General features: G+C 30.8%; 3 protein-coding genes across 3 annotated transcripts; 1 reads left to right on the top strand and 2 right to left on the bottom strand.

Annotated features, from left to right (window-relative positions):
- Positions 1-46,209: 46,209 nt before the first annotated feature.
- On the bottom strand, positions 46,210-48,479 carry LOC121117818 (uncharacterized). The gene is made up of 3 exons (XM_040712319.2): positions 48,328-48,479; positions 48,054-48,262; positions 46,210-47,048 (listed from the first exon to the last, which is right to left on the bottom strand). Exons 1-3 carry the CDS (start codon positions 48,343-48,345, stop codon positions 46,541-46,543), a joined length of 735 nt encoding a protein of 244 aa, XP_040568253.1. The 5' UTR covers positions 48,346-48,479; the 3' UTR covers positions 46,210-46,540.
- Positions 48,480-49,845: 1,366 nt separating this feature from the next.
- Positions 49,846-51,569, top strand: LOC121117817 (uncharacterized). Its single transcript, XM_040712318.2, has 5 exons — positions 49,846-49,997; positions 50,075-50,198; positions 50,261-50,650; positions 50,712-51,009; positions 51,076-51,569. The coding sequence occupies exons 1-5, from the start codon at positions 49,959-49,961 to the stop codon at positions 51,257-51,259; spliced, it is 1,035 nt and encodes a 344-aa protein (XP_040568252.1). The 5' UTR covers positions 49,846-49,958; the 3' UTR covers positions 51,260-51,569.
- Positions 51,570-59,632: 8,063 nt separating this feature from the next.
- Positions 59,633-66,900, bottom strand: LOC121118491 (uncharacterized). Its single transcript, XM_040713072.2, has 4 exons — positions 66,353-66,900; positions 64,308-64,528; positions 61,263-61,372; positions 59,633-60,352 (listed from the first exon to the last, which is right to left on the bottom strand). Exons 1-4 carry the CDS (start codon positions 66,658-66,660, stop codon positions 59,693-59,695), a joined length of 1,299 nt encoding a protein of 432 aa, XP_040569006.1. The 5' UTR covers positions 66,661-66,900; the 3' UTR covers positions 59,633-59,692.
- Positions 66,901-71,556: the final 4,656 nt, after the last annotated feature.

Here is a 71,556-nt window from a genome sequence, read left to right as displayed (position 1 = left end):
TGTATATTTATAGTAGATATGGTTCAACTCAGGGGCAATAAATTATTATTTTTTTGTAAATATTGACCTTCCTATGAATATTTGTAGCCGAGAAAATGTCATCTGAACGTGACGAACGAATTTTGATCCGCGCACTATATATACTTAATCAGTACAATTCCATCTAACCAATTAAAGGAACATTAATATATATATATATGGTGTTCATGGCTCCCTCAGTCAAAAAAGGTTATCCACCCCTATTCTATTCAAATACATAATATCTTATCACAGTCATATGGGTGACAAAGAGGAAGTGACAAGGAAATTTCATTCTTTATTCTCCTTCATCCTCAATAAAAGTCTAAAGTATGCTTCATACGGGACAATGCCATGAAAACTGTTGTTTCGATCCGGTAGACTTTGGGTAGGGACAAAGTGATTAGACTCTAGTGCAAAATGTGCAACCACATTTTCCAAAAATAAGGTATGACTCTCTCCTAAAACTCAGTTGACTTAGAGATACCTTCGGACACGATTTTTCAAAACAGTTGAAAACCCAGTCAAGGGCGTTCGTAGGGAGAGGGCTGGAGTGGATGTATCCCTCACAAGCTGACAAAGTAGCTTTTCACTAGAAAATTTAATAATTGAAATTTTTTCTCAAAAATATTAATTTTTTGTAAACAACTGTGGGTTTTGAAATTTTTTCCAAACAACTTTAATAGTGGAAACTTAATTTTTAAATTTTTTTTCCAAAAAAATTAATTTTCTGTAAATACCAATGGATTTTTAAAAATTTTATCAAAATTTAATATTAAAACTAAATTTTTTGTTAACAGCAATAGATTTTGGAATTTTTTTTCTAAAAACTTTTATAGTTAATATTTAATTTGAGAATTTTTTTTCTAAAAGTTTAAATTTGTTAACCAGGTGTTCATTTTTAAATTTTTTCTTCAAAAAATTAATTTCTTAACTTTTTTTAATCGAAAAAAAAATTATTTTGCTGATTTTTTTTTTTAAATATTCCAAAAACCAAGATCCCCCCTATAAAAAAAATATAGATATATATTTATATAGTCTTGCGGACGGCTTTGCACGTGACAATGAAACCTGATAAACTCAGTTGTTTTAACAGATATTTTCACCTGTTTTTGGATGTTAGAGACAAAAATCCAAAAATTATCAAACACGGAAAAAGCTTTACTCACAATACCTCCAACAAGTGTCGTGATTGAAAGAGATTTTTCTTAAGAGTATTGAGTATTTCCTAAGAAGTTAATTTAATAGACCAGTAATTTTCCTCTTATGTACTACTATCAAATGGTTACCCAGCATTGCTTGGCCAAGTAAGGAGCGGGAAATCGCATTGACAATGTTCAATGTGATTTCTTTTTAATGCTAAGACTCTTTCGTTGTAGGTGAGCATTATAATAATGTGGCTTTTATATAAAGGGGTTTCAATATCTTCTTATTTTTCACGTGGCTCCAAAGGAAGAAGTCGAAAGGTATTAAATCACAAGATATTTGTAGCCATTTGCGATCACCTATTCGAGAGATAACTAACACGGTCTGGAAATTTTTGCCGTAAAAGAACAAGTAGCGCCGTTTTGTTGAAAGTAAACGTTGTCCCGATCAATGCCATCCAATCCGAATATCAAATATCATTAATCATCTTTAGAATGCACAATTAATTCACACTAACTGTTTCTCCAGCCTCATTTTCGAAAAAGGTCTAATAACACCGCTGGACCATAAAAGATAAGGTTTAGGCCAACAGCCCAGCGTAAATTCAATTAATTAATAATTTAGTTAATATATTTATCGAGTCCATGTACTGTAACAAATATAGTAATACTATGCGGGTTCTGCGCAAATTATTATTTTTGTCAAAAAGAAAAAGGAGTGGAAACGTTTTTATTTTTCCTGTACAAAGTAAATAGCAAAAATTGCAAGGCAGTATGAAGTAAAAAATCCTTTTTTTTTTGTAAAATGTTCAACTCGCGAATAAGAACTTCAAAGATTATATTAGTCTGTACCTTCCAACTAAGAAAATGATTAATGTATTTTCTATTAAGTGTAATGTACGCAAATATTCACTTTAATCAGTGCATATCAAGCCATATGCTGATCCTAAACAGCTTCTAAACTGTAAATGACGTATAGCCATAACATTTCTTACTTACTGCGTAATTAACAATATATCCTTTGATTGATAAAACTTGTAGATTCTTTCTAAAAAAAATATTAACACATCACTGAACGCAAACTAGTTACTGTTATCAGGGCCTCAGAAACAAGGACTACCCGAGAGCATTTTTTGTTCAGAAGTCCCTGTGATATACCCATGAATATTTTGCCAAGTAAGCTAGATTTAATAAGACACTATCTATATCTTAAAAAAGCAACATCCAAATGGAGCTTCAAATCATTGCAATAATTGCCTCTAATGTCAAGAGTATTTTGGAAAGGGAAACATTCCTTCTAACGACACTAAATACTTGAAGCAATAATTTGACAAATCTGTGGAAGAGACAAAAAACTGCGCGAAGAAGACTACTTACAAAAGCAATGGAATAATAAATATGTGAGTGAGTTTTTGGGGAAATTGTCGCAAAGGACGAATTTATTTGCATATTTTTTTTTTTACATGGATCAGAACTCATCAAAGAAGCTCAAGATTGCACTTCCTCCATTGACAAGAAAACAAGTCAATCTTATCAAGAAAAAAGACAAATTTGTTCAAAATCAAGAAATAATAATACTGAGGTCCAAGAATCAAACCAAATTCTAATCTGATATGGACTTTCAGTTCGTTCCGTTGCAGCGTATGACAATGCATTATTAGGAGATCTGAAGCTTGCAACTCCCCAAAACATGCTTTCAGGCACGAAGGTTAGCAAGCAAGTTTGAAAATATGGAATTAAAATTCACCTAAGAATTCGGATATACTAAGTTTGATGGCCGCAAAATCATACAAAGTGTCTAACGGGATCTGAAAAGCCGGAAGTTATGGAGGAGTATACAGTTATTGTAGACCCTGGAGTATTTGTCCTATCCCCCTAGCCGTAGACCCTCTTAGAATTCTGAAACGGAAATTAAATACTCCATGATTAACATTTGAATGAATTTCTTTTTAAAAAATATCTTGAATTTTATAGCCAATAATTTTTAAACTTCTCTTGTCTTAAGGATCCAATAAAATTGACAAAAATGAAGGGACGTATTTCTATCATTAATGAGTCTCAAAAGAACAAGGTTAAATAGGATCAAAAGTACTTCATAGAAATTTGCTTAATTGTGCAAAATGTATCAGATTCGGTTACCAGTTTATTTGTCAAAAAATATCCAAGGACGGTTCACAATGCTAGATGGATCACTAAATCATCATCTTTACATTCAAACAAGAAATCCATCAAAAGAAGTTACATGATCGGTTGTCATGATTCTTAATATTTATGCTACAACAATTTTTTTTAAATAAAGGAGTATTCTCATATTAAGTATGGTTCTTAACACTTTTTCCTTGCTTTAAGTCAAGCAAACAAACAATTAACGGATAAAAATATCAGAAGGAATTATCAATCAACATCATCATGGAGGATAGAAAAAGAAGAGATGCAGGATCAATAAGGCAATATTTACGACCCAAGGATCACTTGAACTTAAATGTAAATAGTTATTTTGAGCCTCCATTAACCCTTGACATAAAGAATAAAGAACGGTGTAGAAGGAGAAAATTTGGATCTACCCGATATCCCTTGTAATTCACAAAATGTAAGAATATGATTTACAACAATTACTCAAGAAACCAGTGTCACAGCAGATGAACTGAAAATACACCAAGGATTGCTAATGATTCATGATTCAAGGTCAAAATTATATAAGAATGATCAAATGTAAGACTTTACAACCTTAGCTTAAGACGAGTAAATCCTTACTCTAGTTATTTAGTTGCATTGTAACTATTAATATTTATTTAAATTAAAACTAACTCTTGTTAAAAAAAAATTTCATTAAATTTTCATCATTTTTGGAGGAGTTTTATTTTTGGCCAGAAACTTTGATTGGAAGAAGCCCTTCAAATTCCAGCCACATAAAAGAATATTTCAGTGTATTCTTACTAATACCTAAATTAATGTCGTGATCTGTTCGAATTTTTGTTTGGTTAAGTTCGTTTCAATGCAACCACTCTAAAGTCAATCTTTTATTTTTGTCAAAAAATTGACAAATCGAAATTTGCGAAGAAGATTGCACAAAAATGTTTTGCAGTAATTTTACAAGAAAGTGGTTAATAATAAATATTGCCATTGTAAACAGAAAGACAAAACTACCAAAAAAAATCGTATTATTAAAAAAAAAAAAAAAAAAAAAGAATAATGTCGTTGAAAAATAACCCTCAATAACTGGTTCATTTTTTTATTTATTGCAAAAATTATGTAATAAAATGTTCTGGAAATTAAAAATATTAATCTCTATAGTGAAAGACTAAATTTCAAGTCCAAAATGCATCGTTTTGTAGCATTTCTTCTTAAAAATTGATCATTGACGTTTGATGCATAAATGATAAAAATTGAAAAAGTATTCAGTAAATGACTAATTTTTTAGTTAAACATTAATTTTTATGTGTCAAATTAATATCCTAAAGAATCTTCAGACAAATTCCTACAAAATTAAATTTATCTTCGAATCCAATATTCCAATGAAAATCCACTTTTTTCATGTTGCATAAGTGTAGAAAACACAGGGTACAGATTAGAAACAAACCTTATACACAGAGTTGTATAGTGACCCAAGTTTATGCAGAGGCCCCAAAAACTAAGGTTGCTTAAGAAAATGGTTTTCAAATTGGGCTATGAGAGGAGGCTAGGGAGTGAGGGACGCAGGAAGATGGAAAATTTAGGATTACTTTCAGTCTACACATACATAGGAGATTTGTTTCGTATAAATGGGGTCTGAGCTAAAAATGTATTAGTGTAGGGGGTGGGCCCTTGGCATAGTAAAGTTTTGGAAATCCTGGCTTCAGAATTATTATAGTTATGATATTATGGGGCCCTGACAAGCTTAGTTGCGGATCTGGATCCATAATCTACCCCCATCCCTTCCCTCTTTTATTCCCAGATCCGTTGAAGCCCTTAGCAATTTGAAACTCAGATACAACTGTGACGTCAAAAATTATTGGAACACACTGCAATTGCACAAAAAAAAAAAAAAAAAAAAAAAAAAAAAAACTCATATAATTGACTTGTTGATTCGGCTAATTTTTTTCTCAAATATATGTTGTATTTTCTTTATATATTGTATATATAAAAAAAGCACATGAAAATAGACAAATAAACAATATATTGCGGGGTTCGATTTTGTTGGTTCCGGTTCTAGCAGTTCAAGAATCCGAACCACTAGAACCGATACGTACACAACCTTCGTGAAGTGTATCAATCTTATACATGGTCACAGATTTATAATCCTTCATCCAGGGACAAGAGTGTTATCGTCGTGTTTTTGGAAAGTTCAAAATTCAGAATATTGATTAAATGTATGTATGTAGAATATACACACATAATGGCATTTTTGGCAAATTTTTTCCCTCTTTATACTTGCAGTTACAAATATGTAATATTATATGAAGTGTTATTTGCTATACATCAAGCAATGCTATTTGTCTATATTCGTCTTTCAAGGTTTTTCTTATGTAATAATAACTCTCGAGGGCTCGCAAAAATGAAGAAATAAAAAGTTATGCAATTCATAATGCAAAAAATAATAAAAAATAACGTCTTTTTAGTAGTGATGGGACGACTAATCCGATGGAGAATCGGGTCTTTCTTTTGGGATTTGGAATCAGCATACGGAAAACGACGTTTAATTTGCAATTCTTATTTATTATTGGTATTTAAATTAGTATTACTTTTCTAAGTAATGAAAAAAAAAGACCCCTTAAATGTAGGGATTTTTTGCTTTTTACTTCAAAGTGTAATATTTTTTTTATTTTTTTATATTAAACTTTTTTTGAAAAATTACGTTTTTTTTAATTTTTCTTCAAAAAATTAAATATTGGAATTGCATTTTCCAAAAATTAAAATTTTTGGATATGGCTATGAAATTTTGAAATTTTTTGTGAAAAGTTGTCGCTTTTGAACTTTTTTTTTTATAAATAGTTGTCGCTTTTGAACTTTTTTTTTCTATAAATAGTTGTTGATTTTTGAAAAAATTTTAAAAATTAAATTTTTAATTTCTGTGAATAAATATTTATCTCAAGAAATTTTTCTCCCAACAATTTAGTATTTGAAATTTTTAATTGCAGCTGGGAACAATTGAATTTTTTTTTGAATAGCTGTGGATTTTTGAATTTTTTCTCAATTGCTGTAGATTTTTGAAAAAAATCCCAAAAAATTTAATTTTGAAAAAAATTAAAAATAGAAATCTTTATTGGAAAATTATTTACAAAAAAATTTAATATTCAAAATTTTTTCCAAAAAAATTAATTTTTGGATATTTTTCAAAAAATACCAGAAACCAAAAATATATATATATAATCTTGTGGACGCCCTGATAACATAACGGTATTTTTTTAAATATTAAAGAATCGGAATTGGCATCGGACTTTGTTTTTGGAATCGTCCCATCACTAATTTTAAGATACACATATAATTTTCCCTCAAAAAGAAGTATGTTCAATTATATGCGTTCTTATGTAATCACTTAACAACATAGTATTGTTATTGTTTTAGTCAGTCTCTAACGCACCCATTTGCAATCATGTTATTTCGTTTATCACTCTCGATGATTCTACTTGCCCTTCTCATCTGTCTGCCTTTTTCAATTATACATATTTCGTATCATTACTCATTTAATGCAAATGATTAAAACGAGCTTGATTCTTTTAACAGGGAGTTTGTCGTCTACGAAAACTCCCTTTTTATCTATAAATAGATATAACTTATATATTATATACAGGGGCGTCCGCAAAATTATATTTTGGGGTGGGGGCTAGGTTCTTGTACTTTTTCTTTTTTATACAAAAAAATTGAAAATTTTTTTGAAGAAAAATTTCCAAAAATCCAAAAAAATTAAATTTGTCCTAATTTTTGGAAATTATATATCAAATATTACATTTTTTGGAAAAACAATTACAAAAATCCATAGCTATTCAAAGAGAGTTAAAAATTTTTGTGAAAAAGTTTCAAAGATGAAATTTCAAATATTCAACAGTTTTTTAAATTTCAAAAATCTATATAAATTCCAAAAAATTAAATTTTTTCGAAAATGATTTTAAAAATCTATGGGGTTATTTAATATAAATTTTCAAAACTGTCATATTTATGGAAGAAAAAGGAAGTGAAGATAATTTGTATTTTTTTTAATTCATGGAAGATTTATTCTATTTAAAGTTTTATGGTATACATAAGGATAATAAAAATTCTTCTTCACATCTGTCTTCATTATTTGACCTACCTTCAGAAGCGTTAAAGGCTTCTTAACACATGTGGTTATAGCCAATACAACATTATAAATTGTACTCAACATAAATACTTGTAGCATAACTTTAGTGTACAGAGTGCAACAGAAAATTTTTCCCGGATCAAGAAGCAAATCGGGACGTCATTTTTTTTTTTTTTTTTTTTTTTTGCAAAGTTATTTCAATAATATTCTAGGAAAAAATTAGAATTCATTATGAGTTTTTATTAATATATATACTAATATGAAAAATAGTTTAGATGTCAGGGGCTTAAAACAAGTTTATGGATGCTTCATATTCAAAATAATTGATTAATTGATGGGAATAAACTATTTCATTTTCCCCCGGAATATTAATTTAATATATATTCACGCAACCTAACTAGCTTATTTTATTAAATTTCTTAATAAATATTAAAAACTAAATTTAAATTGAAATTTTAAATACTTGAAGAAAAAATAAAAAATATATTTGCATCTAAATAAAGTCCTTCATTTTATTCGCGTTTTTAGTGCTTGTATACTTTTTTTATTAATTGTAATTTATTTTTCAAATGCTGAATGTTTGAATCAATTTGGTGTTTACTTTGATTTCTTTGCATGGAGTTATCCCAAGATTGTGCCTGGTTCAGGTTCTATTGGTCACATTCTCGGTTTTTTGATTTCAACTGTTTCGGTCTCAGTTCCGGTCTTGGTTCTTTTTTATAAAGGCTCAGTTTGTGTAACAGACACTTAACAAGGGGCGTCGCTAGAAAATTCGGGACCAGGAAATTTTATTAGATACAAACATGGGCGCAGCTCTCTTACACGCTGTGTACGTAGTGGCCCAAATGCATATCATAGTAAAGTTTGGGAAACCCTGGCTTAAAAAATATTATAGTTATCATGTTATAAGGCACCAACAGGCTTAGTAGCGGACCTGGATCCATATTCTAACCTACCACTTCCCTCTTTCATTTACACCGTCTGGTCCCTAAAGTAACTTTTCCCGATCTATAAGAAGCCCTTAGCTATTTAAAACTCGAATACAACTATATCACCATGGCGACGTACAAAAATCATTGGAAAACACTGCAATTGTACAAAAAATAACTTAGAAGATTGACATATTGATTAAAGCTAATTTATTTTGTATAATATATATTGTATTTTTGTTATATATTCTATATAGGAATAAAAGCAGAGGAATCGAGACCGATAAGCAATAAATTGTGTCTATGATTGACTTTTTTGGTTCCGGTTCTAGTGGTTCAAGAACCAAACCAAAAACTGCTTAAACCCACTAATCGATAAAGGTACAACCTTGCCATGTCCAAATATATTATATCAGATGAAATAAATGTTTACAATAAATAAATATTTATTCATATAATAAATTGCAAATTTAATAAAACAATTCATTATGGATGTTTTGGGAATCATTATGTACATAAATATCCGTCTAAATCTTTCTTTCGGATATTCTTATGTACAAATATACCGATTGTCTCAATTAATGATGAAGATTTCCCCCATTCATTGGCTCAGTAAATTTCCCACAACAAACAACTTGCCGCCAACTAATCTTTGATTTTGAACACTAATATATCAATGAATACGGTTAACAAAATCTAACTCTTAAACTAACCATACATAAATAGTTTTACATTATAAAATAAAAAAGATTTAAGAGGCCAATAAAATTAGGCTTTTTAGGCTAATACTTGAGTTTCAGAAAGAAATTAAAGAACATGATGTTTCATAGCTCAGAATTGATTGTTCTCAAGATATTTAAAGAAGTATAGCTAATTCAAAATAAAATGGAAAATGCTGAAGCACAACTCGTAGAAACTTCATAGAAAAATGAAGTAGGTCAATTTACCTGCGTGTCAACTAGCCCCTCTTTATTTATTTTATGATAATTATTATAAGCATTCAAGTAAACATTATTTCATATACCATAAAATTAGCTAGAATGTTTTGAAATTAAAATATATGTATATGTTCACAAAAAGGTGAATGCCAATGGACTCAAACAGTAAATGTAATCCCTATAAAAGAGGCCTATGGCTCTTATGGTAAAATATTAAAATAATTTTTCCTTAACAATCTATATCTATAACGCAAGGTCTATCTGTTTGAGTATATCTTAGGACTGCGTAGATACTTGATATAAGAAATAACAATAGAATCGAGTGTCTAAGTAATTTTAGAGCAGAAAAAAGACAGATTATATATTAGTGATGAGATGATCCTAAAAATTCCTGTTTCCGACTCTACGGGGTCTTTCAGATAAATCAGGGACTCCCATCAACGTTCATACCAAAAAGCGCAAAGGTAAGGCGTGCAAAAGTCTCCAGAGCCATAAGGACTGACCTCAGGATGAAGTCATAACGCTTCTACAAAATACAAATCATTACAGACAAAATCAAGGCAACCCAGCCTGCTCACTGAAGAAAATTGCTTAACGATTTGAAGTCCCATTTTAACTTAATCATTTTATATTCGGATGAGAAACAATGGATTATTGACAAATCCCACAGTATCCAGAATGACATTATGTTGGCTGGAGAGAGCATCTTTCGAATCAAGTTTTCGGCCAGCATCATGATCCTTGGATCATTGATAGTAACAGAAGTGTTATGGTCCCATCTTCTTTTGGCTTAAAGAGAGGGGGGTGCTAACAGGTACTATGAATACTTGTCTGACTAAGGGATACATTGGATGAAAGCTAAGGCTATTGGTGTCTATTTCCTGCTTCAAAAATACTCACCCCCTCTCACAAGGCGTACAAGAATCAAAACTTGTTGAAAGAAGAGAAGGTACCATTTTGAGTCCCCCAGATCGATCTGGCCCTCCAACTCTCCCGATATGATTCACATAGATTACTTCTATGAGGGGGAGTTAGAGAGGATTGTTTCTCCCAAGTCTTGAAGACACTGTACATCCGATTTTCACATTCTTTATAAAAATACTAACGGTGTTTGGTCTTGGACTATCATCATATTTTTACTAACCTAAAATAATCACTGGTTAGAAGATAATAAGTACAATTGCCCACTTGTAGGTAGGTGAACCGTTGTACAGCATTAACAGCGAGTTAACGGGTAAGCCGGTACAATACACTGATAATTGAGGCATAGAAATGTTTGGTACGGTCCAGATATGGTAAAACATGCATTGATTTTACTATAATTATTGCACTAAAAGCAACAAAACCTTTTTAAATAATGAATGGGACTTTAGATGAAATTAAGTAATGAGCGGTTGTAGCTAAAGCTCATCTGCAGAGAGTTTTGGAGACTAAATTACTCCCTGGATCATCAGGTTATATGATAAAAAATATTAACTGTTAATAATATTTTATTATTCTAGCGGAGAGAACATCTAAGTATTGAGTAACCACGTGTAAGTGTGCCCATGAAAATGGAGAGCAACACTGAGTTTTTTTTTTTGGGTGTTATCTAATCAATGCTATTATTTAAGCTAAGTTTGTGTGTTTGTCAACACGTAATAACTTCGAACAATGAGGGGTATTGCTGAGTCTAAATTATTAAGTAAAAGAAGTATACAAAATAATTCCTTTTTTAATGAAATAGAAAGAAAAAAATAATCTAATAAAAAGACAAAGCCTAATCTTTTATTTGATCTGAGCTCTTTTTTGAGATTTTTCAATGATTATTTTATTTTAATTCAAAAAACTATCATTCAGAGTTATTCATCTGTTATATCTAAATATTTCATCTCGAGGATTTTAAGTTAATTCGTACATGAGTAACTTTCATTCTGTTTCAATACATTTCAAAGAAATCAAATAAATTTAACTTTTGAAGATGCATTCAAATAATTTATGTTGTATTGACTTGAAAAGTGTCGTTGATGGTTGAGTTTAATCTATAAATTAGAAAAGGACAGTTTTCCTTTGTTGGAAAAAAATTATCAAATTTTTTTTTTTTTTTTTGAAAAACATTCAAAAATAAATAACTTTTTTTTGCAAAAACAAAAGAACATCCAAAGCAACTCAAAAAAAATATTTAAAAAAAAAAAAAATCACCAATATTCAGCTTTTTATAAAATAATTATTTTTTTTTAAAAAAATGTCAAAAACTCAAAGTTTTTCTTACAAAAATAAATTTTTGGGAAAAAATTATAATATTTTCTTAATATTTCTTTTCGGGGGAGAGGTTGCGGTTTACAATAAAGGTAACGATGTATTTATTAAGAAACATATTTTAAATATTTTTGTTTCTTGTGTTAAGTGCCCCCCCTGAACAAAAATATAATGTAAATATATATAAAATGTGTATATGCTATGCTATTCTTCATCTCTAGTGATGTTCAAATATTGCATAAAAATGAAGCTAAATATGCAAATAAAAATGAAGAACAAGGCCAAAAAGGCAAGTAAATCTAATAAAATAGGATGTATTCTGGTAAAAAAACAAATATATATATTAAAATTTCTCAATAAACAGGTCCTTGTTCCATTGACTCATCATCTGGTGCAGCCAGGCATTGTCTTCATAAAGTAATTCTCCGAGAAGTCTTTGAACTCCCTGTTGTTGATCTTGGCAAGGGGGATATTAGCAGAGACCAAGGCCTTCAGTACGTCAGTATTGAAAACACCCTCACTTCTATCGTTGGAGAGGATGACGTAGAGCACCTGATGTGTAGCCTTGTCGACCATGTTGCTTAAATTTACATTACTTATGTGCCTGGTGCACTTTCCATGCTGTTCTAGGGACATATTTCCTGTTGATTTAGTGCTAAAGTTGCTGAGCTTGTATAGGAAATACTTTGTTTTATGCACAAAAGTCCAAATCTTGGTGTCACCAAGCTCCTTAATGATCACTGAGGGGTTGACTATCTTAGGCATGATAAATTTAAAAAGATTGTTTTTGACTTTGAATGAATTCAAATATATTGAAAATGAATTCTACTGGATGTTCGTGTATATTTAATGTGAAAAAACGGATTGTAAAAAATCTAAATAGCTTTGGTGGCAAGATGCATATTATTATATATTTTTGAATATCCGAGTACTTTCCCCATTATAATTCATGGTCCCAATCGATTCATCCTTTCTTCTTCTCTTCCTCCTCGAATACTCACACTCAATCCTCATTTTACTCTAATAGCTTAATATTTTTTACATAAAATGGTGGAAAAATGCAAAAAAAAAAAAGTCAAAAATGCAAATAAGAGCTCAAAATTCAAATAAATCTTATTTTCATAATGAGAACATCACTACTCATCACTATGTATTATGAATAAGTTATAAGGATCTGAAGAAAAGTGTCGTTTTTCATCCTAAAAATGGACATATATTAAGTTTTGAACAAGATAGAAAATCAATAAAAACACTTTTATATACGTTTGTATTGTCCTACATTTAATTTGGGGATTGTTTTAAAGCTAAAAAATGACTCTGAACGATAATAGTATGGAAATACTGTAATACCAGATATTTCAGAAGTCAGATGACTGATAGAAAAACTGAGATTAGTTTTGGGTTTTGCGCTCAGAGAGAAATTCGATTATTGTCTTCAAATTATTTGTACAAAATTTCCACCTCCTAATTGTTCCCCTGTGTCATTAGAGGAAAATTGAAATACTTATTGCGAATGTTCTATTTGTACTGAGAGTTACAATATCTCAAATTTCTTCTCACTGAGTGAGCATTGAATTTTAATAAAATCAATTCAACTGATTACAAAATAATCAGGAATAATTCAAATGATAAAACTTAGAGCAAAAACAATGAAAAATGATACACACAATAATTACTTTTACTCTTTTAAAATCAGCTTTATCGAATATCTGGAAGAGGATTTCATTTTCATTACATAAATTCATTTCCATTAAAGTTGAGATATACTTTTAATGGCTGTACTTTTTTGATGTTCCAGAAAAAAGTGTAATATTGCAACTACCCCGTTTCTCCTATCTTGAAAGATATCCGGAAGTTATTATGTTGTTAAACAATCACTTTGATTAAAAATTCATTGGAAAATCCAGAAACATCTGACTACTTTAATTTTAAAGCATCTATTATGTCAACCAACCTGTATAAAATTCAGATAACAGGGTTAAACAAAACTTCATAAAAATCCATTTAAAATAAAAATAATATTAACATACTTCATTTTTGTAGCGGATGGTCCATTGAAATCTAAACAATTACTAATTCAATAATTAATGAAAGTTGAGTGATTGAAATTAATTCATATTTCGATATATTAAGGTATAAACAATTAGTTACGAAAAAAAAGCTGAGCTCTCTAGCTTACGTACAAGTCGAGAAAATGACACTTGAACGTGATCGACGAATTTCCATTCGCACACACAAACAGTAAGGCTATCTCCAGGACCACTGTCTATGTTGTCTGCAAGACCAGAACGTTGGAGAGGAAGTAATAAGTGGGGATCTGTCAAAAAGGCCAAACTGGAACCGGAGGAATTAAGAAAATAGTCCAGGCCAAACCCCTCAAGTCCATGAGATCTTAAGCAAGAGGTCATGGGACTTCACATCAGTTTGTTCACAGAGCTATCAAAAAAGTGAGTGGAAAGATCCTTGTGAGGGTGAAGGAGCACTTTTGACACCAACAATGGAAGAAAAAAAAACCCATCTCCTTCATTGCCCGACTATTTCGAGTTCTTTTGAGTTCCCTCTGCCCTTCAGCCCTGATTCCAACCACCTCAACTTCACCTTTTAGGTGGTTGTCAAGTGGAAGACATGCAGTGTCCTTCATGCAAATACGGATGCCTCAAAGCCACTGTCAGCCAGCACTGGGACGCTATGTTTGATGACTTCATTCACAGCGAGTACTAGGCCGTCTGCCACCGCCTGGAAGCCATCATTGTCGCTAAGGGCGGTTACATTAATGATTAATAGAGGGCAGGCACAAATTTATAGTATTATTTTTTTTGAAATTATACTGTTCATTAATAAATAATATCTTATTGAACTTTAAAATTCAAAGTGTTCAGATTTTAATGGACCACTCGGTGTAACAAGAGGTTGAGCCTTACTGTTTGTAAAAGTTACATAAAATGTGTTGATAAATAATTTTTTTTTTTGAGGGTTTCATTTCCTGCATTGAGCTTTAGATAAAATAAATTAGATCTATATAATATTATGTAGATTGTTTGCATTTACTTGAAAAAAAAAACAATAAAATATTTTACTCAATACAACAACATATTTTGAGAAAAAAATTACTTTGCTTTGTCAAATTATGCCACATCAGAGGAAGTGAGAACGTATATTCAATAGATACAAGTATAAAAAAGCTTCATTTTGACTATTCTATGATTTTAATAATGAGCTTGATCGTACTGATAAAAATATCAAGATGTGAATAGCTATTTTTTAGAAATTTTGTTCAACCTCACAAGATAATAGTTTAATCGAATGGTTAATTGGGTTAGATAGCCTAGAAAAAAAATCAAATTTATACTTATAGAGTTATGCTCTTTATAGTATTGAGTATAGAGAAAATCGTGGCATTTATATTTTTAATCAGAAGTCCTTACTTTTTATTGAATTAAAAAATATAGAAAGTTTGTTTTAAAAAAGGAATCCGTCAGAAAGAATCTATATAAAAGGAAATTAAAAGCTAGAAAAACTTTAGAGATAGAATATAATGGTTATTGTGCACAATATATATTCAATTTTACTAAATATGAGACCCTTCTTTGACATAACATCCTCCAGACAATCTATGAAGGCCTGGCCAATATTAATTAGGTACTCCGTGGATATTGGCATATTCTTTATTGATGGTATTCTTCAGAGTAAAGATGGGACGATTAAAAAAAAAATCCCGATGCGATTTTAGTAAACCTTCCCATTGCCGATTCTTTAATTTTTTAAATAATTGTTACAAAATACCGATTTATACAGAAATTATCAAAAAACTAGATCTGTTTACTATTTTTTTGTAAAACTTATCTCGAGTTGGAACCCTATTTCTATAAAATTTATGACCACAACAGCTGAATTGTGAGCTGGTGCATTGTTGTTATAGAAAATGACTTTTTAGTGGGTCAATCTTGGTCAAAATCAAATTTCAAACGGTCAATAACGATGATTAATATGCACTTGTAATAATTTTACCCTTTTCCAGATAGTCAATGAGGATTATTCCTTGCAAATCCAAAAGACAGTCGCCATAATCTTTCTGCATGCCCGATTCCTCAATTCAAACGAACGCCGAACAGAAAGAAATAGACCGATCTAGTTGAAGTTGGTATGAGTTCTTCCAAGAGATGCTACTTACTAAATATAGCATAGATACTTGCCAGTAGCGTCATCCTCGTATTTAGCATGGAATTTTCAAAAGACCCTCATATAATAAACCTAGGCATTGGAGATATGTATTTTTGATAGGTGGTAAGTTTTAATTATTTTTATTTGTGGCTGATATTTTGACACCAAAAAAGCTACAGTTTACTAATTTCCATAATGTAAATGAAAAAATGGTTTTTATTTTCATGAAAACTTGGTTGATTAGGATCCCAACATATCCGGCTGATGTCACACGAAAAAAACTCAATTGTCCAAGTGTTACCAAAAATTTTTGTGAATACTATACAGAATTTTACAAAATGCAATAATATGTATAGTTAACCAGAAAAAAAAAGAAAAAGAAGAGTTCTATAATTAATTAATGACCAATCAAATTTAATTGTATTATTAACTTTCAAACCAAATTTGAGTATTTACGTAATCTAATTCTGTAAACATGTTGTTGAGACCGTATCATATATCCATTAATTATAGAAGATAAAAGACTTGCACATAAATAAATTGTTATCATTGCTTCAATAGTTAAAATGATATATTATTAATTTTTTTAATAATAATAAATTGCGTCGAGAGTCATAGTATTATAAATATAAAGAGTAACCTGAGTTACCCTAACATTACTGTATACACTTTTTTCCATGCTGTATTGTTATCACAGGAATTATAATCAAAATTCAAGTAAAAGCCCTATCGTAATTTTTGATTTGATAACAATTGAAAAACAACAACACAATTTTTGAACGCACATAAACTTAAGGAACTGGAGCATATAAAAATTCTAGAGAAATATTAAATTATGAAAAAAAAGTAGCATAAATATTGGTTAATAAATATTATAAAATATATTACGAGGTTACTACAATCCACATAAAATGTTTGTACATTTAAGTAAAAAATTCCCGGAATATTATGATTAAGCACACCATGTTCACGAAACATCTTCAATATCAATAAGCGTTATTGTTGGACATTTCATTTTTTTCCAAATAAGAATAATGTAACCTTACTATATACTCGATATGTTAACTTCAGGGGCGTCCGGAGGATAATATTATGGGGATTAGTTTTTGGAATTTTTTCAAAAAACAAGATTGTGAAAAAAAAACTTCAAATATTACATTTGTTTTCAAATATTAATTTGTTTAAAAAAAAAAATAGTCAAAAATCTAATTGTCTAAAAATTAAACTTTTTGAAAAAAATTTTCAAAAGTTTCAAAAGTATGTTTACAAAAAACATAATTTTTTGGAAAAAATATCACAAATTTAATTTAGACTATTAAATTTTTTGAAAAACAAATCAAAAAATTCACAGCTGTTTACAAAAAACTTAATTTTTTGGAAAAAAATATCAAAAATTTAATTTGAACTATTAAATTTTTTGAAAAAAAATTTCAAAAAATTCCCAGCTATTAAAAAAAAAAAAATCTTTGAGAATTTTTTTTGCAAAAATATTGCAATATTAAATTTTGAAGAAAAATTTAAAAATTCATAGGTTTTCATTGAAATTAAATTTTTGTCAAAAAACTTGAAAAATAAAATAAAATTACAAATATAAATTTTCCATAAAAAAGCCAAAATTCCAAAATTTGGGGGATGGCCTACAGCCCTCCAGCTCCCTCCTGCGGACGTTTTGAACTTGATAAACTCTATATCAACTTGGAATATCATATCATTTTTTTAATATCTTTATTCCAAAAAATCATAAAATACATATTTATAATATAGTTTCAAAATATGTTTTAAAGAGAAAATCTTAGGAATTGAAATGTTTAGGAAGCTGCAAATTTGTTCATTTTTAAAAAAAAAGTTAATTCAATATATTTTTATAAAAATGAAAAAAAAAATACTAGACTATATTTAAGATATTAGTAAATATTTTACCAAACAATTACTTCCAAAAAATTTATTAATTAATATGTTAGTAAAGGTGTGTCCGTAAAAGTTGGGTTTGAGGGGCTGCAGCCCACCCCAAAAATAAACAGTTTTGCTTTTTACTAGAAAATTTATTATTTCAAAATTTTTTTCAAAAAATTTAGTATTTTAAATTTTTTCCAAAAAATTTAATAGATGATTTTTTTAAATTTCAAATTTAATTAAATCTTTCAAATTTTGTTCCAAATTATTTTTTCAGTGATTTTTTTTTTTTTGATATTTTAAAATTTTTCCCCAAAAAAAATTAATTTGTTCTGTACAACCAGTTTTTTTCAAAAAATTAATTTGTGGAGAATACTTATGGATTTTTTAAAATAAAAAAAAAAAAACATTTTTAATATTTAAAATCATTTCCTAAAAGTTTACTTTTTGTGTATAGCTGTAGATTTTTGGAAAAAAACTTCAAAAAATTGAATTGTTTGTGAACAGCTGGAAAAGTTTTTCCAACTAATTTAATTTCTCATGAATGGCTAAGGATTTCTTATTTTTTTTCTCTTTAAATCTAATTTTTTCAAATAATTTTTGAAAAAATTTTATTATTGCATTTAAAAAAAAATCATTTCATTCCCAGTAAGTTCATCCCCCGTAAAATTCATTCGGAGACATTTCATTCCCACTTTAAATATGGATATAAAATTGTTTCAATCCAGTGATGAGCTTAAAGTAGGTGAGTGTAAGCGATCCTGGAGAAGGGTGCGAAGGGCCCGAGTAAACTTGCTTAATATTTACGAAGATCTGAACTGTGAGAAGAGAAATAGGGATGATAAAATTGATGTGACGGAGCATTAGTAATTATAGACGAATGCAGGGAAGAGTGATGACGTCATTTATTTCTACCAACAGGTTGTATATAATAAATAAAAATGGTTTTAACAGTATGACGTCATTAAGTATTAAAGTGGGAATAGAATGTTCGGGGATGAATTTTACAGGGAATGAAATTTCTAGGAATTAAAATACAGAGTATGAATTTACTGGGAATGAAATTACCTGTTACGCTTTTAATTGAATGAATGACCACATATTCTTCCGTTGCTGATCTAAAGATTGACTAACAGCGGATTGGTCAAATAAACAAGGACGGGTATATTAAATATATTAAAAGCATGACTCAGATTTATATTTTGACAACCCACATCTCAAATCTCGTTCAAATTTACCTGAAATGTTTGTTCATATAAAATATCCAGATGTCCAAGATTTTAGAGAGAAATTTCAAATACAGAATGTCTCAGTAACGCTTATACACTTTTTGAAGCAGCAAATAGCTTCTTCATTCTTTCATATATGCAGAATAAAACATTTGTAAAATCTATTATTGACTCAAGATCTTTAATATTTAAAAAAAAATTGTTATTCTATGTCGTAAATGGCAAAGTTATATGTCTGAGTCACGATAGAAACTAGAGACTATTTACTATTAAATAATTCCTAAAATATTTACTGTCGACTATAAAGGCAACTCCAGGAGCACCAAGTACATTGTACAGTGCTTTATTTCCCTAAGAAAAGCGGAGAAAACTGTAAAGATTGATATTACATATTGATTTTTACCATTCCAGTCGTAATTTAAGTTTTAGATAACTTATTTATCAAAAATAAAAATATATTAACTTCAACACATTTCATATAATTTTTAAAGCATTTATCTTTATATTAATAAAATTCTTGAATTATAATTTATTTGTTGATACAAAGCTAATAAACGAAAATGTAAGTTTAATCTATCTCATCAGATTCATCATTTACTAAATCAATTTAAAAATAAATCTGACAATTATTTTTATTTATTTCCTTTATAACTACATTTTAGAAGGTGAAATGATAAAGGGTTCACTGCTAATCAGAAAATGATGAATCTGATCTGTAAGGGAGTTAGTTTTTGATCATTTTCTTGTGTGATTAAGTCTGGCATATCTAATTTCTTTATTTAATGCTTCTCCAGTTTCTTCAGAATATAGTCCCATTGGAAAAACAGATGACTCAATTACTTGTTTTTCTACATAAATACTTTATTGATATATGGAGGCATACTGCACCTATTATATAGAAATATTGGTTTACTGACAAAGAGGAGAGGAACATGTTGATTATAGAGGGTATCGCCCCAAAATAAAAATAAAATGGTATAGCAAAGATTTAAGCATGACGAATGTTGGGTCAAGTTGAGTCTTGGCAAAAGAAATGAGCATAAATGTTTTTGGAGAGACTTACTTTCTATATCAAACATTGCGCACGCAAGCCTTTTTTGCTTCTTGGATCCTTGGAAAATCCCTTCATAATTTTTTTAATAGAGTAAGATATTCATTATATTATAATACACATATTTTTTATAAGTATAATTTTTTTAAATGACGCATAACATTTTTTTTTACTTCATATGGAAACCTTTGAGCGCCAAATTGGGGGGGGTACCCCCCCAATATTTTTATCTACGTTCGTTTTTATTGTCAAGACGCAACTTTACCACAGTTAAATCATTGCTATCTCAAGTGTTGTTTTGGATGATACCTTCTAGATTGTTAAATCTTGCAGTACATTATCAAGCAAAATCCTTATTTTGGAAAAGTGCGCAAATATACCCAGGTTTTATATCATTTCATACTGTTCATTGATGGTGTATCTAACTAAATGTTTTTTCTGTGCAAACTTGTTCTTCTATAGTAAAACATTAGGTATTTAAATAATTTTATGTACTCAAATCATAAAAAAGGTAAAAAATTCAAAAAAAAAAAAATCTTTTGAATAAAACATAAATATAAAACTTACGAATAATTACTGTCAAATAGTGATCTTTAAGTATTGCATTAACATATCTATATTTAAAATTGTAAATGAAGTTCTGAATAGCTTTCAAACTTGAACTCGATTATATTATATTATAGATATATTCTCATATGTATAATATAACTGCAAATTAAGTTATAAAAAACAATTTTACTGGCCATTAAATTGTTTTTTAATGTATGAACAACAAAATAAAGACACATTTTTATTAGATGTATGCAAAAAAAAACACATAAATAAGCAATATTGATATTAAGGGGTTTGACTGTTTTTTTTTCTTATAAACGAAGCACTGTGCATTGCCAAGAATCCAGAAGATGTTGTACCTCATGTGGTAGACGTATGGGAATGTCAAGGTATCCTCAATCAGCCACACTGTTGGGAGTCACTCCCAATTATAATTGATAGACAGTCCAAGGTCAATGTATCCAATACAAAAGTATTTGTGCGAATAATGTTTTCCTTATTATCAACAGCTTCTATGAGATTGATATTTTGGTATGAACTCAAGATACGCTCCATGCCACACATCAAAGACAACTAAATCCTATTTGGAAAGAAAATTAGTGGTATGTGGATTTTGGTTAAAGGGACTTGTTAACTTTTTATTTAAATAACACAAGTGTTCGAGCGATATTAGAGACATACTGTACTTTTTTGTTATAAAATTGGACTAATTTACAATGCTCCTGTTAGATAGCTTCGAACAAATAATCTTTAAAGAACATATATATATATATATAGCTATATCTTTTGAACCAATGAACCAATCTAGTTAAAAATTGGAACTGATGCACATTTTGAAATGATTCATTTAAAATTGCTTTGAACAAATAAAATTTTAATGTTTTGTCATAAAATTTATCAGAATGGGGGCAAGAAGTCAATGGAAACTTAGTCGTCAGTCTTTCTCAATCATTAAAGAGCCTCAAACTTTATGTGGGTCATTTGTACGTAATATAATACTTATATGAGAAAAATATCAATGGTACTCTTTTGGAATCAATAATCACATTTTTCTAAATAATGTACAATTTTTTTGTATTTTTAAACATCCACCTGAATAAAATTTTTTGTCAATAAATGAAATTGTGTTTTCAAAATTTTTGATATTTAATAAAATTAAGTTTTTTTTTTCAAACTTAGAAATAAAAATAATCTTGTAAAATGTTTACAGAAATTACTCTCTTTAAGAAAAATCATAATCTTTTTCCTAGAACGGCCACACAAATAACAGTAAATGCAAACCAAAAATAATTCCATATTTATTTGAACGTCTCTTTTTTTAAAACGAAAAGAGACATGATTGTATAAATATGTGACCATTGTAGATGAGACAATATTGACGATGACTAAAGGTCAAAGAGTACCGACTTATTCGATACTCTTAAAGAGTGGTCCATCAAAATCTGAACACTTTAAATTTTAAAATTCAACAAGATATAATTGATTAATTAATAGTAGAATTTCACCAGAATAAATCCTATAAATAGATGCGTGTCTTAGCTCTCGTAATCATTAATGTAGACGCCCTTAGCGACAATTGTGGCTTTCAGGTGGAGCTGGAGGGCTTGGCACCCGCTGCGGATGTAGTCCTATATCATTGCGTCCCAGTGCTGGATGACAGTTGTTTTGAGGGACTCGGTGTTTGGATGACAGACACTGTAGGCCTTCCCATCGACACGAACCCACACAAGTGTCAAGAAAGAGTTTAAAAGAACTTAAAACACTCCTTCAAAAGAGTTTTGCAACTGATGAGATGGGGTTCTTCTTGGAATGCTGGAGTCAAAAGTGGCCTCTTCAACCTCATGAGGCTCATTTTACCTGTGAAATCCCAATATCTCTTATATTGATCCCCATGGGTTTGAGGGGATTGGCCTGGGCTGTTTTCTTTAACTCTTCCGGTTGCTGATTGGCATTTTAGACGTATCCCTTCTTCCTCTCCAACGTTTCCAGCATGCTGACGCCGTAGACGGTTGTACTGGAGACGCCCAACTGCTTGGAGGGTGCGAATGGAAATTCGTCGATGATGTTCATGTGTTATTTTCTTGACTCCTATATAAGCTAGAGATATCATGGTTTTTTTTATAACCAAATGCTTATGCTTTAATATATCGAAATATGAATTAATTTGAATCACTCAACCTTCATTAATTATTGAATTAGTAATTGTTCAGATTTCAATGGACCACCAGGTATACAGGGTCCACGGAAAGTTCTGTTAAATGTTTATTAAAGTACTAATTATATAGCTAATAACATTATTTGCATATAATTATAGACATAGGTCGACACAAGTTCTAAAAACATGTGACAAAACATTCATTCGAAATGGTTACCCTTAGCCTTGACCACAGCCAAAAGTGTCTCTGGAAAGAACTTGCATGTTGCACCAACCATGTCAACGGCAGTGTCCCAAGCAGCCACCAGATTGGCCTTTAGGTCGTCCAAACTCTTACTGTGGGTCACAAAGGCTATGTTTTCAAGAATGGACCACATGGAGTAATCCATGATGTTTAGGTCGGGGCTGGAGGTGGGCCAGACTGTCTTGTCCTAAAAATAGGCCTCACACTACCGCTGCGTCTCTCTGGATGTGTGGGAGGGGCCACCATCCTTTTGGAAGTGCTATGGCTCATTCTGGAAGTACTGTTAGGTCCAAGGAACAAGACCTTCCTCCAGGATGGTGCTGATGTACTCCTTGGTGTTGATCTTCTCCCAAACCGGCACAAACACCAAGGGGGACTTCCCTGTCACAATCATGGCTTCCCAAACTATCATAGACTGTAGCTTCTGCACTCTGTTGACTCCATGGCTACCCAGCTCACCATTTTTCGACATAATTTGATCATTTTGATGGTTAAAAGCCTGTTCTACAGTGAAAATCTTCTTATCAACTGAATACAATGTTGGGATCTGTGCCAGTCCTCAGCTTCCGAAGAAGGACATTGCGTATTTCAAGTCATTTAGCCTTGACCTTACTTAAAAGGTGTGGTTGCATCTTCAGTTTGTAGACATACATCCCAAGGTCGTCGCTGATAAGGTATCTCATGGTTGTTGCTCCCATGTTAAAATCGTAGGCTATCTTGGTGAGGTTCCTGGTGGTGGTAATGCAATCCTTGCCTTGTAGACTGCGGGCGTCCTTTTTTTCCTTGGTCCGCCTGATCTGGGTCTGTGCTTGATAAATTCAGTCTCCTCGTACCTCTCCATGGTCTTCTTGATGACCATGGAGCTGACCTATAGGTTCTTCGAGATTCCTGGTCAATATTTGCCCTTAAATTACTCCTTGATTAGAGCCTCTCTTTTGGCTTTCATTGTGGTTAACAAAACTGCTATTTTATTTAAAACTATTTGTTTTGATCTAGTTTTGACATAGCAAGTGTTTAAACATAATATCTTTCAACCTCACATATAATTAACTATATTATAAAAAGTTAATTTAATAGGACTTTCCGGGGACCCTGTAATATATACATAAGTTACTTTTGCCCCATCTTCAAATCATAATGTGCATTTTTGAAATATAGACATATAGATACCGACTTTCATTATGTCCCCTTTTACAACATCGAGTGGAAACTAAAAACTTACAGACTCAAAGCATTCAAAATTCTGAGGTTCGATGTGACTCATAATAATCCTTTGGTGCTACATACGCATTTATGAAAATATTAGTTGTGAACAAACTTTTATCATTTTGTAATTTATCGAAGAATGGCCTTAGAGTGGGACACAAAACCCTAGGTAACAGATTTAATTTGTGCAGGCCAATCTTCAATTGAGATTTCAAAATTAATTAAAGTGGTTTTTTAATGGAAAATTTCAGATTTGAAATTTTTCTTCAAAAAATTTCAGATTTGGAATTAAATTTAATTTTTTTTCCAAATCAATAAATTTCTAAAATTATTCTCCTAAAAATTTAATTTTTGAAATTTGTTGCTAATAGCTGTGCATTTTTGATATTTGTTCTGCAAAAACTGGAATATATTTTAAATCTTTTTCCTAAAAATGTAATATATGAAGTTTTTCTCCAAATCATTTAATTTTTTCTAAACAGATGTGAAATTTTTTTTCTAAAAATTTAATTATTTGTCAATAGGTGTGAATTTTTGAAATTTTTTAATAAAATATAATTTTTTGTCCAGAGACTATTGATTTATCATTTTTATTTCAATAATTTTAATTTTTTCTGAAAAACTATGAATTTTTGACATTTTTTCTAAAAAAATTATATAATAAATTTTTTTAGAAAACATTTTCTTTAAGATTCTTTTCTTTTTAATTTAATTCTTCAATTATTTATCCACAAAAAATTACACATTTCAATAAAAAAACAGATAAGATAGAAAGTTGAAAAAATTATCTAGTTTTTCATCAATATTCACTCATAGAGTGAAATTTAAATACATCATAAAATTTATTTAAAAAAAAAGTAATAACATCTTGATTTTTTTGGGGTGTGGAACATATTATTTCCTTCTTTTTCCTTTTTTCCTCCCTTTTTTTTGGAAAAATTTCAAAAATTAAATTTATAAAAATTAAATTCAAAGTATAAAATTTAAACAAAAAATCAAAATATTATATTTTTGGAAAAAAATTCAAAAATTCATAACTCTTCCCAAAAAATTATTTTTTTGAAAAAAATAATTGAAAAATTAAATTAAATTTCAAATTTTCTAGTAAAAAGGAAAAAATCCTTAATTTTTTTTTTTTTTGGGGGGGGTGGAGAGGACTGTTGCCCCTGTGGGCTCGCTTGTGAACAAACCACCATTTAATTTTGATATTTTTTCATTACCTTTGAAAAGAAAACCAGCTTGCTATGCCATTTAGAAAAGGAGGAAATGTTGATCAATAAATCTTTCAGTAATTGAGTTGTAAAATGAAATACATAGTAAATCATTTCAAAAACAGACTCCTATTAAATGTATATATTCAAATCATTATATAAAATCCAATGATTATTATACATAATATATTTAATCAAAGGTTAATAAAATACACACGTCAAGGGGTTTTCATTAATATTTCAACTTTTAATAAATGAATGTTCATACTATTAAATATACAATTATTTGAAAACTTGTAGATTGTAAAACATAGTGCCCATAAATGTTAGTACTAGTGATAGGACGATTCCAATTAAAATCCCAATGCCCAAACCCATACAATTCTAGAAAAAAAATCCCAATGCCGATTACTTAGTATATTAAATAATAGTTAAAAAATACTATTATGCTATCAGGGGCATCCACAGGATTATATATACGCTGAGCCGTCAGAAAGTCTTGGAACATAATGAACGTTGAGCAATTAATTACACTTTGTGGCTTTAAATGAAATTCTGGAGTCTTTTTTTTAAATAACATTATTTATGCATTTGAGCACCTTCGGTCTCAATCACACCATTCACGTGACCCTGGAACGCTTTGCACGCATTGACAACGAAGTAATTGGACATTGATCGCCACTCTTGCACAACCCAATTGCTTAGGGACTCAATGATGCTCTGACGTTGTCTACAGGCCTTGCTTTCAATTCGCACCAGATGTTGTAATCAAGGGGATTCATGTCGGGGTTCTGCCTTGGGCAGAGCTTCATTATTTTGGCAATCCAATCCCGCACAATTTTTGCTGTATATGCAGGAGCAAAAACTTGTTGAAGGCAATAATCGGATTTCTTAGATTGTTTTGTGATCATGTAAACTTAGGGAAGTACTTTTGTTTGCAAAATCATCAAGTTATCCTTGCTAGTCAATCTGACAATCTGACGGGTAACCAAATTGGCTTCATTTTGTGACCTTCAGATGAAACAATGCAAAGCATCATTAATGAGGCCGGATGTTTAGTGGTAGATACTTCGCGGATGTTGCAGTTGACTTCTCCAAAACATACGACCCGATCATTTTGCCATTTAAACACGGGATCTAAATGAAATGTCTTCTTTTGCGAGAAGAACAAAATTCGGTTTCCGTGATACCTCAGGTCGTTTTGCACCGATGAAATCGTTATTGTTGTTGAGAGAGCAAGGGTAAATCAATATGTCGGAGAACTTGCCACCAGCTTTTTTTATGGCATTGGACACCCTGGAACGGCTCATTAACCACTTCTTCGCCAAGTCCGTCATCTTCGGATTTTTCAAAAAAGTTTCTTTGCTGTTCAGGTTTTAATTTAATCGGCCTATGACGATCACTAATGTCTTCACCATTGTTGACCTTAACCTTGACCCTCTAGATGGGGGTTCAGCAGACATTAAATCTGTAAATATCAGAATTGCTGAAATAAACGAGTCACTTCCTGCCTTTTTTTATCCATTTTCGTAAGTATTTATTGTAGAGATTTGGTAAATAAGCGTTCAAAAGGTAAACAATCAGTTGCTCTTTTTGTAAATATATTTATGTTTGGGGGGGGGGGAAGTTTGCTTTTTGGAATTTTTTTGAAAAACATTTGAAAAATTAAATTTCAAATATTGCTTTTTTTTTCCAATATACAGTTTGATATTTAAAAAATTTCCAAAAATCCACGACTATTCACAAAAAAATTTCAAAAACCCATGACTATTCCTAAAAACTTCAAAAATCCACAGCTGTTTAAAAAAAAAAGGGGTCAAATATTTCTAATATAAAATTTAAAAATTCCTTAATTTGGGGGAGGGGCCTATTTTTTTTCATAGCTTAGAAAAGTAATAAATAAGAATCAGAATCACAAATTAAACATTATTTTCACGATCCTAACTCCAGACAAACCCGGAGTACGATTAATCGTCCCATCACTAATTAGTACATAATAATTATTATTTATAAAATATTTCTTAGAAACGTTTAATTTTAGCACAATAAATATATCAAATTTCTAATGATCATTTGGACTTTATGTTATACAGACTTTTGACCTATATAGGCATACATATAATATGTATGTTTGCAATTCTCAAAAGTAAGACAAATTGTTCATATTCGGTTTTTAAATACATCTTATTTGTATTTATTAGACAAATGGACTAACCCAATATTTTTCTTAACAAGGGGTGATGTTTATTTTTGAATATTCAAAGTGTATTTATCAATCTTATAAAACTCTATTATTAGCATTAATTGGTAGGAATAAAAAAATGGAAAATATATACTTATTTAGAAGTAAACCTAACAATGTAATAACGTAAAAAAAAGATGATCCTTAAAAAAAGCAAAAAATGTACACAATATTCAAGCAAATTTCTTCTTAAAAAAAAAAAAATAGCACAAAAATCATTTGTTAGTAAGCCAATTCTAATTCTTCCCTACTATGGAACTATTATTCAACTAGAAGTCGTTTACGACATTAACCAGAGTTATTAAGCGTCAACGAACAGACACAAGTTCATTCCATAATATAGAAAATAACTTCCCAAAAATCATCAGTCTTATGGTGGGTTTACAATACGACGTAAGAAGAAGTGCCGCGGCGCAAGGCGTCCTGAGGCGTCATCAAACTCAGGACGCACGTAAAAACCCTAGAACCATTAATCACTTATCCACAGATGTTTGTTCCTTCTAGAAGAGAGTTGATAATATCGTAAAAGTTTCTTGATATCAAGTATGATGGTAATTATTCAAATTTAAAAATAAGTTATCACCAATTTGTGACATATTTGAAGTAGTGATGTGTCATTTGCAAACTCAACAGCTCTTTGAAGGGTATGGCGGGTTCTGGCTCAACACAAATGATGGATTTTGTACCTTTTTGTAATAATTTTCTTCATCAGTATGAAATTTGAATCGAAAATTGGAGGATTTCTTCTTCTTTTTTTTTTTGGGGGGGGGCGTGTAATGTATTTGTGTTTTCTTCCCCCTTGTTCTCTTCTCTTAATTTCTTGTATATATATATATGTGTGTAAGGTACAGTCTTTTACCTCGTTTTAAGTATAAATAGTTGTGTATTTTATGTATTTAGTAGAGTAGGTTTTTGTTTAACTAAGAATACAGATGTTCTTATAAACAAGCCTTTTCCTTATTCCTCCACACCATTCATTCTCCTCATTTCTCTCGGTCATCCTGGATTCCTTGGTTCAAACAGTTTGGATCTCTCCACCTTCGTCAAGACGCAACAGGGGGTGTTCTTTTGTAAAAGAAATGTCTTTGACATTTCTTCTAACTAACAAAAAAATCTGAAAAGCCGTTAAGGAGACGAAAGAGCTGGTTCTTTTTAGTGAGCCGAGCCAAAAGAGCCGGTTCTCTAAAAAGAAAAGGAATTCCCATCACTAATTTGGACATAACATAGACTACAGTATTGTTGCACTTGAAAATATTGGCAAAGTATATCATACTATGTACAAAATGTAGGTATATGTATAAAAAAAAAAGAATAGAGTGCTTGAAAACAGTTCACTTAGCTTCAAGATCCAAAATGACGTGCGTCCTGAGTTTTGATGATGCCTCAGGACGCTTCTCCTCAAATAAAGGATAATAACAGCTTGATAATGAGCTTTAGACGCACACACTCGTTGCTAAATCTCATTTAAAGACACATTCATTATTATTTATAATGTACTTCCTTTTTTTTTTTTTTAATATGAGTTCGACACGCTCGTTGTTAAAAATCAGTCCTTAGCTCATATTTTATAGTATAGTATGAGTTGACCTTAATAATTTCATTCATTTTTTCATATGGGCTTTATTACAACTCTATACATATACACACTTTCTTTCTTTTTTTAATATAATGCGCAAACTCGATTGTTTTGTTACTTCTTAAATAAGTGAAAATGACTCTACACATATAATATATGAACATAAATTCATACAAGCAGATAAATTTTGGTTTATAAAAATATATAATTGTTTTGAATTGTATACAACATAATTTGTTTTTTTTGCAACTATTATCTAACTCGGAGTGGGGATCAAATTCTGACGTCTGAACTCCAAAGCAAGTGATCTGAACTGCAAAATGTTAAAGTAAGAAATAAAAAATAGGACAGGGCGTATTTTAGCGTTTGTAGACTTGTCTTAAGAAGAAATTGAATGAATATTTACAATGTTTCATATTTCTATGTTAATATTACATGTTTTAGCTACGGATTTCATCAATGCCGCATTATTTGTAATTGAAATATAATCAAGAAAATTTTAATTAGAGGAAAAAATCAGCTACCTTACCCATTGAGTCAAATGGGTATACCTAACTTTTTTCTTTCATAACTAAAAAAAAATAAATACCCTTTGAAAAAAAGAAGAAGTTTACCTTCATCTACAGACTCTTAACTCCGTTTTGATACCAAATTTAATGAGTTCTAAGCATATCATTTCGTTTAGAAGGCCAGTAAATAAAAGGAATTATTGTTACTTTCAAAATATGAAGGATTTCCCCTGTTTTATTTTATATCGAGGGAAAAAAGTAAGATTTTAATCCAGAAAATTAAGTAAAACCAGGGAGGGAGAGAGGGTGTGTATATAGTAGGCGGAGGACGGAGATTAGAAAATAAAAGGTATATCAGCGTGAAAGTCTTACAACAACTTTTGAAGCACACCACATATGTATATTACTCTACATATTTTACTATTTGCTGACCTGAAGCCTGGTGATCCTCTACCACATATCAAACCCTCAAATATTGAACTTTTGTGTTACTGACGACATAATTCTGCAAGATTCTGCATACCACAGTTCACCTCTCAACTACAACTATGGCACAAAGAAGCGCACCAGGGATATTAAAAATTTAAAGAAAAACACGGGTTTAATTCTAAGAATAAAAGTTAGTATACATCTTCTAGCAATTCTGGTTCAAAACCATGTCATAAAGACCCCTTTTTACCTTGTGGCAATTTGTACTGGAATGACAACTCGAACTGAGAGTCTGCAAAAAAAAAAACATCATTTCAACACAGCACACTCACTAAGAATTTGATTATTTCAGAATCAAACCATCTCCAAAAGTCGGCCTTTTCAAGTATTTTTTTAAATACCAATTTGTGAAAAATATATCTGATGACTCTCTCCAGTAGGGGCATTGTTATTCAGCCCCAAGTTTCCGTTTCTAAGATAATTAATGTCCACGGGCTCTACATAGCTCGTTATCTCTTAGTTTTACTTCTGTCTCTATATATCAAACTGGTTTTGCAAAGTTCGCCCATGTTTATTCCTCATAGGATTCTGTGTTCTATCAGCTCTGATCCACTTTGTCTCCTTCTCCCTACTTTTCACCTGTTTGGATCCTAAGACAAATTTTTTTTGTCCAAAATTGTTGTTTCTGACCCTGGTTTGTGCCTTTGTTCCAATTTTGTTGCATTTTAAAGAGCACTGCTTGATTCTGCTAGGAAAAATACATAAGTTCTTTCAATCTCTACATTTATTTATGAATTTATTTCCATAAGCCTGAATCATTGGTTAAGGAATCATCTTTCTACTTTTTCCCATATATGTTTTTTCTAGACAAAGGACCAAAAAGAAGCTATATTATAATAATATAATTATTTGCGTTTAATTGTTTTTTATACTTATAATCCACCATTTTTTGATCAAATTTCTTTATTTAGGATTTCCAATATTCTCTCAAAATAGAAGAGTGGTTTAAAATACCACGTGGTGTTCATATAAATTACAACTACAACAAAATACATTGCTTTATAGGTAATTGTACAAAGTTTATATGATGTAATTCATCATCAAAATGATGTTTTTCACAGTAATAGGCTGCGTGATTGGAGCCTTTGCTCCTCCTGATAATATTACAAAAAATTAATACACTACATTCATCAAAAGTTTTCTAAGAGATCCATTTTCATATACTTGGAAGCATAAATCAGATATCAGAAAACTTTTTCTAAAATAAGGATTTAACATTGATTTTTGAGTAAAATGATTTCCTCCGATATTTGTTTAATTCCGGGAATTAAGTCTTAATCGCTGTAATTATGATTTTTTTTTATGAATGATTGACAGAAATATTAAATCGTCTGAGTAAACATTGAGAAACTTTTGGAACAATATGGCGTTAATTGAGCAATTACTTCAAATATTATGTATGTATGTAGACAGGGGCGTCCACGGAATTATAAATATATATATATATATTATTTTTTTTTTTTTTTTTGGGGGGGGTTTTGAAATGTTTTTGGAAAAAAATTCATTTTTTTAATTAGAAATATAAAATTTTTGGAAAAAAATTTCAAAATCAACAGCTTTTCACAAAAATTAAATATTTCTGGAATTTTTTTCAGAAATTCAAAGTTTTTCAAAAAACTAATTTTTCTGGAAAAAAAATGGCAAAACTCCAAAGCTATTCATATAGTTAATCCATAGCTATTCTCAAAAACTATACTTTTATGAAAATACTTTCAAAAATTAAATGTCAATTATTAATTTTTTGGATAAAAATTCCAAAAATCAGGACATCCCCTTTGAACTTCCTTGGTAGAACTCAATGACCGTAATTATAAGTGAATTTATTGATTGTTTTAAGACAGTATCCACATTTCTAAAGAAATTAAATTTACCGCATTTTTAATAATTACTATAATTATTTAGAAAGTGAACAAAAGTAGATGCATTGAGAACCAAGTAATCTCATCCTTGGATAGTGTGCCTTAGGGGAATATAGGGGGCGCTTAGGAGCCGTACTTGCCCAAAATGATGTTTATTCTCTCCAGCTGAAAGATAAAAAAAATTTACATTATATTTTTTTTAAACTGCATAATTTTTAAATACTTCTCTCGAGCGCGTTGTCTATGAACTGCGGCAATTCAGTTTATTTGGTCATCAATTAATTATAATTATAACTCACTAATCAGAATTGGAAACTCGAACATGGGTTGTAGTTAACTCTTATTAAATCGGGACTTCCAACTCCAGGAGGACTCGATTTGGTCTAGAAAAAGAAATTTCAGATTTGACTAGGACTCAATAAGAAAGAATTGTAACTCGTATAGAATTTGTCGTAAAGGGTCTTATTTTGATAAGACTCAAGGCTTGAAACTCATTAACTCACGTACCCAAAAACTCGTGACTTAACTTGGAGTCGTATTATATTGGACTTTACTTTTGAGACTTCACTCGAGCTGGTCTCTCAATTCCATTCAACGCTAGTTGTACTTAGCTCTTATTTAATTGGGACTTCAAACTCCACGAGGACTCAATTTGGAGTAGAAAAAAGAAATTTAAGATTTGACTAGGGCTGGATATGAAAGACTCTTAACTCGACTAGAGCTCCTAGACAAGGTTAAAATTTTAATAATACTCGAGGCTTGAAACTCATTAACTCACGTCTCCAAAGACTCTCGACTTCACTCGAATATAACTAAAGAAAACAGCACGCACTCTTAATAGGTTGCGTGATCCATTCAAGCCCTGTAGTAAAAGATGTCTTTGGATGATGTAGCCCTTGAAGCTTTGGACAGCCACATATAGGACTTGTGACTAAAAAAAAAGATAAATTGCCCTGATGGTCTTCTCTGTGTTCCTTACCATGCAGGCACCCTTCATGATATCACACTCCTACAAACTGGTGCGAATCATCATAACTGCAGTTATTCTTTTCCACTAGTTGGACGAGTTAAAGTCAATGGATTCCATCTTTGTTGTCAGCAACACGCGTTCTCAAGTACTGACCCAATATTTTTTACATCCTAGACAATTCAAGCCTTACTCTCAAGTTCCTTAATACTTGTGAATCATTGTGCCATTGGCTAATATGAATTTTATTCTAACTTCAAAACTTATTTAGTCTGGATTACTAAATTATTTATAACCATATTAAAATGTTACCATTCTCAAGAACTAGGATCTCCACACAAATAAATTAATTACAGATTTTAACTAAATGTATAATAGCTTTTTTAAATTCTTTTATTTTTCTAATATTTCTTGACAAAACAATTAACTATTAAAACATAAGAAATATTCTGCCCCTTGAACAGGAATTGTTTATTTCCTACTTATTCCACATTTAATTTTTTATTCCTTCGATTAAATTTTCCTATTGCATCTCTTCTTATTTTTATGAATATTATCATTAGCCTTTGTAACAAAAATTTTGACGATGCAATTAAACAGTTTACGTGCAATAAGAGGCATGTATATTGGTAAAAGTGATGATTATCATCACATTCTGATTCCAGAATATCAAAAGCATGGGGGTCATCTGCTTACATTTTCATTAAAAATGCTATAAATATTTTTTTGCATGTTCTGAGGAAGTGATGTCTTGTCAAATTGATTCATTTTTCTTCATTTCAAAGAATATTTTAATATGCAAGAGTGCAAATCAAAAATATCAAATATGATGGACGAGTTATTCCACCACGAGCAATTTGATTCATAAAAGTCTGCCGTTCTTAATAACTTTCGTATGTAAACAAATTTATATTAAATATTTTCTCTTGTTATGTAAAGATATTTTTTAAATGTCTTATAACACACTATTTTACATAGGGAATGATTTATATACCCAGAGCACAAATAAATAATTGCTGTATTTTCAGACGCTTAAGATGTTAAATGTTCATCTAAAGTTCTTCTAAGGAAGATACTGTGTCAGTCTTATCAAAGTTTGTAATTTTATTAAAAAAAATCATTTTCCTTAAGTAACAAACTAGCTGCCTCACTTTTGGGTGTTATTTTATTGATTTTGCAGCAAGGTACGAAGCTTTTTCCTCCAGGATTCCCCATTACGAGGATAGAGAGTGGAACATTGCAGCAGCCATTGTTAAATTTATCTCATATGGTAATGTAATTTCTACTCAACCCTTAAATGTTTAGCAAGTCGATATCTGATGATAAGGACAAGAGTATAGAAGATATAGTTATTCTTTTTTTAAAATTTAATATATCTTTAATTGGTCAGATGTTGTTGCACTGATTCAACATAAGTAAACATTATAGTATTACATTTACTACATCTGACCAAGGAATCTTTTTTGAAGGTCATATACATAATGTGTATTTCCTTCTCTAGGATCGACTGGGACGCGAACCTACCCACATTGAGTTATAGAGAATAATTCCTCCCAAACGTGTTGTCCATTGCGCTACATTTTTCGATTTTATTTTTTGTTTGTTTGTGTGTCTGTTTAAATGTCATTATTTTGTGTTTTATGTACCATATTTTATAATTTAACATATTTTTACAAAATCTGTAAACTATAAATGTTAATATTGATAATTGAATATTGAGCTTTTTCTTTGCAAAAAATTTAATTTTCAGTGAAAAGCTATAGATTTTTATTTTTTTTTCCTAAAAATTTAAATTTTGAAATTTCATTTTTGATATTTATTTCCGCAAAATTTAATTTTCTGTGAATATATATAAATTTTGGATTATTTTTCCTAAAAATTTAATATTTGTATTATAGTTTTTGAAATTTTCTACAAAAAAATTAATTTTCTGTAAATAGCTATGGATTTTTGATTTTTTTTTCCAAAAAATTATTATTATTTTTTTTTTTCGGAATAATTTCAAAACTAAGCCCTCTCCCAATATATATATATTCCTACAAACGTTTCCATCTAATATGTTAGTGTTCAGACTCTGTTCAGGACATATTTTCCCAGTTTGGTCTTCGGGCTCAATATGGGTGCAAACCGATTTTTTTTGGTCTCAATCTATTTCTTTCCTGCCCTTATTTATAAGTTAAACAAATATGGTTTATACAACTCATTTAACTTCATATGGCGTTATTGACACAAGTTTGAAACGCACATGACGTCATTAACAATTCATCTGTAAAATAGGTCTAAACCGAATTTTAAATTATACCAAAGTAGACCTAATTTTTCTTTTGGACCAGTCCAGACCAAATTTCTTTAAATTATTACTTTGAATTAGTAGTGTAGTCCTCTAGAAAAAATAATGTTCTTAGACCGGTCTTATTTCTTTGGACCGAAGCCTAACACTAATATATGTGTAGGCCTCTTGTTAGAATCATACACAACTTCCTTTGTGTTTTTAACTAGTGGTAAATCATAATTATCTTTTGCTAATTATCATGATAATATAAATTATTAAAGACTGCATGCTTCTCATGAAGTAAATATACGGATATTGAATTGAATATGTAGAATGTACATACCCGTATACGGTATATGAAAAGCTTACTGCGTTCTTTTCACCCGCAGAAAGTTCACCGTGCGGAGAACTTATATATTAATTGCGACTCTTTAATTTCTAATTTTTTTTTAATGTAAGGAATTGATAATACTTTATACTGATCTAATTATATTTAATATTAACATTGATTCCCTTTTTGGTGCGTTGACAATTTGAAATTAAAATCAATGAATGAGGAATATCATAGCTCACATTATAGAAAAATATTCAATGTATAAATTAAAAAACGATCTATTGAAATAATATGCATTTTAAAGGGTTTTTGTTCCATTTTGTAGTGATCCCATTTTGTATGGGGGTTTACGGGCAAATAATCAACATATCGTCGTCCTATTTGTCTGATTTCAATACTAATTTCATCGTAAAAGGATGATCGAGGTATTGAAACGAACATACTTCTAACTTGATCAATCCATCTCAAGAGATGTTCGAATTGGATTCTGAGCTCCACGAGGGACGAAGGGAGGATAATTCATCTGAGGAAACTACCAGACTTCATAAGGGACTAGAGTGGACTCCTTCCTTCAGAATGAGATACCAGGGTCAAAACAACAGAGCGATCCATTGATTTTGGGTAGATAATTTTACTATTTCAAAATGGGATCATTAAAAAAACAAAAAATGGAACAAAACTCCTACATTGAATATTTTTGTATAATATAAGTTATTATTATATTATATTTAAGTCATAAAGGTCTAACGAAAAGTGTCGTTTTTCATCATTTTTCAGCCTAAAAATGGAAATATATCGAGTTGAATACAGGATCAATAAAGACATATTACAATCATGCAAAACACTTTTACAATAGTTTTGTTAATCTTACTTTTAATTTGGGGATTGTTTTAGGATAAAAAAGGACTCTGAACAATATTAGTCCCAAATTACTATAATCCCAGATATTTCAGAATTCAGATGACTGAGAGAAAAACTGAGGGAAGTTTTGAATTCTGCGCTCAAAGATAAATTCAATTTATTTGTACAAAATGAGTGTTCCCTAAATCCTGTCGACAATATAATCGGCTGACTGAGTTCTCTATTCTAATATAATATTATTCATTTTCAGACGCCCTGAAATGAGTGCTTAAAAAATATTTTATACGGTGTAGAATTATATGATTTATGACTTTACCTAAACACCCCAGAGATATCATTTATTTTTACGTACCGTTTTTATACAATTCCCTTAAATATATACTGTTTTTTTTTAAATATGGTACACGCTTAATGATTGTGTTTTTCTTAGATGAAGTATCTACGCAGTGCTAAAATAACTCTACGTTGTACATTGCACATACAGACAAACTTTGCTTTATTAATAGAGATTATTTGTCATACCTATGTTGGTCGAAACGATCCCTTTAAGTGCTTGGTGTAATTGATAAATGTAGTTATTTTAAAATTTGGATGATTTGGTGGAGATTCAGAATATAACACGCAACTTATAAATAAAGAAGAAAAAATGTCGTGTTAAAGAAGAAAATGAATAAATTGTTTATGTGGTTTCAATGAAATAAATGATAATAGCATCGAATCACAAAAATAATATAAAAAAGTAATATTTTTATTGAGAAATTTTGGAATTTGAGAATACTTTGTTTGTTTTACATAATTATTACATAGGCAACGTCAAGATGACACCATATATGTATTAGATTGCTCCGAAATGATTGAGACAGGTTCGTTTGAAGTGGAAGGAGAAGCATTAGCTACAAAAATTCCACCAACATTGACAGGTGTCTCATCTGGACATCCCCAGGAGACAAAAACATTTGACAACATCGTCCAATTCAAGTACCTGGTAAGGAACAAACCCCGATTGAGCATTCGAGAGGTCTAAACGGAGATTTTCCTACCACCCACAGTGGTTTTTAGAATCTTAACTGATGATGTCCGATCCCCACATCAAAAACCTCCTCAACGTGTTCTCTCTCAGCCCAACAAGGATGAGCAAGTGATGAGGCAGTTCTTGACGCGGAGAAAGGTAGAAACGATCAAACAGACTCCCTATAGCTGAGATCTCAATCTCTGTGATCGATTTCTCTTCTGTAAGCTGAAGTACTTTCTCCGGGATTACAATTTTGATATCCATGAAGATCTCACACGTGGTGTTCAGTGGGTGATGAAGTTAGTCTGTTTGGAGCTCTTCAGGCAGTTGTAGGAGTTGGATAACTATTGCCATGACGTTATCCAAGTCAGAGGAGACTATGTGACAGGATTAGGTATTTTTTATTTCATTTTTAATGTAATTTCTTGTCTTAATGGGGTAGTCTCAATCAATTCGTAACATCCTAGTATTAAAAAAATTCCCTGGCTACAATTAATATAAATCTTTCAAATGTAAATATATATCATATTTTAAATTACAACAATAATATCTTGTGGAGTGGATTTAAATTTTTATAATTTATTTTTTGGTTGTATATTTTCAATCATTTATAAACAAGGTATGCCTCACTTGTTGTACGCAACTTCAAGATCTTAATGTAGTAATTATTCCTCGCAAAAATTGGAAGTTTATGAGGTAACATGTTCAGAACATGAACCACTGGAATCGGAAGAGGATAGGGAATTCTCGGAGTATAAAAAGCTCACCCCCAAAGATGAATCAGTATGCCCTGAATATAAGCTACCAGATTCTGAAGAAGAGTCGGAACGCCCTGAACATTATTGACTGGGCTCAGTCTTATAAAACACATAGGGTATTTATTTCAAAAACAGAGACAGATACAGACATTGTACATAAAATAAAAGTTGTTCAGAATTTTGATTCATTCTTGTCAGAACAGATTCCTGGCTCTGAGGGGGAAGTTTGTTTTGAGTAAATAAGTTGATTTGTTTCATAAAACAAGATGGATTCCCCGTGTCTCATAGTTTTTTTAATGTATGGGTCGTCGATTCGAAAATACACACACAAAAAAAGGATCCAAAAACGAATTATTTTACTAACAGGAAAAGGGAGAACGTATTTTAAATACGAATTAAAAAGGGAATGAGATAAATGAAGGAAGAAGAGGATTATCGAGTAAGTATTAATATGTATGATTATGGTTGAAGAAAGAACATGGCAAGTTAGCAATGAGAATGACAATTTATAAATCACAAGGTCAAACATTTAGAAAAATTGCTTTATATTTACGAAAATAATTATTTTCACCATATTAAATAATAGTAGTATTTTCAAGAGTGTCAAAAAGGGGGAACAGTTTTGATTATATTTACATCAAATGTACAACACACAACAAAAAATGTTTTATACAAAGATGTTTTTCAATCGAAATTTAAGAATTATATAATTATAGTTTATAGTAGATCGTTTTAGTTTTGAATTTTAACATAAACAAACTAAATAAAAATGATATTAAAATAAATAGTTTTAAATTAAAAGGAATATCTATTTATAACTCCAAAAGTTCTCCCTTGGTGGTGTAATTTACTCAGGGTGAGTAAATTCACATTGAATTTCTTCTTCTCTCTCTTTCTTTTGTCGTTGTTATATTCACAAATTATTTTTGACGTCCGGCGAAAGAAAGAATAATAAAATAAAAAAGGAGAAATCCCATCTGGGATCTCCTTTAGACAACCTTATCCATTGTAAATGGATCAACATTTGGGCTCAGTTGCTTCTGAGAACACGGTTATTCTTGGAGCAAATAGTACCAATCCTAATGATAAGAATAAGGATCCTGTTTTCCTTGAATCTTCATCAATAATTCCTGCCGTCAATATGGGAACGTCCAATACACTAAATCAATGTCATATAGTGGAGTTGTGAACTCAAATTTAATGTAAAATTATATCCCTTCATTGAATTATGTGTCTGAGGGACTGTTAATGACTCGAAGGGTTGGAAAAATTTATGTTCATTTGCACAAAGAATTGACAAACGTTGTCCTTTGAGTAAAAGTCAAATGCATCCTGGTAATCTTGCTTTGATTGCTACAGATGTTTTAAAATTAAATCCCAACGAGGTTCACAGTATTAATTGGGATAGATCTCATCGCCCTCTCATAATAACTCGTAATAAAATTCCTATGGAGAGAATCACGAATGACATTGTTCTTCCAGTTGAAGTTGACTTGAAGGATGAAGATAATAATTATTTCAAAGCTTTGATAGATTGTTGTAAACTCATGCTAGCTAGAGATGGAAATCCTGTGTTTGATTTGACTTTAAAATATGGCTTTAGAAAAATTTGTGAGAAATCATTAAGGTCTATGCTCGAACCTTCATGCAATGTATAGGGAACGCTTCTTCATCTCAAAAATCTCTTTAGAAAAAGTCGCTATTTTCAATGATCCAAGACATCAACATTGGAACACAAAGGGTTCAGACATATTAATAAATGTTAGAGGAAATCCTAGAAATATCCCTTAACTATACAGCCATCTAGTGATACTAACGAAAGTATCTCACTCTATGTAATGATAAGCCAAATAAACCTTTTCTGAGGGGGCAAAGTTGTCGGACTCAGTCGTACTAAGTCCCAATCACTTACCAAACTCAACAGAAATGAATAGCACTCTAATTGCCAAACGTCGAACGAGATGAAGAACCCCAAAAATGTCTCTGACTAATAAACTCCAGCACAAAATGCCTGACTTTCTTTCTCCGAAAATCTCTAATGTTCTAAAGGACTCTCTACAATTTTTTGGTTGAATATAAGGGGAGGTGGAGATAGAAGAGTTAGACATGGTCTTATGAAACATTTATTGAATTTCAAACCCGATATCATGATGTTGGGACTCGGGTGTCCTTATCCTGCTTGATAAATTGTCCCCTTTGTCTGCCATCTTTATTTCATAATTTATTTTCTGGTTCAGATAAGAGAGGAGTGGTAACTTTAGTTTGCAAAAGAGTTCCAAAGCCAATATTTGCAAAAGAATATACAATCGACAGTCATAGACATAAAATTATTGTTACTGTGTCTGGCTGTACTTTTTCAGTCATCAATGAGTATGGGCCAAATTCCAAGTCGTTGACTTTTTTTTCAGTCTATCATTGATTTTCAAACTACTGACAATTCTCCAATACTTTTAATTGGCGATTTCAATGTAGATCAGAATAAGCCAGCGAGCTATTATTCAAATGCTGCAATATTGTGGTAACTTACGAAAAAGTTTTATTTAGTGGATTTGACGAAAAAGTTCAGTCCAGAGGAGGATAATATTTCCTGGAGTAGTCGGGATAGATTTTCAAGAATCGATTTAGCCTTAATATCGTCTATTTTTGATAAGCAGGTTAAAAATGCTCCATATAGACCAGATCCGTCGACCGATCACAAAATTATTGAAATAACTCCTCGTTTTATTCCCTGCAGTCATCAGTTTAAAGTGCCAAAATGGATATTAGGGGAATGTAATTTCAAAAAAAAATTAAAATTCAATCTTTTATAAGGTCTTAGTTTTCTGCCTTCTTGATGTGTTTATAAATTATTGTCTCATATTGCTGTTAAAACAGTGCAAAAATGTATTAGATCTAACAAAAAGAGAGCAAATAGGTTCCAAAAGAGTCTTGAAAAAGTTTTAAATAGCTCCTCCATTTTTTTTTAATACAACATAGATTTGGTATACAGAATCTTTGACATTACTGAAACTGAAATGAGAAGAAAAGTAGATCACGAAACCGATCCCATTCTTAGAACCAAATAATTACCTCACAAACATAATCATACAGCCATTACAATACAAAAAATGGTTGTTAACGATAGAACAATCGATGAGCCTTCTGAAGTATTGCAATATTTCCATAAAAGGTTCTCGGAGATTTTAGGGGAGAGATACTCAATTTCCTGAAGAAAAGGAGACCCTCAAAGGTTGAATTATTTAAAAAGGCAAACATCGTAAATTATATAAGGAATGATTTCAAGGATCCAAAGCATCGGGTCCGGATGCCCTTTGTAGGCAAATTTTCTCTCTCGCGCCTGAAGAAATTGCGCCATACCTTTTAAAAGTAGGAAAATCCATGGAGATGTCTGGAAAAATGCACCTTTCTCTTACAAAGGGAAGGACAGCTCTTATACCTAAAAAAGGCGATGGCACTGATTTCAATCACTGGAGGCCCATCACAGTTTTAAATTAAGCTTACAGAATATTGTCTGGTGTTTTAGCTTAGCAAATTGAACCCATTTTAAACCAAAACATTAAAGATGAAGAAAAAGGTTTTCTGAGAAATAGAAAAATTACGGATATTTCACGAAATAGAGCTACAGCTCTTGAATCTCTTAATTGGAGTGGCAAGTTTGGTGCATTGATTGCAATTGATTTTTGCAAAGCATTTGACTCATTACGTCACTGCCACATTGTGAGATCTGTTAAAAGGTATCTCCCCAAACGTTTTTTAATCCTATCAGAGCTTTACTCGCTAACGGCTCTTCTATAATTTCGTTGGATGGTAAAATGAGTGAACCCATTTTATTAAGAAAGAGCTGTAGACAAGGTTGTCCAGTCCCCCCTTGCTATTTATATCTGCCATCGATGAACTAACAAGGCCCATTTCGAAAAAGTATTTGGGATTATGTGTCTCTTTTTGTGGGACTCCAAATCTAATTGACCTATATGCCGATGATGTAACTTTAATGATTGAAGACAATTCGGAAATTCAACTTCAGTATAGGATCAAAGTTCTTTTGACTTTTTTAAACAAATTTAAGGTCAACTCTGGATTAGAAATGAATCCAACGAAACCCGCCATCCTTCCCCTTGGATCTTGGAAGCTGGATAGTTCAACATAATCGAAGCTTGTAGAAGGTGAACATCTTAGGTATCGAATGGACAAACAATGGGGTATCAAAAGGTAATTGGGTACAATTAAATATGATGGTCAACAAACAGATCCAAAAATGGTGTCATTTATCTCACCAAAAACGCATTGATTTATACAATTTTGAGAATTGTTTCTCCTGTATTATACAGAGCTACCTCCATTCCTTCTCAAGCATAATCTACAATGATGCAAGAAGATGCATGGTTTAAGGTTCTCAATTGATATAATTCACGAAAATAGGACTAAAATGCCTTTTGTTAATAAGTTTGGGGATCCGTTTTTATTAGAAAAGACTGTTCTCCATCATAAAATTTTAAGTTATCATGTCTTAAGCTAGGAATCTATCATTTGGGGTGTGAGATTCCGTCTTCCTCTTGAGAGGTCTCTTAAATATTTTACTCCTTCAAAACCATGGTTTTTAAAAATGAGCTTTTGCCAAAATTCATCGGTGGAATTGAAGTCTGTGTCAGATAAATATATGGTACTACTCGATCTTCCTCCTTCACTGGAACGAAGAATTCTCCGATCAATTTCAAATTTACGCCACAATTTCAAATTTCCACTGACAATATCAAATCTTTTATCCGTGCAAAAACTGCAGTTTTATGTTCAACTCTACCCTACACGCTTTTGCTGATTGCCCAGTTTTGAGAGTAGTCAAATATTTTATCCAATTCAACGTTTGTGTGACGGAAGATATTTATTCTAAATTAATATAGGCAAATATATTATTTTGAGCTTATAAGTGAAATAAAAATACTTCTCCTGTTCACAAAGCCGTGGAGTTTGCTTTATTAAATATTAAATAATTGATTGCTAAAAAATTAACTATTGACTCTCCATTACATGTGAAAGAAATAAGAGCTATAATGATAAGCTCAGCAGCTCGATATTCAGCACTTTCTATCAAAATCCCTCTGTCATCATCTTCGTCGTGGGCATGGGCCGAAAATATCATCAATTTGTTCCTTCCAGGTCCGTGCAATATTTTAATCTCATCAAGTCAATAATAAGAAGGATCGTCGTTTTTTCTTAACCTTAGCTGATGTTTAGAATTTCTTTTAGGAATATTATATCAGGTTATTTTACTTCAGGACATTAAATATGAACTATAATGCTCATTTATGTTGTTTTTTTAAATGTAGTTGCCCAGTTGCTTTTTATTTATATGATCCACTTTTATCTTTATGTGTATTCATTATTTACACTGTGTGTATTGTGTAATATAAATAAATTATTTTAACAAAAAAAAAAATTTCGGAAATTAATTGCAATCATAAAGAGTTTGTCAAATTTAAATACTCCTAATCGAGTTAAAAAATAAACGCCGCACATATTTAATAGTGTGGGTGCGAGAGCTAACTGAGATTGAGTACGCTCAGAATTTTTTGAGCGGACTAACGTTCTGCTAAATAGAAGTAAACCTATATTTATGCCACGTTTTCTTCACCCACTATCGTAGAGGGGTTGAGTGATGTTCAATTCTGTTGTAGGTCATTTTTTTATATGTCCCAAGTAAATATGCAATCAAGTAAGCAGCGCAACTTTGAGCTATATTCTTTTAAACTTGGACTTTTGACTCTACTCAGTATACTGAAAATTTAAAGATTTGGATCTTGGGATCTTAAAAAATGACTCGTGGATATTTTATTTTTTTTCCACGGCTCTCAAACAATTAAGGTAATATGAAGCAGGTGTATTACTTGGATGAGTAATAATAATATATCCATGCAATTATGGTTTTTTAACATTGCATTGTTGTGTACACTGTACATAGGTATATGTTTGTGTATATTGCCACCCATTCGCAAATCTTGCTCTGTCATCCACCATTGTACTCCAAAGATAAGATATGTACATTTATTATTATGATTGTATCCGAAAAACAAGTGCCAACAATACATATAAATTTGAAACTCATCCATCAAATATATTTGGATTCAATGTAATTTTGATGAATGAATTCCTTTTTAAATTCATTCATTTGATCATCACCCTGTGCTTCAAATATTCATCATAATTAATTACTTATTAGTATGTATGTAATTAAAGGTTAATAATAGTAATTATTCAATTGTATTCGTTGGAATACATAGGGGCTGTTACAAATGAACAGGAAAACATGAATGTAGGAATGAATTGTAACATAATAACATCCATTTTGTAGTTAAAGTTGTAGAAAGTATGACTTGCCGCTATGTTGAAAAAATAATCAAAAAATGACATGGTAACCCTCACAAATTGAAGGATGTTTTGGAGACGAGTAGATTAGCTGTCATGAGGTTTTATTAAATTAGCTGCAATCATCTATGAGAAGAAGGAAATTAACACAATGACTAGGACGCCCCTTGCTCTGTATAAAGACATAGAAAAGACATTTATATTCTCCCGAGTCCATCAAGGATTTACGCTTATAACCCTACAATATTTTAAGGGTTACACTCCGTAATTCATGAGTATATTCATTCGTAATTATACTTTATACTTCATGGGCGTCTGCAGGGTTCTTTTAAACTTGGACTTTTGACTCTACTCAGATTTGGATCTTGGGACTGAAGGGATTGGAGCACCTTCCTTCAAATGAATAAATATTTGCTTCTTACTATCTTTTTTTTTTTTTTTTTGCAAAAATTTAATATTTGAAATTTAAAATATAATTTTTTTTTGTGAATTACTCTCAATTTTCATTTTTTTTTCAAAAAAACTTAATTTACTGTCAATAGTTATGGATTTTTTAATTTTTTTTTTGAAAAAATCTAATGTTTGAAATATTTTTTCCAAAAAAGTTATTTTTTTGTGAATATTTGTAATTTTTGAAATTTGTTTTAAAAAATTTTTAAATGTAAAACTTTTTTCATTTTTTTTTCAAAAAAACTGTGAATAGAGATGGATCTGTTTAAAATAAATAAATGAATAATAATAATTTTTTTAACAACAAAAATTTAAAAATTTGAAATTTTTTTCGAAAAAAAGTAATTTTTTGTGAACAGTTGAGAATTTTATAAATTTGTTACAAATAATGTAATATATGAATTTTTTTTTCCGAAAAAATTAATTTTCTATGAATAGCTTCAGACTTTGTAAAAAGTTAAATTTTTGTGAATATTTGTGGATTTTTGAAATTTGTTTTAGAAATTTTTAATATGTGAAACTTTTAGACAAAAATCATAGTTTTTAATTTTTTTTTCAAAAAAACTGTGAATAGCGATGGATTGTTTTAAAATAAATAAAAAAAAAAAAATTTTTTTTTTAAATTTTAATATTTGAAATTTTTTTCATAAAAAATTAATTTTTTTGTGAACAGTTGAAGATTTTATAAATTTGTTTCAAAAGATTTAATATATGAATTTTTTTTTCAAAAAAGCTTAATTTTCTTGTGAATAGCTATGGATTTATGAATTTTTTCCACAAAAAATTAATGTTCTATAAATAACTATGGACTTTGGAAGAAGTTTTTTAACAAAATTTAGTATTCGAAATTAATTTTTTGAAAAAAGTTCTTATTTGAAAAATCAAACCCTTCCAAACAAAAAAAAAAAAAATATGTATATATAATCCTGTGCCCTTGTAGATGTTTTCTCTTCAAGAATGAAATAATATTTTTAACATCTTTGGAAAATAAAAAAAATGATCAAATTGCCAGCTAAAAATAAAATATTGCACAGTCATATTCTTTCCAACTCTGCTTGTGTAAATTAAAAAATTCCCTAGAGTGTCATAATAACTATGTGAATGTAGGTACTGGCAATTTGATGAACTTGTTACATTGAAAGACGGAATAAATGGCCTCCATGATAGATTGTAACTATTTACTCTCTATATACATAGGTAGATACATACATACAACTTCGTTCTAGAGTGATTGACGTACCATGACTTGTATTTGCAAATGGCTATAGGCTATAATAGTTATATGAATGTGGAATTGAACTACTAACGTTTATTATATCGAAACCTTTATGTCTAATCATGATGAATCGTTACAAAAATATTTTTTTTTATAACTTTTATTTTCAATGTTTATATATATATTTTAAAAATAACATATAAATGTAAAAACCTCATGGAAAATAGCTTTGATTCAAAGTCATATGACCCTTGCATGCACACAGACGTCTGAACCATGCACCACAAATACAGAATACATAGATTATATAATACATATTTATAAAATAACTAAACTACAAAAATATATTATAATTTTGATGAATAACAATTTGATTTGTGTAGTACAATTTATCCCTTCAAACCGAATCTCACTTCCCACTATATTCCAAAGTGTATGACCCATCATTCAAATTGATGTTTTGAGCGGGATGAAGTCTTAGAATAGGGTTTAAGGCTAACAATTGTTTGGAATTGAAGGGGACAAAACTGGCTGAACTCCTGGATTCCTCAACTGGAAAACCGGGCCTTTGTGATCTAGTTGTGGGGGGAGAAGGAGGGGATGGGAAAGGACGAGCCACAGGAGAGAACACTGGAGCAATAAAAGCGGATGAAGGTGATACGTTAGGACGACGTCTCTTGACAACACCAACTCTTCGCCCTGATGGCTTCTTGGCCACATTTTGACGGAGATTAGGAACAAAGCTTTCCTTTTGCTTGGGTGGAGCTGGTGCAGGAGCAGGGGCGGGTGGGGCAACGTTCACACCATTGATCCTTGGTTGAAATCCCCTGTCGGGAGAGGCTCCATACTCCACTTCTCTGAGTTCTCCATTGCTGTCTATATATCCGTATTTGCCTTCGACTTCTCCAGTTGGATGCCTGGAGTTAAAAAAATAATAATAGTTTAAGAATTATTAAAGAAGATTCATTCTCAAGGTTAACCAAGGAGGAAGCACAGATCGTTTTGCTATACCTTTTCAATTTATAAAAAAAAGCACCTACGCTTTTGATATGCTTATTTCTAAATTCTTTGGTCGTTGTTACGAGGTTCTAATAACTGTTATCTTTAAAGGCTTTGTTAGGTTTTTAAAGGAATATCAAACATAATTAATGGGATTTAATGACTTTTTTATGAACTAACAGTTGGTTGATGTACCCTTCCCTTTCCTGGGGCAATTCATTTATATGTACACCTTTTTTGTGAAGGAATTGAGACGACTCTGACCACGACAAAAAAACAAAAAAAACAGTCAAGAATTAGACCTTGAAAAAAATAATGTTATTGTTGTATTCATTTAAAAGAGAAATAAATGTTGTTAAACCATTATAATATTTAGTGGCGTCCTTATGATTATATTTTGTAGGGATGCCTGATTTTTGGAACTTTTTTTGAAAAAAAAAATCCAAACATTACAATCTTTTGGAAAATAATTTGAATAATCTACAGCTATTCACAAAAAATTAAATAAAAGTAAGTTTCAAATACTAAATTTTTTTTAGAAAAATTTCAAAAATCTATAGCTATTTACAAAAATTTTCATTAATTTATAGCTATTCTCGAAAAATTAAATTTTTATTTCAAAAATTCAGGGCATATCACAAAAAATCTAATTTAAAAAAAAATTAGTTAAATATTTTTTTTTTTTTTGAATATTAAGTTTTCTAGTAAGCATAAAAAAATCCTGAATTTAGAGAGGAAGACTACAGCCCCTACATCCCTCCCCTGCGGACACCCATGAAATTGTAAATATTCATGATGCAAAGCATATGATCAATGGCGCTGTAGTATTAATAATTTCTGCATCACCCACCGTCAACATTCCTCCCTCTCTATTTCAAAAATGATGCAACAAAGACAATTATGCAAATGATGACGTAACTTACCTAGTCTCAACTTTATATGTTCCATCCCCATTTTCATAGCCGTAGGTATAGCTGCCATCAGGATTCTGCCGATCAAGGAAATTAAGAATGGGAACTGGAGTTGTCGTTGGTTTGAAGGAGTTGTCAATGATTTCATTGAATCCAAAGCCGTTTCCAGGGAATTGGGCGTTTGTGCTAAGGATCAAGGTTCCAACCACCACAAAAAAGATCTATTAAATAAGTCAATAATTATAAAGTAGTCTTACGATGGAATTTATTAATGTTAAACTATTACTTGCAGATATGCCATCATTTTTGAAAGGGCTCTGAACACGAGAAGAGTTTGTTAATTAATGAATCAGGTAATATGAAGAATTCTTCTTATTCTTGAGAATGAAATTATTAATGTTACACGCATACATAGTATACTCGTACATGAATCTGCGGCACACGCGGAAGAGTTCAAGGGATTCTATGCCGTGTTTTTTTTCTTCCCCTTTTTTATGGAACTTATTCTTCTAGATACATAGATACATTGGAGTTGTAGATCCGGTATGGGAAGAGCCATTGATTTAATGTCTATTTTAAAACCAAAAAAGGGGCCTTGAATAGATTGTAATTTGTTTGAGTATCATAAGTAGTAGACCTGGTCAGTCTCGTAGAATAAAATATATATTACATATACTTTTAATAGAGGGTTAAAAACCTTAAATTATTTCCCTTCAACTTGAACTTAATAATGAGTTGTACACCATAATTTATATTACAAAAATGCTTGGATTATTTTTCTTCTTAAAAACGTTATAAGACATAATAACATATACCATGTTAAGGAATGCAGGGGCATTTTTTTGGGGGAGGGGAGGCTAGGTTTTTGGATTATCTTTGGAAAAAAAAAATTTTTTGAAAAAAAATTTAAAATCCATAGCTATTTGCCAAAATTCATATATTAAATTTCGTAGAGAAAAATTTCAAAAATCCATAGCTATTCACAGAAAAGCTATTTTTTGGAAAAAAAATTGAAATGTTAAAAATTTTGGATAAAAATTTATAATATTGCAACTTTTTAAACAAAATATAAGAAATCCATAGCTTTTCACAAAAAATTATATTTTTTGGAAACAAAATTATAAAAATTAAAATTTTAGAAAAAAAAAATCGATAATTAAATTTCAAATATTAAATTAAAAAAAAAAAAAAAAATTCAAATATCCAAAGCTATTTACAAAGAATTAAATTATTTGGAAACAAATTTCAAAAATTAAAATTTTTGGAAAAAATAGGAATTAAAAAAAAAAAAAATATTAATTTTTTATTTAGAGGGGGCTACAATCCCTCCCCTGCGAACGGCTCTGGAGAAAGGAATCCAGGATTAACGCCTCTTATTACACGAAAATAAAATATACTTTACAAATCTTTACACATTAAATATGTACATGACAAAAATAACTTATAGTTATGGCTGGATATGTTTTAATTTTAAGCTTTTATTTGGCTGTTGTATCTATGATCATGTAGGTACATGTAAATATGTCAGGAATGTCATCATTTATGTCTGCTTAATAATATGGGATATTATCTTGAGACAGACCAAAAAATATGTATCTTTTCACTGCGTAATAAATTTCCAAAAGGACAATAAATATATTTACATACCATTTTAAAAACCACTTTACAAAGAAGGAAAACCTCTATTTTCACCCTCCTCGTAATATCATCCCTCCCCTTCAAAAAGTAGGACACGAATAAAAAAATCCCAAGGATCGGGCTATAGAATAAGATAATAAGACTAATGTTTTTTTGTTTTTTTATGTCTCAACCATTACGAAGACAATTTCTCTCCTTTCCTTGAAGTATACAATATTCATATTGTGAGTATATAAAAAGATATCCACACGAGAAATGAGCCTCAGTGTGCCGTGAGTGATGATGTTCCTCATCTGTCTGCTTTTAATTTCCTTCCTTGTAAGTGACAATCACTTTGTATCCCTTCAGGTGTTAACACTAATAGTAACCGAATTTATGTCTTTATACACCACTAGAGTCAAGAAGCTGAGAGCCATGGACGTCTCATGGATCCCCCTTCGAGGAACTCCATGTGGAGATTTGGTTTTATAAATCCTATAAATTACAATGATAACGAAAATTATTGTGGGGGTGTAACAGGTAATAAAACCAAGAAACTGATTACAAATTATAGGAATTGACTTCCTATTCAACATATTTAGTTCAATTTGAACAAAACGGCGGGAAATGTGGTGTGTGTGGGGATAATTACGCGGATCCTCAACCACGAGATCATGAAAAAGGAGGGACGTACGGTAATGGAGTAATTACAAAACGATACAAGAGCGGAACGATTCTTCCTGTAGAGGTGGAGCTCACCACAAATCATCAAGGTATCTTCGAATTCAAGCTCTGTCCTATGGAATCCGACAAAGAAATTGCGACTCAAGAGTGTTTTGATAAGAATCCTCTTAGTTTTCTATCCAAGCCCAACGAAACCATTTTTCCAATTCCACCCAACACAACCAAGGAAATTACTTTCCATTTGGACTTGATACTACCAGAAGATTTGACTTGTCATCAGTGCGTTCTTCAATGGACCTACAATGCAGGTACCACGTGAACAGATCTTAGACTGAAGAAAAAAAAATCAATAATCCAGTTAATTATTAGGTAACACATGGGGAGACTGTGGAAATGGAACTGGAGCTGTTGGCTGTGGTCCTCAAGAAACATTTGTCAACTGTGCAGACATACAAATCTTTGACAGTAGCCTTGATCTACCATCTAACACGATAGAAAATTTAAACAGAATTTATATTCAGAGCCATCTGCAATCTCGTTTAGTAGTCAAACATATTGTCTGTATAGCCAATGGACTCTTTCGCACATGGCCAGAGAGTGATAAATGGTGCCAACAGAACTGTCTCAAGTATCCTCCCTATTGTCCACCATCTCGCTGTTCTTGCTTGTAAGGCCACTTACAATGTGCAATCAATTTCTTACAGTCAAATTCAAATATTTTTGTTAATTTTAGGAAAAGTTGCAAGGCCATAGGCAAATTAGAGGGAGTTGAGGGAACAGATGTCTACTGCCATCGACGGTGTCTAAGATATCCAACGGATTGTCCCAAGGATGAATGTGAATGCATAGCAGAGTCGGAAGAGGAAATGAAGAATGACTTCATCGATAACCCCTCCCAGGACTTGATAGAATATTGAATTACCCCTCCACAAAAGACCCCTTCAATTGACTTTGTAAAGACGAAACAAAACTGCTTATCTATTGTTTATCCTACACAGACTCTGAGCAGCTCAAATATTGCAAGTCATGCGAAATTGCACGTTTTATAGCATTACATCAATAAATGCAGAGGGGATTTTTTTTTTCATAATACATAAATAGATTTGTTTAATTTTCTCCGTTTTAGGATGATGCATTTGTAATCAAACGTTGTTCGACTCCATGTTTATATATGTACGTACTATTTAGTTACAGTTACCTCAATAAAATATCATAGTTCGATTTCAATGTTCTTCGTCAAGATACATTTATTAACCTTCTTTTTTGTTTGTTAATTGAACTCATTTTTTGGGAGAGTAAAAAATCCAATATCAAACCAGTTCGTCAATAAGATAGTAACTGCATTACATTACAACATTATGTATCCTCATAATAATAAAACCCGTTCATCGGCTCCCAGGGCTGAAGCATAACATTTCAAACCTGTTCATCAATTGATATATATACACTTGCTACATCTACGCTTTTCATATTGCTAGTCATTGGTCAGTTAATTATGTATTTTATTCAAGAAATTTGTTGAAGATTCTACACATTACTTAAAACCAAACAGAATAGGACATCTACAACTGTTTTATATTATGCAAGAACGTACTTTACATACAACTTGAAGGACATTTGAATCTTTTGGTTTTATTAAGCAAACATTCAATGATTACACACAGTGTTCAATAAGTTTAGTAGACAATCCCATCGGTTTAATTAAGATCAATATAAACGATATGAAAGATATTTTTTCATCTTACAAGCAAGTCATTGCAAATACTTATATATTACCAGGGCCGTCCGCATGGGAAGGTTTGGGAGAAGTAGCCCCACTACAAGTAAGGAATTGTTGGTTTTTACTAGAAAATTTAATATTTGATTTTTTTATTTGAAATTTAATTTAGTTTTTCAAAAAATTTGATTTAATTTTTCAAAAAATTTGATTTATATGAATAGCTATGGATTTTTTAAATTTTTTCCAAAAATTTAATATTTTAAATTTAAATTTAAAAAAAAAAATTCAATTATCTTGCGTTTAGCTATTGATTTTTTAAATTTTTTTCCAAAAGTTGAATTTTTGAAATTGTTTGACAAAAATTTATTTTTTGAAATTATTTTACCAAAATTTCAATTTTATGTTAATAGCTATGGATTTTTTAAATTTTTTCCAAGAATTTAAAATTTAGAAATTGTTTTACAAAAATTTAATTTTTGAAATTATTTTACAAAAATTTCAATTTTATGTTAATACCTATGGATTTTCTAAATTTTTTCGAAAAAAATTTAATAATTGAAGTTTTTTTTACAAAAAAGTTATTTTTTGTGAATAGAATTTTTGAATTTAACAGATCTTAACAGTTGTTTCGAGGGTTTAAAATGATAATTTTTTTTGAAAAATCCAAAATCTGTGTTTTTACTCTGAAATTCGTCTTTTAAATAATTAAATATAGCACTTTGAGGACATGTAATGAAGCCCCCCGCCAAAAAAAAAAAAAAATATATATATATATATAAGTTATAAGTTGCACACAACTTGTTCATTCCTAAGCAAGAATAGAGAATTAAAGATTGAAGACTACCAATTTGGTCTGCGTCGGTTTTGACACCTCCGACGCATTCTCGAGATGGAATATCACACCGAGAACCATCTTCAAGTGATAAATGCCCTAAGTATCTTCCTCAGGAAGCTAGACCTTTTACGTTGATTATAAATAATTGAAGCCACTATAAGGTCATTAATATCCTTTGGTGATTCTAAACGATTGTATAATTTCCTGAAGGCACTATCTTATTCTTAGGGAGAAGGTGAACTGATTTGTATTTGTGGAAACGTTGGTCTCCAAAAAAAATTAGGATATGGATTCAATTAATTTTCTGCGGTTTACGTTTCTGTTATTTATACAAATAAAGCAAATTTTGTCTATATGTCTTTCACTTTGTAATCCGTACAGTCATTGCTGATCTAAGAAATAACAATGTTGTCAAATGAATGAAATCTTGTAGGCGTTTTGCTGTGATACTGTAATGTTTACTCATACATAATCAGTGCAAATCCATCTTACCAATTAAAAGAACATTAAAAAAATCATAGGTACAGCCCAATCGCACAGCCTTATGTTATTTTTTAAATTTCATCTTTATAATAACACTAACTAAAGGTAAAAAAATCATATGATGAAAGTTATATCAACATTCTCTCTTATTCAGTCAGTGCATCAAAACCCAGGCTCTTATATCAATCAATGCTCGGATGAAAACATGTTTGAAATTCCCTCCTTTGACATGATGTTTATTCGATGTTTACAAACTACAAATACAAAAAGTTATCAAAATAATTATTTGCACAAAATTGAAAGTGATACAGACTTTGATTTTTGAATGATATATTCATGACTTGCTAAAATGAACATAGATATATATATATATGTAGGTATTAATTTGAAGGATAGAGAAGTGATATGATGAGTAATTTAGAAATGAGTAGTATGTTGTAGGTAGAGAAAGTGTGCAAATGTAAATATTGATATTATTAAAGGTCATAGATTCAATCAATTGAGGGCATCACCCTCGATCCTACTCTAGTTGCAAAACTTTTATTGCCAAAATTGTTAATACAGGTCCATTTACTCAATTATCGATGAAATGCTCTTTTGATTATTTTATCAAGAACCTGATAATTTTTTATTCTGAAAAATTTAGTAATATTAAGAATATATTGATGAATATACTTATTAATTATTTATTCTTCCCTATTTTGAAGTTTTTTAATTATCAGGCAGCAGGGCGCAATTTAGTTTACAGTGATCACCGGGACGTTGCTAGCTTTCATCATTTGGGAGGACTTAGCTCCAAAAATTATCAACACCGTTACCTAAATACTTATAACAATAGGTTTATTTTATATATATACTACAGGGACGTCTGCAGGGACGGACTGAAGGGCATTACCCTCCACTCAAAAAAAGAAAATATATATATATCAAAAAAAAAAAAAAAATCGAATTTTTTTACAAAAAATTAAATTTTTTATGAATAGTTGTTAATTTTTTACCAAAAAATGTATTATTTGAATTTTTTTTGTCAACGACTGTTGATTTTGGAACTTTTTTCCAAAAAAATTGATATTAAAAAAATAGTTTTAGAATTTTTGTTTAAAAAAATTTATATATTGAGGCGAAATATCCTTGAGGCCAAATGACATGAAACTAAAGAGTTTAAGGCATAATGTTTTAAGGCTAAATAGTTCAAAGCAAAATTACTTAGCAGTATATATAATATAATTGAATATTATAAATTCATGTTTTCCGTACTAAACGTAAAAAATCAAAATGTAAATAATTTTTTCTGTCAATCCAAAGTTATTAATTTATTCCAAAAAATTATTCGATTAAGGTTAATAATACAGGTATTTATTTAAGTAAAATGTATGCTGTTTTTCGTTATGCTACATTTTGTATGTAATTTTGAATTACGTACTACTTTGAAAACTTTATATAGTGAACGAATAAATTTTATAAGATTTTAAAAAGTACTGGAGACTAGAAATCAGTAGACTAACTGATCAGGAGGTGGTGGACATTGATATGCCCAATGTGAAAAGGTCTACTTGCTATAAAAATAGTAAATCACTCATCCAAAAAAATGCATTTTCTAAGGATCAGAAGGAAATAATTGAAGGGATGGTAAGAATATTGATTATCAGGGGAAAAGGAGACAGACAAACTCCTTAGTCAGGACCAGAACAACACCTAAAATCGAATTTAATGCTTCCATTATTAGTGATTTTATATGTTGTTAAAAGGATATATTTGAACCATCCCTCATCTGTATTCTAAGGACATGAGAGGTAAGAAAGTTAATCGATACCCTATGAACGTATCCAACTGGCCTTGACACACACAGGCGTTTATAGGTAATGATGAAAATTGTGTGTGTAATGGGTATATTAAAAAAAAGTAACCGAAAATCAGCAGAGTAATCGTGTCAATTTGAGGAATGTTTTGGAGGAGATCAGCTGCAATCAGCTGTGACAAGGGAGGACGGGGGAAAAGGAAATAAACAACGACACGCTCCTTCTTTTATGAGATAAGGAAAATAAAATAATTATTCTTCAGATTACCAATTCCCTCCTCAAAATAAACGAGACAGCTAAAAAATTCTTAATATTTAATAATAACTTATATATATGTATAAGGCCCATCTTAGAAAATGCATATAAATAACACTATTAAACATACCTTCAACTTAAAATTGATTTGACTATAAGAGTTGTTAAATTGTTCTATTAACTTTCTTTTTGGAATTTCCATGAAAAAATACATGAGGGCATGACCAAAAATACATTTCGCAAGGTAGTCTCTAGCTTGAGTACGTAACATAAATTTTTGAATTTTTATGTGAGTAACATCCCTAAATCTAATAATAAATAATATTATTATTCACGGAGTTGTAGTATTTTGCCACAAGAGGGCGCTTATTTCTGCTACTTTGTTTGCAAACAACGCTTATACTCCATTGATATTTTTATTTCATAATAACATACGAGTGGGTATTACAGCTACTTATGTAACACGTGTCTCATAATACTTATTGGTTTTCAATTAGAATGTGTAGAAGAGTAAGGACAGGGCGATAAGACACTTGAAATAATTATGAAACAAAAAAACATGACCTTAATATAGTTTGCCCATACAAACTCAATCATTAAATGAGAAAAGGGTTTTTGTTGAGCGCAAGGAGAATAAAACTGAAATTTTCAGTGATGAAAATCCGTTGTATTTTTTAGCTTTCCGTTTTTTTGGAATTGGAAGTCTAAAGAATAATTTTTTCCCTTAGCAGTATTATTATTTAATTACTAAGTAGTGAATATCCTTTCCATCATAGATTCAATAATATTCAAAACCTGTTTGAGATTTGCACATAAAAGACGGAGCTTAAGCCTGAGGATTTGTTGCGGAGTATTAATTTTAAGTCCGTGTTGGGGATTGACATCGGAGTAATTCTACCAAATCTACTTCGTCACAGCTGAATGTAGCTGATTTAATGAAACGTCATGAGCATTATTCCTTCTCTCCACCAAAACATTCTTCAAATTGTCAGTGTTACCATGTTGATTTTTGGTTGTTTTTTTTTAAACATGCCCATTCTACACTGGATTTTTATCAGTGGTAATGACCCTCAACAAAATATTTTCCCTAACAAAAGCGCCCAACAAAAGATTTTTAAGCTCCGGTAAAAAAGTATAAAATTATCAGAATTTAAGGTGGTATTTATTTTTAGAATACCTCATAATTGATAAGGGAAACTGACTATGGAAAGTTAATTGAGGTTGCTAAGATTTATAAATAGAAAGAATTCATTCAAAGAGTTTTATCCCTCAAAAGTAAGTTATTGTTTGGGGAATCTGTAAGATTGTTCATGTTGTTAACTGAGGTATATTTTATTGCATTGTTGAGTTTATATTTGTTTTCCTGAGTCAAATTAAAAACAAACAATATTAATTTTTTATTCCTTATATATTAATCTTTAAGGGAAATGTAATTATTTATGTCGTTCAAGTAGTCAAGATAAGATGAATCCACATTTTCTCAGATTTGGATCAGTTCAGACCTTTTGATGTAAATATTTGAGTACATCTAAGCTTTGAGTTCCATGTCCAAAACCAAAATTAGACTAATACTTGTCTTGTATGAGTATTTTACCTAAAGTTCGGACCAATATAAAATAGAATCTGATTCAAGATTACATTTAAAAACAAATTAAATATAATATCTTGAAGTTTTTCATTATACTATTATAAATACATTCATCAAATATTTTCTGAGGAAGAAAAATCATGAACTAGGGATTCTGAGATCTATCATTACTTGCTGGAGGGACATTGATAGGTATGTAAAAATCGTCGAAATCCCCGTGAGCATACATTTTAAAAAAACCCGAATAAGTTGCTATCCATCACTATATTAGTGTTTCTTTTCATTATTCCATCCTATTTTGAAAAATTCAAAGGTATTAGTGAGCCAGAAGCACTATAGTATTTACAAAGATGAAAATACACTATGGAATGGGCATTTAAAAAAAAAGAAACTGAAAATCAACATGGTAACCCTGACGATTTGAAGAATGTTTTGGAGGAGAGAAAGAATAATGCTCATGACGTTTCATTAGATCAGCGTCAATCATCTCTGACAAGAGAGGAAGAATAAAATGATTTTAACAAAGACATTTGCTAGAATTACTCCAATGTGGATCCCCAATTCTACTCTAAGTAAGTCCAAAAAGGACTTACGTTTAAAACTCTGCAACAAATCCTCGGGGTTACAATCCGTCTTTTATGAGCACAAAAGAACGTTCAAACAGGTTTTGAATATATTTGAATCTATTTAGGAAAGGATGTTCACACCTCAAGAATGAAATCATAATGACAACTACTACGGAAAATAAAAATCTATCTTTATATTACCAAATATAACTTAACAGTCCAGCTAAAAAACACACCGGATTTACATCATTGAGTATTTATATTGATCTCTTTCAGCAGATATGTCGTCTATGAAAGTTACCAAAACATACTTTTCTTTTTGATTTAGACTCACGAGGATTTATACAAAAATTTTCTATTCCTAGATATTACATAGCTTTTTCAATGGGGAGGGGGGTATTGCTCTACTATCTACCCTCCTGTGTGACGAGACTGGTGCTGTTATCAGTTGAAAAGTGGGAGCTGAAGGATAAATATTGACAAATACATAAAATAATTAAAGGCAATGAAGTTTAATAATTATAAAGCTTCTGAGAGAGGGGAGGATGGGACCTCTGGTTCCTGCGGCTGAAATACATATTAAATACAACTACAGAGTTGGGCAGCAAAACTTGGACTCTCGAGTTACCTGGCCTTCATGACTTCTGTCAGATGGTGGTGTAAAGTCCTCGTGTATGAGGTCCAAGTCTCTCTTCACAGCCCTCTTGATGGTCTTAGTAGCCACAGAGAAATCGTTGGTGAGGCAATTCATCGATTTGGAGGGTCCTCTTTGATCTTCTTCTACAAGCAAGACAGAAACTCTTGATCTCTCTTTAAATTGTCTCCTTTACATCCTGCTCTTTCTGGAAAGATTTCCTCAATGATTCTTCATCTTGGCAACCTTGAAAATCAGGCTTCTGGGCACTTCACAATGTCCATAATCCTCGCCACCTCAACTTCTACATCTAGGAGATCTGAGATGTGCTGCCTTATGGCTTGGGTCTCACTCATGATGACGACATGAATATTATAGCTTTTTGATCCACACAAGATGTTTGAACCAGAATGTCAAAAAAATAATCACTAAACCTTCCTAAATTAATGAGACAATTAACATTAATTAATTGTTCACTTTTTGTTGCCCATCACTCTATAAGTGTTAAAAAAGGAGTGACTAATAAAAACAAACAGCTTGAAGGTTAAAGCTATATAATAAAGTATTGATTACTAAACATAGGATCCTCAGAAATTAGTCATGGTTTAAGGAAAAAGTAACAACGATGTCTGAATTCTGACTCAAACTTGACTTGGACACCGAAAAGTTGGATTCAAATAGAGCTCTGAATCCAATTCTGTCCTTTATTCATCTCAAAAACTCCCTTGCATTGGACAACACAATCAAGATGTCCTTGTAGCAAGGTTAATAGCAATACAAGGTTAGACCATCATGTAATGGAGATTTTTAATCGAGTTAAAAGTAGAAAACGATCATTATACCGAGAGATTTATAAGCGTTGGGATTAAATAAACAAATATCGCGCGCTTATTTTTAAAATGTCATTTAACAAGGCTGGATTTTTGAAGCAATGAATTAGTTTTATCAACATATATATATATATACATATTACCAACTCAGTAAAGCCATAATAATTGATTCAGCCCAATTTGTTTCAGCAATATTATAAGCTTTTAAGATGCGAAAAAATCCCTCGGATCTTTTTGACGATCTGTAAAAGTTAGATTAACCAAAGCCGGCTTGAATACCGGGTCTTTTTGGGTAATAATGCTGTACATATACAGAAGTTGTGTACATGGAATCTGAATTCAATACCTGATCTACGACAGATCAATTGCTCGTCTAGTACATACTTTTATAAGCTTGCAAAATAATAATGATTAAAAGTATCATAGATGAAAATATTTGCACAGTAGACAAAATCAAATGTATCCAAGTACTATATACTATATGTAATCTTGAATATAAAAATTGATTTATTTCTTCAAAGTTGAGTGATTTACCCTCGATTTGACATTGAAAATTATCTATAAAAGAGTCAAATGCATGTATGGAAAATAACTTTTTTTATATTTGATAAATAATATATTTCAAGATTTAGTTTTTATTTTATGCTCCCTGACAGAAATCGGAATTCATGAGACGAAGCATGAGCGGTCGTTGTGTTCGCGGTCGGTTTTTAATAATACAATGACATCTTTTTTTCACTTCTCGAACATAGGACTCTTTTCTATTGGAGTGTGCATGAGTATGAAGTACTTCACACTCTTTAAGTCTATATCTTCTATTACATTTGCTTTTAGCTGCAGAGGGACTCAAGTCCTTTAAGTCAAAAATACATGATTTCCGCTTTTTCCTTCGACACTTTTTCCTGCTTTTCCGATTTCGCGTGAGAAAAGTTTCCCTTATGGAACAAGTCTTTTTCTTTTTTGTCTTGGAGAGACTCAGAGCCAGAATGGATGGACAATAATCAAATAGTCTTTTATTCACTTTATATAACTTGAGTATTAGATCAACCTCCATAACAGAGATCAGCTCTTTAAACGCCACAGGAACAAACATGAATTTGAAGCTGTTTGGGAGCAACCGCTGATCCTTGAAGGACTCGCTGGGTAAATAGGTTCCTAGGAAGGAGGCTCCCCATTCAAGTGCAAATGTGTGCGAGGCATTTGAGTGTTTGACACTTGAAATAGTATACAGGTCCGAAGTATACTTAGGAGAAGGGATGTAGAACAAACATTCAGGATTCCGTTGCGCAAACTCTACACTCTGTAAGAAAAGTAGGTAGAAGGTGAGGATACAAGTAAAGTCGGTAAAGTATGTATAGCTATACATAATTTGTAGATGTGTACAATTAAAAAGACTCTATGGAAAACATAACAAACATGTACCTGAATACCAACATTGATCAAAAAATATTAAAAACGGGACTTTTGTAGAGTGTTAGAAAAAACCCCCTGTTATTTTACCCTACAATAATCCCATTTATAAGAGTAACGAAAAAAAAACACAGATGTACATAGCACAGTGAAATAATCAATACTTATAACAATTCAAGATGATATTTTTTCCATTGTTATGTTTGTAGGTCCTTTCCTTAGAGTATCTTTATGTACAAGTATCAACAGAGGTGTATAAAATATGTCCTAGAAAGCGGGAGTGGTTATTTCTAGTTGGTGATAGAAACGGGCTATTTTATTTTCCATGGCTGTTATAATTATTATTTAATTCTTGAGAAGGAAACATTTAAGTATAGAGTAATGACTTGTGCTTGTGATCATGAAAGACGGAGAGTAACAGCGATGGTTTGCTCGGGAGCAGCTTTAAGTTTGGCCAGGGGTTTCTGTAGGATTACATAGATATTTATAAATCCTTGATGTATAAGGAGTTACATTTATGTGTATGTCCTTAAAGCTGATCAAATAAAACTTGATGACAGCTAAGATTGTCTCCTCTCCGACATTCTTCAAATTGTCATGATTAAAAAGTTCATTTGACGGTGCCTGTTATTTTTACGTACGTGTAGAACATATTTTATACACCACGTCATCCCTCCATTTTTGAGCTTTGAAAATAAGAAAAAGAAGGAAGGGGAAGATCAAAATTTGTGGACCAATTACAAAAATAAAGCCACGAAGGTTAAACTTCTTCACCTTAAAAACATTTAAAACTTTCTCACATTTGTGTATAATTCACCCGAGGAGTCCATGCAGAGACACATACATGAAATCACATTCTCAATGATGAAATAGTCGGGGTTAAAGATTTGACTTCGTAGTTCAAATAGAGCTGAAAAAGAATAATAATTGAGGAAATGAAATTAGTAGAATCAAATCAAGGTTTAGCATTATAATATTCTTTAATTTTTCAAAAAGTATTTGAGAAGAGAAACTTAATAAGGCATTATTTATTGTGGAAACCTGAGAAATTTACAACTCTGATTTGTTATTTACGTTTTTTTAACTATATATATCTCTTAATTGCGGTTATACTAGAGACATAGAGAGTATTCAATTTCATATGCAGATATATATTGTTATATAAATATATATAGTAATAGGTAGTGTTGTGTCGGTTCTATTTTATTCGGTCCAGTCCAGTATTAAGACCGGTCCTTATGACTGGTCATATTATAACTAAATAAAAAGAATAAATAAAGTTGAGTGGCGTCGTCAAGGACCAAACTTTATTCGTTTTTAGTACTAATATACAGGACGGGACTAGAGTCTTCACTCTTAAATAAGGACCAACACAACACTACATATAGGCATATCTTTATAAAAACTAACACAATGTAATTCATATTTTGTTAGAGGGATGTATTCGGTGACAAATTTATGTGTAACTATGCCCATTGGCTCAACTGTCACAGGAGGTATGTGTAAATATTGCCAGCATATGCTACATACGAGGGTCGTTTTGAAAAGTCCATGCAAAGTCCGAGAAATGGTACTCATGAGCCTTATCGAGGTTATGTTTAGTTGGTAGCATCTCTTGGAAGGCCACACACCAATTATCAGTCAGATTGGTCTATTTCTTTCTGTTTGGCATTCCTTTGAATCATGGATGTGGAGTGATTTTCAAAAAATGGACAGATAATAATTTCCTGCGTTGGTTAAACATTACTTTATGTAAGACAAAACGCATCAAGAGATTAAAATGAAGCTTGATAAACATTATGGGGACCCTGCACCTTCGATTTATACAGTTTATAAGTGGTTTGAGAGTTTTCGGAGTGGTCATATGGGCACAAGTGACGCTGACCGTTCTAGACACCCTGTTGAGGTTACTACTTCTGAAATCAAGGATAAAACCCATGATATGTTTATGGATGACAGAAGAGGGAAGGTGCAGGAAATTGCCAGCCCCGTAGGCATCTCGAGTGCGAACCCTATTTTTATTATTTTTTCGACAACAACTGCAGAGGTGTGAGCTGGTGCATTGTTGTGATCGAAAAGGACTTTTTTGTGGTCCTATCGATTGCGTTTTTCCAATAACGTTTAACAATATGCACCTCTAATAGTTTTACCCTTTTCCAGATAGTAGATGAGGATTATTCTTTGCGAATCCAAAAGAAGTCCCCATAATCTTTCCGGCCGATTCCTTGATTCAAAGGAATGCCAAACAGAAAGGAATATATCGTTTTGGTTGAAGTTGGTATGTGTTCTTTCAAGAGATGCTACTTACTAAACATAACCTCGATACACACAAGTAGTGACATCTCTCAGACTTTTTCAAACGACCCACTTATTTATAAAATTTGACGTCCCTTAAGAGTTTTCTTTTTGTTTGTGGGAGGAATTTAGATCTGGTTTTTTATTAAATAAAATCCTGAGTTTTCGAGTATGTTTCTCTTTAAAGTTTTATCAATTTAACCCTCCCCCTGAAAGATTAATAGCAAGTACCCATGACCTTGACCCCCCTCTAACCAATAAATACAAGCATCGTTTTGTCGAATCCAATAACATGTGACCCGTCAACACAAAACCAAGCTGGAATGATTTTTCTCAAAATTGATTGTGGATTATATTTGTATTCTTCGACAAATTGTCCTCAACACATTTTTTTTTCTTTTTGGAGGTGCATTAAGTTGCACTTGAAGTTGCCAAAATGGATCTTCACAGTAAAAGAATATAATACTGAAATATTTTATTTGAAAGCTACCATATCGATACCAATATAAGTATCTTTAATCAAATAAAGGTTCTAAACTTTAGTTAAAATTCTTAGCTATCTCTAGTCATCCAACAAATTTGAATAGGTAGCATATAATAATATACTCATCTATGAAATATTGGGCTGTGGGTATAAGATATAAAGTAAATAAATAAATTTTCATTTTTTTGATATTTGTTCAAGATTGTTTTTATGCTAATGTACCACATATATCCTTATTTCAACTTTTAAAAAACCCTAAAAAAATCATCACTTGAATACATACTCGTATATTGTAGGAAATTTTAATTAATTGAATTTATATATTAAGTATACAAACACCTCATGAACAGAATCTTTGAATCAACGTAAACATTAAAGGAGACGACGGACTAACGATTATTTCTTTAAGCGTATCAAGACTAAAAATACGGACACATTTTTTCAGACATATTACAAATTGTCTATAATGTTCTTTCTATATAAATAATCATACTATATATATATATATTTATATTTATGCACAAACTCGCTGCAAAATCTGGGATGGGATCCAATAATTGTTTTATAACTTTAAATTGAGTTAATGAAGGATGTCAGGGTGCTCCAGTTATTAATGTTTTATAGGTCCCCAATTATTAAAAAAAAATATAGAGTTTTAGGAAAAACAAGAATAATGGAAATTTCTTATCTAAAAACATTGCTTGGAAACAACTAATTAAATGATCCTTTAAAAAATAATTCAGAGTAAAAATATAATTTTTATTTAATAGACTTTAGTAAATTTGTAGAGTATGGGTTCTATGACATACCCAGTAAACGTCCTGCAAATGAATGGATCTAATCAGAGAGTTCAAAATATACATTCCTTAGAATAAAGGATAATTTTTTTTAACTGGATTTATTTGGAAAAAAATCTCTTTAGTAATAACAACGCCTGAATAGTAATCTTACATTAAATTTGTTATCGTAAAGTTTTGATAATGAAGTATTCGTAATTTAAGTTCTAATGAGCTTTTATTTGGATATTTTTCAAAAATGTCAACTAAAAAATACGAAATAGACTTACATTCTTTTTTCAACATTTCATTTGTGATCCCCACATCACTCCTCCTTCCGGAGACTTGAAGATTCCAATTTGAGAGTTCACTGGGACTATGATGTATCTGCACAAATCCTGGTTTGTGATTGTCATAAGACTCTGCTAAAACTTGAAGAAATGTCTTTTTAGGTAAGGGAGGAAAATTGAGAGTCTTTGGTACGTTAATTTGAGTTTGTGAGGCCTTCCCTCTGAAAAACAAAAAGAGAGCAACATTGGGATTAGTACAATTTTATATATATATGTAGAACATTTTCGATACTTGACGCATTACACAAGTTATATAATTCTCATTAATCCATAGTCAAATTATAATTTAAGGACAGTATTTAAAATAACAAAATCAAAAGTGATAATGTAAACAAATTGAGTAATATAATGCAAATAACAATTGCGTAGGCATTTACGCAGTTGCCACATTTTTTTATGCAATTTTTGTGACAAAGACTACATACATATTTCATACTCATTCGAATTATGGAATTCAAGTCTATCAACAGTGTCATTTGCATGGAATATACAGGGGAACACTCATTTTGTACAAATGAATTCAAGACAGAAAAATGAATTTATCTTTGAGCGCAGAATCCAAAACTGACCTCAGTTTTTCTCTCCCTCATCTGAATACTGAAATATCTGGGGTTATAGTAATTCGGGACATTTTTTACTCTTAAAACAATACCCAAATTAAAATTAGGATTAATAAATCTTATGTAAAAGTGTTTTTATTGATTCTGTATCTTGTTCTGAACTAGATATATTTCCACTTTTAGTCTGAAAAATGGTTAAATTGAAATCATTGAAATCTGTAAAGAATATGATGATGATGTTGACCATTTTCTTGAGCACTCCCATAAAAAATGGGGTCAGAACGAAATTGAACAAAAATCCTTGGAGATGCATATTTTTTAAATAAATCTTTTTTCAAATTATAAATTGAATAGTTTTTATATTTGATTATTATTTTCAATTAATTTGTACAAAATCCCACCCCCTAATTGTTCCCCTGTGTCATTACTATACCAAAAATGAAAACAGCTGCTTGTACATACCCTTAATAACAGGGACCCAATACATTTTTAACCAATATTGATTATCATCCAATTAATAGTGATCCATCCATAGTCACTCCAATCAGGCCACCGATAAAAACCGTGATTACGACATTGATAAAATATGTTTTGGCTTACCACTTGGACAACTTTACTGACCAAAATTTATAGTTATGTGGCAAGAATAGACACACCAAGAAATAACCCTAAATCCAGTGAAACTGAGTTTTAGGTTCAAACTCAAATTAAATGCTCGTAATCTCTATGACACTAAAATTATTTCACTGATTAAGATGATTTAGGTATGTAGATATGTTCCACTTGTAGATAAGAAATGACGTCAGATTATATTACATTAGATTGTGTAAACTGTTTTTAAAGAATATAATTTAAAAACAACAAACAAGCGATAAGTGAAGAAACAAATATAAATAAAGAATTGTTCATACACTCTGGTTTGGTCACAGAGTATGTATTTAACTAACCGGAAATTAATACATAAAATGTATTTTTGATTAACTGTAGATCCCTGCAACTGCCAAGAGGACAGGATGGTGAGGATGTGGGTCTTTGAGTCTTAATTTGTTCATAATTGTTAGATATTTAAGCTACATTTTTCAAGTTGTTTTAAAATCCCATGGAATGAATGTTTGTTTTTGTCAAGTCTGTGGCGAGTTCTATTGACTAATATAGACATGTTTAAACAAGAAATAATAAACATTCAGTCTACTATTACTAGTAATAAGTCAGAGTAATATCCATCTCATCTAGCTTAAGAAGTGCTTTAAATATTATGTCGCAGACGATGATGATGATGATATCATCCTTCAAAATCCTTGATGAATCACTAATTACTCAGATATTGTACAAAAAGCAATTAAAACTAAAATTTAAATAGCAAATGAAAGAATCAAAATACGTGAGAGGAAAATAGGAAATGAAACATCCGGTCTCCTTGCTTACCTTTGCATTTTATCCATGGCCTGTTTGATTGACTCCAACTCAAAGGGTGAATCATTGATCATCATCAAAGGGTGATAGGAGCTCCTGGCTCCAGAATGCACCACCCTTCTATTCTGATGGTTATGGAACCTATTTTCCTGTTGTTGATGATGATTCGGAGATTCTAATGAAGAAAGGTTTTTGTTGGTTGTTGATATAGCACAAGGAAGGAGGAGATAGGAGAAAAGTAATGAGAGCAGAGACACTCGTTTCCAATAACTCAAAATACATGCAAAAGTAAGCCTGGACTCAACTCTCAATTCTAACATGACCCATGACACACTTATATTACACTAGAAAAGAAACCAAATAAACAGTTCTATTATTCTTCAGCGTGCTACTCTCTCTCTCTAGACTTCCACCTCACATATTTCCATCCATTCAAACTCCAAAAGAAAACTGGGGGCTGTTTTTGAAGTATTATATTTATTAGCTTTTTATTTTTTTTATTATCATTTCATGCTGCTTCTTTGAGTTACTATTAGGAACTCCATTAAAAGCCGCGCTCTTCTTTTTCTCTCTCCATGTGTTCTACACTAACTTACACACACAAAAAAAAACACTATGTAAAGTTCTTATAATAATAATAATATAAGATATAAATATAAGGTACATTTTCCCTGCCTTTAAATGAAGAGAGAGCCAAGGTAAGTCATCGCTATAAGCTCAGAAAATATCTTCAAACTTCATATTTATAATAAAATAAGTGTATTGAAAATTTGTTAAATCCCTCCTCACTTCCCCTTCTTTTTCTCTAGATGAAAAATAAAAAAAATCATGGGGGAAAAACGGCAAAGGAGGTAAAGGAAGAATGAGAAGAAGAAATTTGAAAAACAAACAAAGACGGAGTCTCATCTATTTAACTAAAGGGTCGATCAACCTCGATGATGTGTGTTTAAAAATGATCAAAATCAGCATCGTGTCCCTGCTTAATTTACGTGTTTATTTTTCAATAATGTTACGAAGTATATACCGGTTAGATCACAATATGTTCGAACCGGGGTTTATTGCATAACATTGTGCAAATTTATATTGAAATATCTATAACGCAAACTAGATAACTTATATAGAATAATTATCAATTATTATGTATACACGTTCGCCGGGATTACTAACAAGGAATACTAAGAATTTTTGTGTATATAATAATACCTCATCATTTTGTTAAAGAGATATCACTAGAGTAATAAATATTTGCAATATTTACTCGCGATCAAGTGTGACTTCATGGAGAACGAAAAGAAAATCCACCTTCTCTATGGATACATATGATATTGAGATATGTTACTAGGTGGTATTGGCTTTCCTAATTTAGTAGGGCATTTTTGTAGACTTCCCTAGGCTCCATATACATGCACAAGGGCAATAGTTAACGTATAATTGAATATATAAATATATCATACAAAAATATTCTGTCAAGAACGCCAAAATGGATATAGGCTGTAAATAAATTGTATGGGCAACTTTGTTGACAATTAATCAAAGGGCTCTGACCACCCTATTACAACGAAATAATAGTAACTAAACACTATAGTCGACTGTCAGTGGTGAAAAATATCCGTGATTGAGTGTCCCGACTCATGAAATCGTCTATTTCATTACTAAATCAAGAACTAATTTGTTATCAAAATTTAGAACACGTGTTTGAGTATTTAATGAATTATAATCAACACTTCTGGGTAAGGAATTTCAAATATGACTAAAACAATATTCAAGGACTAATTTGATTAATTTTCATGACACCCCTTGAGCATTATTCCTGGATGATATTAGGGATCCTGATAGCTGTGTATCAAAATAAAGTATCCAGTACTTTTCAATTTTGTAACCCTGGTCTTATTAAATATTATTAAAGTGTATTGTAATGAATAGTGATGGGACGATTCCAAAAAAATTCCGGAACCCGATTCCAATACAATTCTAGTAAAAATTTCCGATGCTTATTCTTTAATATATTAAATAATCGTTAAAAAATACAATTTTGCTATCAGTGGCGTCCACAGGATTATATGTATACATATATATATATTTTTTGGGGTGGGGGCGGGGCTTGGTTTATTGATTTTTCGGTGAAAAAAACAACAGTAAATTACATTTTTTTTGAAAAATTAAATCTTTTGGAAAAAAATTTCAAAAATTATATTTCAAATGTACAATTTAATATTTATATTTTTTCAAGAGCTCACAATTATTCACCAAAAGTTTGAAAAATTAAAAAAAAAAATTAAATATTCAATTTTCTACTAAAAAACAAACTTGCTAATTTTTTTTTTGTGGGGGGGGGGCATTTTTTTTTTTTTTTATGACTTAGAAAAGTAATAAATAGTTAAATACCATTAATAAAGAAGAATCGAAATTGTAAATTAAACATTATTTTCCCGATGCCGATTCCAATTCCGATTCCAGAAAAAAACACCCGATTCTCCGATTAATCGTCCCATCAGTACTAATAAAGTACAAACTAAGACCCTAAACTTATTATTATTTTGAAAATGAAGTTCTCAACTTTAATTTATGATTATTACATAATAATACTCTTTGCTCACCTCAAAACTTGGTCGTGAGATTCCGTCACACCTTCTTGGAAAAACAATGGATAATAATTATCCCTTCATAAACTCAGATCAACCAAATAATCTGTTAAATACTGGGTCCGTACTCTCTCAACCTACTTGAATATAATTTAGTTGCTGAACGATGTAAATGAATATTTTTTCTCAATCAAACAAAGACTTAACTTCAGATTAACCTTATATGTACTTACTACATTGTAATACTAATAAGATAATTTTAACGATGATAAATTTCCTTATTCTTATCAGATATATTTTGTATCTTATCTTATCTTGTATATTATACCTCCATCGTTGAACCAAATTAACACATCAAGCAAAACCAAAAAAATTAGACATCAAATCCTTTGATTAGTTTCCATTGTTATAACGTTGTAATTCTAATAAAATAAATCCTACCTAGATCCAAAACATTTGTCTCGTGAAGTTGTGTGGTTTTGAAAATAATCAATTCAAAGGAAATAATTTTTTTGCATTCATAATCAAACCGTCTACATTACTAAGGAATTTTTTACCTATGTTAAAAAAATTTAGTTTATAGATATATAAATAAATATGCATCTACATCGATTGCAATAAGATAAAAAATAAAATATTTTACTGCACATACCATAAGTAAAAGAAATATTTAGAGGAAACAAGAATCACGAATGATTATGTACAGCTAACAAAAGGGGTATCGTATGACGTCACATTTGTTTGTTTTCTTACATTAATAATTACAGCTATAAATAAAGTAAAGATGCTCAGCTTTGATTGACTATTATGGTGGAATTATGAATTAGTGCATCAACTCATTTCCTTTAGCTTGCTTTGAACTTATAATACCCTTTTATGCCTAGAGGTAATATAATATAAAATTTATTTTTATTTAGTTTGTTTATACTAAAATTCTAAGCTAAAACGTTTCATTATAAACTATAATTATGTATTTGGTAAATGTCTATTGTGAAACCTCCTTCTATAGAACATTTTTTTGTTGTTTTCTGTCCATTTGATGGAAATATAATCAAACTTGTTTGACCTTTTGATTTGTTGAATGTCATTATTCCCATTGCTAATTTGCCATGTTCCTTCTTCAACCATAATGAAGATTGAAGATAAATACTAAGACTAACTCGCTAATCATATTCTTCCTTCATTTACCTAATTCTGTTTTTAATTCGTATTTAATATACGTTCTCTCTTTTTCTGTTAGTACAATAATTCGTTTATAAATTATTTTTTTGTGCATTTTCTAATCGACAACCCATACCTTAAAAATACTTTGAGACACAGTGAATCAATCTTGTTTTATAAAAAAAAATCAACTTATTAGAAAAAAGAAAAACTTGCCCTTCAGAGCCCAGGAATCTGGTCTGATAAGAATGAAACATAGACCTACGTACTTAACTCAGAATTCTGAACACCTTTTATTTTATGTCTAAAGTCTGTATTTGTCTCCATTTGTGAATTTTTTCCAAGTGGGACAAACAGAAATCACACATAGATTATTTTAATACTATGTAGGATAAAACGTAAAACTCAGGAGACTAAAAAGAAGCTTGATAAATATTGTGGGGTTTCTGCACATTTGATTAAAAGAGTTTATAAGTGGTTTCAAATTTTCGGAGTGGACATATGGATACAAGTAACGCTGAACGATTTGGATGACCTGTTGAGGTAATTACTCCACAAATCCTTGATATGGGGATGGAAGACATAAGAGTGAAGGTACGTGAGATTGCTAGTTGTGTCAACATGTAGTTTTGGAACCCTATTTCCATTAATTTTTGCAATCACAACTTGCTGACGTGTGAGCTGCTGCATTCTCGTGATGGAAAATGTTTTTTGTTGGCCAATTTTGGGCATTTTTCTTGCAGCTCGGGGTTCAAACGGTCCAATAACGATGAATAATATGGATTTGTAATAGTGAGGGTTATTCCTTACAAATACAAAAGACAGGCACCCTAATCTTTCCGGTCTATTCCTCTATTCAAACGAATGCCAAACAGAAAAAATAGACCGAACATGGCTTAAAGTTGGTATGTGTTCTTCCAAGAGATATTACCAACTAAATGTAACATCGATCCGCGCCAGTTGTGCCATCTTTTGGACTTTTCAAAAGACACAAATATTGGTTTTCATTCTCTATGGAACATAAAATCATGAAAAAACCCCAAAAAAGTTTCATTGACAAAAAAAAAATATATATATATTTTTTTTTTTTCTAAGAAAAGCATTTTAATTTATGTTATTAGGAAAAATGAGTTCAGGCCCATATTTGAATAAGCAAAAAGTGAAATTATTGTTCTCTATTTTTGTTTTATTACTTGACAAGACAAATGACATTAAAGGATGCCTTGTTTAAAATAGTGCCTTCTTAAAAATATTCAAAATTCTCTAGTTGTTATCAAATTATGTATTTAAAAAAAAAAAAAAAACAAAAACATTCAAATTTATAAGTTAGGACCATGAGCTTATCATGTCTGAATATCTCTTCACACACATAATTATGATCTGTATTTGTACCCACACCATTCTATTTGAGCTTTCCCATCATAAATCAAGTTTGAAAGGACCTTAACATATCTGTCTGCCTGTCCATTGATA

Source organism: Lepeophtheirus salmonis, chromosome 5 (genome assembly GCF_016086655.4).
Source record: "Lepeophtheirus salmonis chromosome 5, UVic_Lsal_1.4, whole genome shotgun sequence".
NCBI lineage: Eukaryota > Metazoa > Arthropoda > Copepoda > Siphonostomatoida > Caligidae > Lepeophtheirus > Lepeophtheirus salmonis.
The sequence above is the reverse complement of the archived record's forward strand: the minus strand, read 5'-3'. Positions and strand labels throughout refer to the sequence as shown.

What these genes read in the sequence shown, in the direction of transcription:
- LOC121117818 (XM_040712319.2), bottom strand. An exon ending in ACATATAAAGTTGAGACTAG is followed by an intron (nt 47,049 to 48,053) that starts GTAAGTTACGTC and finishes TTTTAACTCCAG; the next exon opens with GCATCCAACTGGAGAAGTCG.
- LOC121117817 (XM_040712318.2), top strand. Translation starts at nt 49,959, where the DNA reads ATGATGTTCCTCATCTGTCTGCTTTTAATTTCCTTCCTT. An exon ending in TCAATGGACCTACAATGCAG is followed by an intron (nt 50,651 to 50,711) that starts GTACCACGTGAA and finishes GTTAATTATTAG; the next exon opens with GTAACACATGGGGAGACTGT. An exon ending in CCATCTCGCTGTTCTTGCTT is followed by an intron (nt 51,010 to 51,075) that starts GTAAGGCCACTT and finishes TGTTAATTTTAG; the next exon opens with GAAAAGTTGCAAGGCCATAG.
- LOC121118491 (XM_040713072.2), bottom strand. Translation starts at nt 66,660, where the DNA reads ATGTTAGAATTGAGAGTTGAGTCCAGGCTTACTTTTGCATGTATTTTG. An exon ending in GCCATGGATAAAATGCAAAG is followed by an intron (nt 64,529 to 66,352) that starts GTAAGCAAGGAG and finishes TTTGTTTTTCAG; the next exon opens with AGGGAAGGCCTCACAAACTC. An exon ending in CGGGTGAATTATACACAAAT is followed by an intron (nt 60,353 to 61,262) that starts GTGAGAAAGTTT and finishes CTTTTCTTACAG; the next exon opens with AGTGTAGAGTTTGCGCAACG.